We start from the raw sequence: 72,089 nt of genomic DNA on the forward strand, positions 1-72,089 counted from the left end.
CGGGTAACTCCCACCCCAATACTGTGCTTTAAGCAAACAGGCACACCAGGAGATCATATCCCACACCTGGCTGGGAGGGTCCCACACCCACGGAGCCTCCCTCATTGCTAGCACAGCAGTCTGTGATCTACCGGCAAGGCAGCAGCGAGGCTGGGGGAGGGGCGCCCGCCATTGCTGAGGCTTAAGTAGGTAAACAAAGCTGCTGGGAAGCTCGAACTGGGTGGAGCTCACAGCAGCTCAAGGAAACCTGCCTGTCTCTGTAGACTCCACCTCTGGGGACAGGGCAATAACAAACGCAGCCGAAACCTCTGCAGACGCAAACGACTCTGTCTGACAGCTTTGAAGAGAGCAGTGGATCTCCCAACACGGAGGTTGAGATCTGAGAAGGGACAGACTCCCTGCTCAAGTGGGTCCCTGACCCCTGAGTAGCCTAACTGGGAGACATCCTCCACTAGGGGCAGTCTGACACCCCACACCTCACAGGGTGGAGTACACCCCTGAGAGGAAGCTTCCAAAGCAAGAATCAGACAGGTACACTCGCTGTTCAGAAATATTCTATCTTCTGCAGCCTCTGCTGCTGACACCCAGGCAAACAGGGTCTGGAGTGGACCTCAAGCAATCTCCAACAGACCTACAGCTGAGGGTCCTGACTGTTAGAAGGAAAACTATCAAACAGGAAGGACACTCACACCAAAACCCCATCAGTACATCACCATCATCAAAGACCAGAGGCAGATAAAACCACAAAGATGGGGAAAAAGCAGGGCAGAAAAGCTGGAAATTCAAAAAATAAGAGCACATCTCCCCCGGCAAAGGAGCGCAGCTCATCGCCAGCAACGGATCAAAGCTGGACGGAGAATGACTTTGACGAGATGAGAGAAGAAGGCTTCAGTCCATCAAATTTCTCAGAGCTAAAGGAGGAATTACGTACCCAGCGTAAAGAAACTAAAAATCTTGAAAAAAAAGTGGAAGAATTGATGGCTTAGAGTAATTAATGCAGAGAAGGTCATAAACGAAATGAAAGAGATGAAAACCATGACACGAGAAATACGTGACAAATGCACAAGCTTCAGTAACCGACTCGATCAACTGGAAGAAAGTATCAGCGATTGAGGATCAAATGAATGAAATGAAGCGAGAAGAGAAACCAAAAGAAAAAAGAAGAAAAAGAAATGAACAAAGCCTGCAAGAAGTATGGGATTATGTAAAAAGACCAAATCTACGTCTGATTGGGGTGCCTGAAAGTGAGGGGGAAAATGGAACCAAGTTGGAAAACACTCTTCAGGATATCATCCAGGAGAACTTCCCCAACCTAGTAGGGCAGGCCAACATTCAAATCCAGGAAATACAGAGAACGCCACAAAGATACTCCTCGAGAAGAGCAACTCCAAGACACATAATTGCCAGATTCACCAAAGTTGAAATGAAGGAAAAAATCTTAAGGGCAGCCAGAGAGAAAGGTCGGGTTACCCACAAAGGGAAGCCCATCAGACTAACAGCAGATCTCTCGGCAGAAACTCTCCAAGCCAGAAGAGAGTGGGGGCCAATATTCAACATTCTTAAAGAAAAGAATTTTAAACCCAGAATTTCATATCCAGCCAAACTAAGTTTCATAAGTGAAGGAGAAATAAAATCCTTTACAGATAAGCAAATGCTTAGAGATTTTGTCACCACTAGGCCTGCCTTACAAGAGACCCTGAAGGAAGCACTAAACATGGAAAGGAACAACTGGTACCAGCCATTGCAAAAACATGCCAAAATGTAAAGACCATCGAGGCTAGGAAGAAACTGCATCAACTAACGAGCAAAATAACCAGTTAATATCATAATGGCAGGATCAAGTTCACACATAACAATCTTAACCTTAAATGTAAATGGACTAAATGCTCCAATTAAAAGACACAGACTGGCAAACTGGATAAAGAGTCAAGACCCATCAGTCTGCTGTATTCAGGAGACCCATCTCACATGCAGAGACATACATAGGCTCAAAATAAAGGGATGGAGGAAGATTTACCAAGCAAATGGAGAACAAAAAAAAGCGGGGGTTGCAATACTAGTCTCTGATAAAACAGACTTTAAACCATCAAAGATCAAAAGAGACAAAGAAGGCCATTACATAATGGTAAAGGGATCAATTCAACAGGAAGAGCTAACTATCCTAAATATATATGCACCCAATACAGGAGCACCCAGATTCATAAAGCAAGTCCTTAGAGACTTACAAAGAGACTTAGACTCCCATACAATAATAATGGGAGACTTCAACACTCCACTGTCAACATTAGACAGATCAACGAGACAGAAAGTTAACAAGGATATCCAGGAATTGAACTCATCTCTGCAGCAAGCAGACCTAATAGACATCTATAGAACTCTCCACCCCAAATCAACAGAATATACATTCTTCTCAGCACCACATTGTACTTACTCCAAAATCGACCACGTAATTGGAAGTAAAGCACTCCTCAGCAAATGTACAAGAACAGAAATTATAACAAACTGTCTCTCAGACCACAGTGCAATCAAACTAGAACTCAGGACTAAGAAACTCAATCAAAACCGCTCAACTACATGGAAACTGAATAACCTGCTCCTGAATGACTACTGGGTACATAACGAAATGAAGGCAGAAATAAAGATGTTCTTTGAAACCAATGAGAACAAAGATACAACATACCAGAATCTCTGGGACACATTTAAAGCAGTGTGTAGAGGGAAATTTATAGCACTAAATGCCCACAAGAGAAAGCAGGAAAGATCTAAAATTGACACTCTAACATCGCAATTAAAAGAACTAGAGAAGCAAGAGCAAACACATTCGAAAGCTAGCAGAAGGCAAGAAATAACTAAGATCAGAGCAGAACTGAAGGAGATAGAGACACAAAAAACTCTCCAAAAAATCAATGAATCCAGGAGTTGGTTTTTTGAAAAGATCAACAAAATTGACAGACCACTAGCAAGACTAATAAAGAAGAAAAGAGAGAGGAATCAAATCGACGCAGTTAAAAATGATAAAGGGGATATCACCACCGACCCCACAGAAATACAAACTACCATCAGAGAATACTATAAACACCTCTACGCAAATAAACTGGAAAATCTAGAAGAAATGGATAATTTCCTGGACACTTACACTCTTCCAAGACTAAACCAGGAAGAAGTTGAATATCTGAATAGACCAATAGCAGGCTCTGAAATTGAGGCAATAATTAATAGCCTACCAACCAAAAAAAGTCCAGGACCAGATGGATTCACAGCTGAATTCTACCAGAGGTACAAGGAGGAGTTGGTACCATTCCTTCTGAAACTATTCCAATCAATAGAAAAAGAGGGAATCCTCCCTAACTCATTTTATGAGGCCAACATCATCCTGATACCAAAGCCTGGCAGAGACACAACAAAAAAAGAGAATTTTAGACCAATATCCCTGATGAACATCGATGCAAAAATCCTCAATAAAATACTGGCAAACCGGATTCAGCAACACATCAAAAAGCTTATCCACCATGATCAAGTGGGCTTCATCCCTGGGATGCAAGGCTGGTTCAACATTTGCAAATCAATAAACATAATCCAGCATATAAACAGAACCAAAGACAAGAACCACATGATTATCTCAATAGATGCAGAAAAGGCTTTTGACAAAATTCAACAGCCCTTCATGCTAAAAACGCTCAATAAATTCGGTATTGATGGAACGTACCTCAAAATAATAAGAGCTATTTATGACAAACCCACAGCCAATACCATACTGAATGGGCAAAAACTGGAAAAATTCCCTTTGAAAACTGGCACAAGACAGGGATGCCCTCTCTCACCACTCCTTTTCAACATAGTGTTGGAAGTTCTGGCTAGGGCAATTAGGCAAGAGAAAGAAATCAAGGGTATTCAGTTAGGAAAAGAAGAAGTCAAATTGTCCCTGTTTGCAGATGACATGATTGTATATTTAGAAAACCCCTTGGTCTCAGCCCAAAATCTCCTTAAGCTGATAAGCAACTTCAGCAAAGTCTCAGGATACAAAATTAATGTGCAAAAATCACAAGCATTCTTATACACCAGTAACAGACAAACAGAGAGCCAAATCAGGAATGAACTTCCATTCACAATTGCTTCAAAGAGAATAAAATACCTAGGAATCCAACTTACAAGGGATGTAAAGGACCTCTTCAAGGAGAACTACAAACCACTGCTCAGTGAAATCAAAGAGGACACAAACAAATTGAAGAACATACCATGCTCATGGATAGGAAGAATCAATATCGTGAAAATGGCCATACTGCCCAAGGTAATTTATAGATTCAATGCCATCCCCATCAAGCTACCAATGAGTTTCTTCACAGAATTGGAAAAAACTGCTTTAAAGTTCATATGGAACCAAAAAAGAGCCCGCATCTCCAAGACAATCCTAAGTCAAAAGAACAAAGCTGGAGGCATCACGCTACCTGACTTCAAACTATACTACAAGGCTACAGTAACCAAAACAGCATGGTACTGGTACCAAAACAGAGATATAGACCAATGGAACAGAACAGAGTCCTCAGAAATAATACCACACATATACAGCCATCTGATCTTTGACAAACCTGAGAGAAACAAGAAATGGGGAAAGGATTCCCTATTTAATAAATGGTGCTGGGAAAATTGGCTAACTATACTTAGAAAGCTAAAACTGGATCCTTTCCTTACTCCTTATACGAAAATTAATTCAAGATGGATTAGAGACTTAAATGTTAGACCTAATACCATAAAAATCCTAGAGGAAAACCTAGGTAGTACCATTCAGGACATAGGCATGGGCAAAGACTTCATGTCTAAAACACCAAAAGCAATGGCAGCAAAAGCCAAAATTGACAAATGGGATCTCATTAAACTAAAGAGCTTCTGCACAGCAAAAGAAACTACCATCAGAGTGAACAGGCAACCTACAGAATGGGAGAAAATTTTTGCAATCTACTCATCTGACAAAGGGCTAATATCCAGAACCTACAAAGAACTCAAACAAATTTACAAGAAAAAAACAAACAACCCCATCAAAAAGTGGGCAAAGGATATGAACAGACATTTCTCAAAAGAAGACATTCATACAGCCAACAGACACATGAAAAAATGCTCATCATCACTGGCCATCAGAGAAATGCAAATCAAAACCACAATGAGATACCATCTCACACCAGTTAGAATGGCGATCATTAAAAAGTCAGGAAACAACAGGTGCTGGAGAGGATGTGGAGAAATAGAAACACTTTTACACTGTTGGTGGAATTGTAAACTAGTTCAACCATTATGGAAAACAGTATGGCGATTCCTCAAGGATCTAGAACTAGATGTACCATATGACCCAGCCATCCCATTACTGGGTATATACCCAAAGGATTATAAATTATGCTGCTATAAAGACAAATGCACACGTATGTTTACTGCAGCACTATTCACAATAGCAAAGACTTGGAATCAACACAAATGTCCATCAGTGACAGATTGGATAAAGAAAATGTGGCACATATACACCATGGAATACTATGCAGCCATCAAAAAGGATGAGTTTGTGTCCTTTGTAGGGACATGGATTCAGCTGGAAACCATCATTCTTAGCAAACTATCACAAGAACAGAAAACCAAACACCGCATGTTCTCACTCATAGGTGGGAACTGAACAATGAGATCACTTAGACTCAGGAAGGGGAACATCACACACCGGGGCCTATCATGGGGGGGGGAGGGGGGAGGGATTGCATTGGGAGTTATACCTGATGTAAATGACGAGTTGATGGGTGCAGCACACCAACATGGCACAAGTATACATATGTAACAAACCTGCACGTTATGCACATGTACCCTACAACTTAAAGTATAATAATAATAAATAAATTTCAAAATATATATATTTCCCTCTGAACACTCATGGTGGTTTTATTTCGTTCACTCAAATCTCATTTTAGCAAAAGATAAAAATTCATGCAGGTTTAGTTCCTGCATGTGCCCAATATCTTCACGTTCTGTGCCTAGACCAGTAAACAATTGAGCTTACCAGGGAGATGGTTGCATGGTATATTGGTGTTGTAAAAATTATTACATGGGAATTTGAATGTTTTTGAGACACAGTCTCTATCACCTAGGCTGGAGTATAGTGATGCAATCAGAGCTCAGTGCAACCTCGACCTCCCAGCTCAGCCTCCTGAATAGCTGAGACTACAGGTGCATGCTGTCACACCCAATTAATCTTGTTTTTGTTTGTCTGTCTGTTTGTTTTTTGTAGAAATGGAGTTTCACTATGTTGCCCAGGCTGGTCTTAAATCCCTGAGCTTGAGCCAAGTGGTCTCAAGGCCTCACTGACCAGGACCTTACTGTCAAGGCCTCACTAACCAGGAGCTTTCTGACAAGGCCTCACTGTCAACGCCTCACCAGGATCTCACTGACTAGACCTCAATGTCAAGGCCTCACTGACCAGGTCCTTATTGACAAGGCTTCATCGTCAAGGCCTCACTGACCAGGTCCTTACTGACAAGGCTTCACTGTCAAGGCCTCACTGACCAGGTCCTTATTGACAAGGCCTCAGTGTCAAGACCTCACTAACCAGGTTCTTATGGACAAGGCCGCATTTTCAAGGCCTCACTGGCCAGGAACTCACTGAGAAGACCTCACGGTCAAGGCCTCACTGACAAGGCCTCACTGACCAGGTCTTTACTGACAAGCCCTCACTGTCAACGCCTCACTATCAACGCCTCACTGACCAGGTATTTAATGACAAGGCCTCACTGGCAAGACCTCACTGACCAGGAGCTTACTTAGCAGGCAACACTGTCTAGGCCTCACTGAGCAGAACCTCACTGACAAGGCCTCGCTATCAAGGCGTCACTGACCAGGAGCTTACTTACAAGGCCTCACTCTGATTGCTTCACTGACCAGGACCTCACTGACAAGGCCTCAGGGTCAAGGCATCACTGACCAGGAGCTTACTGACAAGGCCTCTCTGTCAAGGCCTCACTGACCAGGTCTTTACTGACAAGGCCTCACTGTGAACGCCTCAGTGACCAGGAAATAACTGACAAGGCCTCACTGAGCAGGTCCTTATTGACAAGGCCTCACTGTCAAGGCTTCACAAACCATGTCCTTACTGACAAGGCCTCATTGTCAAGGCCTCACTGACGAGGAACTCACTGAGAAGGCCTCACTGTCAAGGCCTCACTGACCAGGACCTCACCTCACTGACAAAACCTCACTGTCAAGGCCTCACTGACCAGGTCTTTACTGACAAGGCCTCACTGTCAAACCTTCACTGACAAGGTCCTTACTGACAAGGCCTCACTGTGAACGCCTCAGTGACCAGGAAATAACTGACAAGGCCTCACTGATCAGGACCTCACTGATCAGGAGCTTACTGACAAGGCCTAACTGACCAGGAGCTTACTGACAAGGCCTCACTGTCAAGGCCTAACTGACCAGGAGCCTACTGACAAGACCATACTATCAAGGCCTCAATGAGCAGGACCTCAGTGACAAGGCTTCACTGTCAAGGTCTTACTGACCAAGACCTAACTGACAAGGCCTCACCGTCAAGGCTTCACGGACCAGGAACTTACTGACAAGGCCTCACTGTCAAGGTCTCATTGAGCAGGAGATAACTGACAATTCATCACTGTGAAGCCGTCACTGATCAGGTATTTACTGACAAGGCTTCACTGTCAAGTCCTGACTGACCAGGAGCTTACTGACAAGGACTCACTGTCAAGGCCTCACTGACCAGGAACTCACGGACAAGGCCTCACTGTCAAGGACTCACTGACCAGGGGATTACTGACAAGTCCTCACTGTCAAGGCCTCACTGACCAGGAGCTTAGTGACAAGACCTCACTCTGATGGACTCACTGACCAGGTCCTCACTGACAAGGCCTCATGGTCAAGGCCTTACTGAATAGGAGCTTAGTGACAAGGCCTCACTGTCAAGGCCTCATTGACCAGGAGCTCACTGACAAGGCCTCTCTGTCAAGGTCTCACTGACCAGGACCTCACTGACAGGTCCCAACTGTCAAGGCCTCACTGACAAGGAGCTTACCGAAAAGGGCTCACAATCAAGGCCTCACTGACCAGGTCCTTACTGACAAGGTCTCACTGTCAAGGTCTCACTCACCAGGAGCTTACTGACAAATCCTCACTATCACAACCTCACTGACAAGGCCTCACTATCAAGGCCCTACTGATCAGGAGCTTACTGACAAGGCCTCCCTGTCAAGGCCTCACTGAACAGGAGGTTACTGAAAAGGTCTCACTATCAAGCCCTCACTGACCAGGTCCTTACTGTCAAGGCACCACTCACCAGGTCCTTACTGATAAGGCCTCACTGTCAAGGCCCCACTCACCAGGTCCTTACTGACAAGGCCTCACTGTCAAGGCCTCGCTGAACAGGTGATTACTGACAAGGCTTCACTGTCAAGGCCTCACTGTCAAGGCCTCACTCACCAGGAGCTTACTGACAAATCCTCACTATCACAACCTCACTGACCAGGACTTCACTGACAAGGCCTCACTGTCAAGGCCTCACTCACCAGGAGCTTACTGACAGGGCCTCATTGTCAAGGCCTCACTGAACAGGAGCTTACCTACAAGGCCTCACTCTCAAGGCCTCACTGCCAAGGCCCCACTCACCAGGTGCTTACTGACAAGGCCTCACTGTCAAGGTGTCACTGACCGGGTCCTTAATGACAAGGCCTCACTGACCAGGATCTCAGTGACAAGACCTCACTGACCAAGACATCACTGACAAGGCCTCACTGACCAGGACCTCACTGACAAGGCCTCACTGACCACGTCCTTACTGTCAAGGCTTCACTCTCAAGGCGTCACTGACCAGGAGCTTACTGACAAGGCCTCACTGTCTAGGCCTCACTGACAAGGGCTCACTGTCAAGGCCTCACTTACCAGGACCTCACTGACAAGACCTCACTGACCAGGAGCTTACTGACAAGATCTCACTGCCCAGACCTCATTGAGCAGGACCTCACTGACATGGCCTCACTATCAAGGCGTCACTGACCAGGAGCTTATTGACAAGGCCTAACTCTGATGGCCTCACTGACCAGGACCTCACTGACAGGGCCTCAAGGTCAAGGCCTCACTGATCAGGAGCTTACTGACAAGACCTCACTCTCCAGGCCTCACTGACCAGGTCCTTACTGATAAGGCGTCACTGACCACATCCTTACTGACAATGACTCACTGTCAAGGCCTCATTGACCAGGTCCTTACTGACAAGACCTCACTGTCAAGGCCTCACTGACCAGGATTTCAGTGACAAGACATCACTGTCAAGGCCTCATTGACCAGGACTTCACTGACAAGGCCTCACTAATTAGGACCTTAGTGTCAAGTCCTCACTCACCAGGAAATTACTGACAGGGCCTCACTGTCAAGGCCTCACTAACCAGGAGCTTACTGACAAGTAAGCTTACTGAAAATGTAGAAGCAGGTTCAGAAGTGGGTAATGACCAGAAGCTGCAGTTTGGAGGGCTTGGAAGAAGGCAGAAAGATGAGGGAAGAAATTCCCCAGAAAAAAATAACACAAATTCAAGTCCAAAACCCAGCAGGACAGTATTCACTCTATCTTTAAGCTCCATAATCATCAAGAGAACTATCATGCAGACAGCATTAAGGAAATAGTGCTTAATCATTCATGAAGAATCCAACCCCCACCTCATCTTTCACCCTCACCCACAAAATAATCTCTCCCATTCTCCCCACACCCCTACCTCTAACACCCACTCTTCCCCATGATTAAATCACCTCTCGCCAGGCCCCACCTTAAACATTCCCCATTACAATTCCATGAGAGTATTGGTAGGGACACAGTACCAAATCATATTATTCTGACCCGGGTCCCCCAAATCTCATATCCTGGTCACACTGCAAAATATGACGTCTTCTCTATAGTCCCCCAAAGTCTTAATTCATTCCAGCATTTACTCAAATGTCCAAAGCCCAAAGTCTCATCTGAGACAAGGCTGCCAGAGAAATACAAAACAAATTAACCACTTCCAAGGTACAAGATTGTACATTGGGTAAGCATTCCCAGTGAAAAGGAAAAAAAATTGCCAGAAAGAAGCAAAAAACACAGATGAAACTTATAAACCCCATGCAAGTCAAAAACCCAGCAGGCCAGTCATTGAAATCTATGGCTCCCAAATCATCCTTTCTGCATCTACATCCCACATCTAGAGCACAGGGGTGGATGGCTGGGCTCCCAAGGCCTTGGGCAGCTCAGTGTCTGGCTGTGCAGGGTCTTTCCCAGACAGTTGCCCTCATGGGCTGGGCTGGTGTTGAGTGCCTGTGTCTTTTCCACACTGGGGGTGCAAGCAGTTGGTGGGTCTCTGAATCTGAGGTCTGGAAAACGGTGCATTCCTGTGTGGGGGCTCCAACCTTATATGTTCCTTCTGTACTGCCCTAGTAAAGGATTCCCATGAGGCTCTGCCTCTTGGAAAGGCTTCTGCCTGGACACCCAGGTTTTCCCATGCATACTCTGGAGTCTAGACAAAGGCTCCCAAGCCTCTAGTTTTGTGCTTTGTATACCTACCGGCTTAACACTATGTGGAAGCCACTAAGGCTTGAAGCTTGCACCCCCGAAGAAGTGACCCAAGCTGTACCCGTGCATCTTTCAGTCATGGCTGGAGCTGGAGCTACAGGGATGCAAACAGCAAGGTCCCGAGGAGGGACGCAGCAGCTTAACCAGGGTACTGACCCAGGAAACCATTCTTTGGTCCTAGGACTCAGGGCTGTGACAGCAAGCTCTGCTGCGGTCTGGAAAATGGTGCAAGAAAATTCGAAGGTCTGCAAAGGTCTCTGAAATGCCTTCAAGGTCTTTTTAATATTGTCTTAGCTATTAGCACTGGGCTCCATTTTATGCAAATTTCTGAAGCCTTCTTGAATTTTCCCACTGAAAATCAGCTTTCCTTTTTGACCACTTGGCCAGGTTGCAAATGGTCCAGATTTTAAGCTCTACTTCTCATTTAAGTATAAATTTTAAATTCAGGTCATTTATTCGGTCACACAGAAGACCACAGGCTGTTCGATACAGACAAGACACCACTTGAGCTTTGCTGCCTAGAAGTTCATTCCACCAAATACACCCTAAATCATCACCCTCAAGTTCAAAGTTTCACAGGTCTCCAGGGCACAGGCACCATCCTGCCAAGTTCTTTGCTAAGGCAAAACGAAAGTAACCTTGGCTCCTGTTCCCAGTAAATTGCTCATTTTCATCTGAGACCTTCTAACCCTGGCTTTCACTGTCCATCCTTCAGTCACCCCTTTAATTGTAACTATTTAACAAGTCTCTATGGTCACCCTTTTAATTATAACTATTTAACACATTTCTATAATAGTGCAAACTTTCCCTCATCTTTCTGCCTTCTTCCAAGCCCTCCAAACTGCAACTTCTGGTCATTACCCACTTCTGAACCTGCTTCTACATTTTCAGCTATTGTTGTGGCAGCCTGACAATGTGGTAAAAAAAAGAAAAGTCCATTTTCAGGGGGAAAATTCAAATTCAAGAAGCCTTCAGATATTTGCATATAAAAGAAGCCAAATGCTAATGGTTAAAAAAAAAAAAAATTTCAGGGCATTTCATAGCTCTACTCTTAGATTATAAATTTTCTGTGATATTATTTTTAAAAGAGGTTTAATTGGCTCATGGTTCTGCAGGCTGTAAAGGGAGCATAGTGGCTTCTCCTTCTGGGAGGATTCAGGAAGCCGCCTAACCATACCAAAAGGCCAAGCAACAATGAGATGTTCCATGTGGCAGGAGTAGGAGGAAGGCAGGAAAGAGGTGCCACACCCTGTTATACAACCAGATCTCATGAGAACTCACTATCAGGAGATCAGCATCAAGAAGATTAACCATTGGTGAAGATCCGGCCACACCACTGCTCACTGTTTCCAGGCAGAAGCCTCCTGTAGAGGCAGAACATCTTGGAGCACCTCTACTAGGGCAGTACAGAAGGAAAATATGGGCTTAGAGTCCCCACACAGGAGGCCACCATCCTCCAGACCCCAGATTTATAGACCCACCAACAGCTTGCACTCTGAGTGTGGAAAAGCTACAGGCACTCAACCCCAGTCCAGCCCATGAGAGCAGCCATGGGGGCTAAAGCCTGCAAAGTCACAGGTGCACTGCCCTAGACTTTCCATGAGCCTCTGCCTCTGTAGCAGACTACTCCCACTCCCTGCTACACCACCATCTCACCACCCTACCAACGACCTACTCCTCACCCGACCCACCCCTTTTCCTTCTACCTCCACCCCGCTCCCATCCATGATTAAATCACCTCCAGCCAGGCCCCATGTCCAACAAGGATTACAATTCACATGAGTTTTGGTAAAGAAACACAGCCAAGTGAACCCGGGAGGCGGAGCTTGCAGTGAGCTGAGATCGGGCCACTGTACTCCAGCCTGGGCGGCAGAGCGAGACTCCCTCTCAAAAAAAAAAAAAAAGAGAATGGTGATGACTTTTGGCCGGGCGCGGTGGCTCAAGCCTGTAATCCCAGCACTTTGGGAGGCCGAGACGGGCGGATCACGAGGTCAGGAGATCGAGACCATCCTGGCTAACACGGTGAAACCCCGTCTCTACTAAAAATACAAGAAAATTAGCCGGGCGAGGTGGCGGGCGCCTGTAGTCCCAGCTACTCGGGAGGCTGAGGCAGGAGAATGGCGTGAACCCGGGAGGCGGAGCTTGCAGTGAGCTGAGATCGCGCCACTGCACTCCAGCCTGGGGCACAGAGCAAGACTCCGTCTCAAAAAAAAAAAAAAAAAAAAAAAAACACAGCCAAGTCATATTATTCTGACACTGATTCCCTGCACTCTCATATCCTTCTCATAGAGCAAAATATATTCATGCTTTTTCAAAAGTTTCCAAAAGTCTTAACTCATTCCAACATTAACTCAAATGCAAAATATTCAACACCTCATCTGAGACAAGTCTACAGTACCTTTTGCCTACGAGTCCCTGAATTTAAAAGGATGCTCTTTTCTTTCAAGGTGCAATAATGGTACAGGCATTGGGTAAGTTTTCTCAATCCAAAGGGAAGTAATTTCCCAGGAAAATAACACAAATAGGACGACAGGCCCAGTGCAAGTCCAAAATCCAGGAGGCCAGTATCCATTCAAACTCACAGCTCCAAAACCGTGAAGGCAACTCACCATCAAAAGGACAGCAAGAAGGAGACAGTGTTTAATCATTTGTCAAGGATCCACTCCCCGCCCCCAATTTTCACCCCTCACTCCCACTATAATTCCCCCATTCTCCTGACCTCCCAACCTTCCAACCCCCACTTCTCCACCATGATTAAATCACCTTCCACCAGCCCCGTCTTTAACATTCTGATTACAATTCCACATGAGTTTTGATAGGGACACAGAGCTAAATTTTATTTTCTGTCCCTGGTTCCCCAAATCTCATGTCCTTCTCACATTGCAAAATACAATGATGCTTTCCCTACAGTCCCCTAAAATCTTATATCGTTCCAGTATTTATACAAACATTCAAAGCTTAAAGTCTCATCTGACACAAGGCTACAGTCCCTTAGGCCCATGTGCCTCTGAAATATAAAGCAAATTAACTACTTCCAAGGTACAATGCTTGTACAGACATTGAGTTAAGCATTCCCAGCCAAAAGGAAGACATCTTTTGAAAAAACAAAACACAGGACTTACTGGAACCATGAAACTCCAAACCCAGAAGGCCAGTCATTCAATCCTACAGCTCCAAAATCACCCTTTTTGAAACCCTGTCCCACATCCAGGTCACAAGGATGTGAGGGCTGGGTTCCCAAGGCCTTGGGCAGCTCTGCACCTGTGGCTTTGCAGGGTTTGTGCCCCACGGCTGCCCTCATGGGCTGGGGTGGTGTTGAGTGCCTGTGACGATACAAGTTGTTGGGGGAGGTCCATGAATCTGGGGTCTGCATGATGGTGGCCTCCAGTGTGGGGGCTCCAACTCCATATTTTCTTTCTGCATTGCCCTAGTAGAGGTTTCATATAAGGCTCTGCCTTTTGGGGATGCTTTTGCCTGGACACCCAGGCATTTCCATACATCTTTCAAAATCTATAGAGGGGCTCCCAAGCCGCTAGTCTCATGCTCCACCCACCAGTGGCTTAACACTATGAGGAAGCCACCAAGGCTTCTAGCCTGCACCCTCTGAAGCAGTGATCCAAACTGTACCTGTGCATCTTTCAGCCACGGCTGGAGCTAGAGATGGAGCTGCAGGGATGCAGGCAGTAGGGCCCTGAAGGCTGCACATAGACAGGTGGGGGGGAGGTCATGGAGCTGGCCAAAGAAACCATTCTTCTCTCCTAGGCTCCAGGGCCTGTGACAGCAAGGGCTGCTGCAAAGGTCTCTGAAATGTCTTCAAGGCCTTTTCCCTATTGTCTTGGCTATTAGCACTGGGCTCCTTTTCATGCAAATTTCTGAAGCCTTCCTCAATGTTCCCTCTGAAAATAAGCTTTTCTTTCTGACCACTTGGCCAGGCTGCAAATTTTCCAAACTTTTGAGTTCTGTTTCTCATTTAATATAAGAGTTGGGACTTATTTAATGTAAGTCTCATTCAGAGGTCATTTCCTCCATCACATTTAAGAACACAGGCCGTTTGATGCAGGCAGGACACCTCTTGAGCTTTGCTGCCTAGAAGTTCATTCTGCCAGACACTCAGTAAATCGTCACCGTCAAGTTCAAAGTTCACAGATCTCTAGGGCAGGGTCACTGAGCAGCCATGTTCTTTGCTACAGCAAATCAAAAGTAACGTTTGCTCCTGTTCCCAGTCAGTTCCTCATTTTCACCTGAGACCTTCTAAGTCTGATCTTTACTGTCCATTTTCCTGTCAGCCTTCTGATCACAAGTATTGGACAGTTACTTACAACAATCCAAACTTTCCCTCATCTTGTCTTCGAAACCCTCCAAACTCTCCCAACCTCTGTCTTCTACTCCCTTTGGAACTAGCTCTCTTTGCCACAGCCTGGCAATGTGGTAAAAGAAGACAAGTCCATTTTCAGGGGGAAAATTCAAGAAGGCTTCAGATACTTGAATGAAAAGAAGCTGAGTGTTGACTCCCAAGACAATAGGGAAAAGGCCTTGAAGACATTTAATAGATCTACTTTGCAGTACTAACTTTCTCTACGATTATAAAGAAAAGAGGTTTAATTGGCTCATGATTCTGCAGGCTGTAAGGAAGTATAGTGGCTTCTGCATCTGAGAGGACTCAGAAAGCCTCCCAATCATACCAGAATGTCAAGAGGCAATGACACGATTCGTGTGGCAGGAGTAGGAGCAAGACAGAGAGAGGAAAGAAGTATCATGCCCTATTATACAACCAGCTCTCATGAGAACTCACTATCACTAGGGCAGCATCATGAAGATGGTGCTTAAACATTGCTGAAGGATCCATGACCCACAACCCACCCCCAACTCCCACTGTTTCCAGACAGAAGCCTCCTGCAGAGGTAGAGCCTCTTGGAAAACCTCTACTACGGAAGTGTGGAAGGAATCTATGGGCTTGGAGCCCCCCACACAGATGGCCACCAACGGTTCACACCCTCAGTGTGGAAAAGCTACAGGCCCTCAACACCAGACCACCCCATGAGAACAGCTGAAGGGGCGAAAGTCTGCAAAGCCACAGGTGCACTGCCCTAGTAGAAGTTTTCCATGAGCCTCTCACTCTGCAGCAGGCTACTTCCCATTTCCTACTACCCCCCACCCTCCCACCAGCCTACTCCTCCCCACCCTAACCAACCCTTTTCCTTCCACCCCCAACCCCCTCCCATACATTATTAAATCACCTCCGCAAGGCCCCACCTTCAACATTCAGAATAATAATTCCACATGGAATTTTATAGGGACACACAGCCAAACAATATTATTCTGTTCTTGATAACCCCAGAATCTCATGACCTTATCACACAGTAAAATACAATCATGCCTTCTCAAAAGTTTCCAACGGTCTTGACTCATTCCAAATGTAAAAACTTCAAAGTCTTATCGGAGACAAGGCTGCTGTCCCTTCTGCCTATGAGTCCCTGAATTGAAAAGGGATTTCTTTTCTTTCAAGGTACAGTGATAGTACACGCATTGTGTAAGCTTTATCCATCCAAAGGGAAGAAATTTCCAAGAATAACACAAATGGTTCCACAGGCCCAATGCATGTCCAAAACCCAGCAGGACAGTATTCACTCCATCCTTAAGCTCCAAAATCATCAAGAGAACTCACTATCATGTGGAAAGCATTAAGGAGATAGCATTTAAACATTTGTGAAGAATCCACCCCCCACCTCATCTTTCACCCTCACCCACAAAACAATCTCTCCCATTCTCCCCACACCCCTACATCCAACACTCATTCTTCTCCATGATTAAATCGCCTTCCACCAGGTCCCACCTTTAACATTCCCCATTACAATTACACATGAGTAATGGTAGGGACACAGAGCCAAATCATATTACTCTGGCCCTGGCTCCCCAAATCTCATATCCATGTCACACTGCAAAATACAATGATGACCTCTCTACTGTCCCCCGGTGACTTAACTCATTCCAACATTTACTGAAATGTCCAAGGACTTACAGATCCCCTGAAGTCTAAAACGCAGCAGGCCAGTCACTGAATCCTACAGATCCAATCACCTTTTCTGAATCACATCTCTCAACTAGAGCACAGGGGTGTGATGGCTGGGCTCCCAAGGCCTTGGGCGGCTCTGCGCCTGTGGCTTTGCAGGGTCTATCCCCCACAGCCGTCCTCATGGGCTGGGCTGGTGTTGAGTGCCTGTACCTTTTCCACAATGAGGGTGCGAGCAGTTGGTGGGTCTATGAATCTGGGGTCTGGAGAATGGTGCCTCCATGTTTAGAGGTTCCAACCCTATATATTCCTTCTGTGCTGCCCTAGTAGAGGTTTCCCATGAGGCTCTGCCTGTTGGAAAAGCTTCTGCCTGAACACCCAGGTTTTCCCATACATACTCTGGAGTCTAGACAAAGGCTCCCAATCCTCTAGTTTTGTGCTCTGTGCACCTCCTGGGTTAACACTATGTGGAAGCCACCAAGGCTTGAAGCAGAGACCCAAGCTGTACCTGTGTATCTTTCAGCCATGGCTGGAGCTGGAGCTGCAGGGATGCAGGCAGCAGGGTCCTGAGGCTGCTCATAGAGGGGGGTCATGGAACTGGCCCAGGAAACCATTCTTCTCTCCCAGGCCCCAGGGCCTGTGACAGCAAGGGCTGCTGCAAAGGTCTCTGAAATAGCTTCAAGGCCTTTTCCCGATTGTCTTGGCTCCTTTTCATGCAAGTTTCTGAAGCCTTCCTAAATTTTCCCAATGAAAATCAGCTTTTCTTTTTGACTACTTGGAAAGACTGCAAATCTTCCAAACTTTTGAGTTCTGTTTCTCATTTAATATAAGAGTTGAGATTCATTTAATATAAGACCCATCCAGAGGTCATTTCCTCGGTCACACAGGAGGGCACAGGCTCTCTGATGCAGACAGGACATCTCTTGAGTTTTGCTGCCCAAAAGTTCATTCCACCAGATATGCACTAAGACATCACCCTCAATTTCAAACTTTCACAGATCTCCAGGGAAGGGTCACCATGCAGCTTTGCTACAGCAAAACAAAAGTAACCTTGGCTCCTGTTCCCACTAAGCTCCTCATTTTCATCTGAGACCTTCTAAGTCTGATCTTTACTATTTTCCTGTCAGCTTTCTGATCACAAGTATTGAACAATTCTTTACAAAGATCCAAATGTTCCCTCATCTTCCTGTCATCGAAACCCTCCAAACTCTCCCGACCTCTGTCTGCTCCCCCCTTCTGAACCTCTTTCTACATTATCAGCTCTCTTTGTCGCAGCCTGGCAATGTGGCAAAGGAAGGCAAGCCCATGTTCAGGAGGAAAATACAGAAAGGCTTCAGATACTTGAATGAAAAGAAGCTGAGTGCTGACTCCCAAGACAATAGGGAAAAGCACTTAAAGACATTTCATACATCCACTTCACAGTGCTAATTTTCTCTATGATCAGAAAGAAAAGGAGTTTAATTGGTTAATGATTCTGCAGGCTGTAAAGAAGGGGCTTCTGCATCTGAGAGGACTCGGGAAGCCTCCCAATCATATCGGAATGTCAAGGGGCAACGGAATGTTTTATATGCCACAAGTAGGAGCAAGACAGAGAGAGGAAAAAGGTGTCATGCTCTTACTCAACCCGATCTCATGAGAACTCACTATCACAAGGGCAGCATCATGAAGATGGTGTTTAAACATTGGTGAAATATCTGCCCCACACCCCCAACTCCCACTGTTTCCAGGCAGAAGCCTCCTGTAGATGCAGAGCCTCTTGGAAAACCCCTATTACAGAAATGCAGAAAGAAAATATGGGCTTGGAGCCCCCACGCAGGTCACCACCAACCTCCAGGCCCCAGATTCATAGACGCACCAACAGCTCCCACCCTCAGTGTGGAAAACCTACAAAGCACTCAATACCAGCCCAGCCCAGCCCACGAGAACAGCTGAGGGGCTAAACTCTCCAAAGCCAAAGGTGCTACAATTCCACATGAGTTTCATAGGGATACACAGGCAATCTATATTATTCTGACACTGATATCCCAGAATCTCCTGTCCTTATCACAGAGCAAAATATAATCATGACTTTTCAAAAGCTTGCAAAAAGTCTTAACTCATTCCAAATGTAAAAAATTCAAAGTCTCATCTGAGACAAGGCTACAGTCTCTTCTGCCTATGAGTCCCTGAATTTAAAATGGAGTTCTTTTCTTTCAAGGTACAATGATGGTATGGCCATTGTGTAAACTTTCTCAAAGGGAAAAAATTTACAAGAAAAATAACACAAACGGGCCCACAGGCCCAACACAAGTCCAAAACCCAGCAGGAGAGTATTACTCCATCTCACAGCTCCAAAATCATCAAGAGAACTCACTATCATGCGGACAGCATTAAGGAGACAGTGTTTAACTATTCGTGAAGAATCTGCTCCCACACCCTCATCTTTCACCCTCACCCACAAAATAATCTCCCCCATTCTCCCCACACCCCTACCTCCAACACCCACTCTTCTTCTCCATGATTAAATCACCTTCCACCAGGCCCCACCTTTAACATTCCCCACTACAACTCCATGTGAGTTTGGTAGGGATGTAGAGCCAAATCATAGTATTCTGACCCTGGCCCCCCATATCTCATGCTGTTCTCACACTGCAAAATACAATGATGCCTTCTCCAGTTTCCCAATGCCTTAACTCATTCCAGCATTTACTCAAATTTCCGAAGCCCAAGGTCTCTTCTGAGAAAAGGCTGCTGTCCCTTCTGCCCCTGAGCCTCTGAAATACAAAGCAAATTAACCATTTCCAAGGTACAATGATTGTACAGGCATTGGGTAAGCATTCCCAGGCAAAAGGAAGAAATTTGCCAGAAAGAAGCAAAAAACACAGATGGGACTTACAGACCCCATGCAAGTCAAAACCCAGCAGGCCAGTCAATGAAGCCTACAGCTCCAAATCTTTTTTTGTTGTTGTTAAATCCAGATTCCACATCCAGAGCACAAGGGTGTGAAGCCTTGGGCAGCTCTGCACCTGTGGCTTTGCAGGGCCTATCCCCCACAATTTCCCTCATGGGCTGGGCGGGTGTTGAGTACCTGTATCTTTCCCACAGGGAGGGTGCAAGCTGTTACTCTATGAATCAGGCATTTACAGAATGGTGCTTCCCTGTGTGGGGGGTTCCAACCCTATATGTTCCTTCTGTACTGCCCTAGTAGAGGATTCCCATGAGGCTCTGCCTCTTGGAAAGGTTTTGATCTGGACACCCAGGTTTTTCCATACATACTCTGGAGTCTAGACGAAGAATCCTCAGCCTCTAGTTTTGTGCTGTGTGCACCTGGTGGCTTAACACTATGTGAAAGCCACCAAGGCTTGCAACTTGCATCCTCTGAAACAGTGACCCAAGCTGTACCTGTGCATCTTTCAGCCATGGCTGGAGCTGGAGCTGAAGCTGCAGGGATGCAGCCAGCAGGGTCCTGAGGATGGACACAGCAGCGGGGCCATGGGACAGGAGAAGAAAACCAATCTTATCTCCCAGGCCTCAGGGCCTGTGACAGCAAGGGTGACTGCAAAAGTCTCTGAAAGGCCTTCAAGGCTTTTTTAACATTATATTGGCTAGTAGCACTGAACTCCATTTTATGCAAATTTCTGAAGCCTTCTTGAAATTTCCCAGTGATAATCAGATTTCCTTTTTGACCACTTGGCCAGGCTGCCAATTTTCCAAACTTTTAAGCTCTCATTCTCATTTAAATATAACTTTCACCTTGAGGTCATTTCTTTGGTCACATGTAAGACCACAGGCTGTTCCACACAGACAGGACACCTCTTGAGCTTTGCTGCCTAAAAGTTCATTCCACCAGATACACTCTAAATCATCACCCTCACGTTCAAAGTTTCACAGGTCTCTGCATTAGGGGCATCATACAGCGACATTCTCTACTAAGGCAAAAGAAAAGCGACCTCGGATCCTGGTCCCAGTAAGCTCCTCATGTTCATGTGAGATCTTCTAAGCCTGGCCATCACTGTCCATCCTTCTGTCACCTTTTTAATTATAACTATTTAACAAGTCTCTACACTGGTCCAAACTTTTCCTCATCTTCCTGTCTTCTTCGAAGACCTCCAAACTCTCCAACCTCTGGAAGTTACACACTTCTCAACCTGTTTCTACATTTTCAGCTACATTTGTTGCAGGCTGGCAATGCGGTAAAAGAAGACAAGTCCATTTCGGGAGAAAAATTCATGCAGGCTTCAGATATTTGCCTGAAAACAAGCTGAGTGCTGACTGCCAAGACAAAAGGGGATAGGCTTTGAAGGCATTTCATAACTCCATAGAACTGATTCGCTGTATAATCAGAAAGTAAAGAGGTTGAACTGGCTCATGGTTCTGCAAGCTTTAAATAAATCATAGAGGCTTCTGCTTTTGGGAGGACTCAGGAAGCCTCCCAATCATACCAGAAGACCAAGCAGCAATGGTATAATTTATATGGCAGAAGTAGAAACAAGACAGAGAGAGGAAAAAGATGCCACACTCTCTTACACAACCAGATTTCCTGAGAACTCCTTGTCACAAGGTCAGCATCAGAAGATGTTGCTTAACCACTGGTGAAAGATCTGCCCCCTACCACCCCCACTCCTCACTGTTTCCAAGCAGAAGCCTGAGGCAGAGGCAGAGTCTCTTGAAAACCTCTACTCGGACAGTGCAAAAAATATATATATATATATACATATATATATATGGGCTTGGAGGCCCCACACAGGAGGTTACCATCCTCCAGACACACAATTCACAGACCGACCAACAGCTTGCACTCTCAGTGTGGAAAAGCTACAGGCACTCAACACCAGCCCAACCATGAAAGCAGTCATGGGGGATAAGGCCTGCAAAGTCACAAGTGCACTGCCCTAGTAGAGGTTTTCCATGAGGCTCTGCCTCTGCAGCAGACTACTCCCCCTTTCTACTGCCCACCACCCTCTCACCAACCTACTGCCAGCCTACTCCTCTGATCCTACCCACTTGTTTTTCCTTCCACCCTTACCAACCTCCCATTTATGATTAAATCGCCTCCCACCAGGTCCCACCTCCAACATTCAGGAACACAATTCCCCATGAGTTTTTGCAGGGAAACACAGCCAAACCATATTCTGACCCTGATACTCCCACCTTTCATGTCCTTCTCACAGAGAAAAACACAAACGTCTTTTCAAAAGTTTCCAAAAGTTTTAACTCATTCCAGTAGTAACTCAAATGTAGTAAATTCAAGTCTCATCCAAGACAAGGCTGCAATCCCTTCTGCCTATGAGTCCCTGAATATATAAAAGGGAGTTCTTTTCTTTCAAGTTACAGTGATGGTACAGGCACTGGGTAAGCTTTCTCAACCCAAAGGGAAGATTTTCCCAGAAAAATAACACAACTGGGACACAGGCCCAATGCGAGTCCAAAACCCACCAGGACAGCAATCATTTTTCATGAGAACTCACTATCACACAGACTGCATTAAGGAGATACTGTTTAATCATCTGTGAAGGATCTGCCGCCAATCCCCACGTTCCACCCCCACCTGTGCCGTGAAACCCCATTCTCCCACCCTCCCACTTCCAACCTCCATTGTCCACCATGATTACATCACCTTCTACTGAGCCCCACATTTATCATTTCCCATTACAATTCCACAAGAGTTTTGGTAGGCAGGCAGAGCCAAATCATAGTATTCTCCCCTTCGTCCCCCAATTTCATGTCCTCCTCATACTGCAAAATACAATGATGCATTCTCTACAGTCCCTCAATGGATTAACTCATTCCAGCATTTACTGAAATGTCAAAAGCCCAAAGTCTCTTCTGAGATAAGGCTGCCATCCCTGCTGCCCCTGAGTCTCTGAAATACAACGCAAGTTAACTCATTCCAAGGTATAATGATTGTGCAGGCATTGGATACGCATTCCAAGCCAAAAGGAAGAAATTTGCCAGAAAGCAGCACAAAACACGGATGGGACTCACAGATCCCATGCAAGTCAAAAACCCAGCAGGCCACTCATTCCATCCTACAGCTCCAAATCATCTTTTGGGAATCTATGTCCACATCCGGAGCACAGGGTGGTGTGATAGCTGGGATCCCAAGGCCTTGGGGAGCTCTGCACCTGTGGCATTGCAGAATCTTTCCCCTGCAGCTGCCCTCATGGGTTGGGCTGGTGTTGAGTACTTGTACTTTTTCAACACTAAGGGTGCAAGCAGTGGGTGGGTCTATAAAACTGGGGCCTGGAAAGGCTGCCTCCCTGAATGGGTATGGGGACTCCAACCCTGTACTCTCCTCTGCACTGCCCGAGTAGAGGTTTCCCACGAGGCTCTGCCTCTTGGAAAAGCTTCTGACTGGACACCCAGGCTTTCTGATACATCCTCTGGAGTCTAGACGAAGGCTCCGAAGCCTCTAGTCTTGTGCTCTATGCACCTGCTGGCTTAACGTTATGGGGAAGCCACCAAGGCTTGGAGCTTGTACCCCTGAAGCAGTGACACAAGCTGTACCTATGCATGTGTCAGGCATGACTGGAGCTGGAGCTGCAGGGATAAAGGCAGTAGTGTCCTGAGGCTACACACAGCAGTGGGGCCATGGGGCTGGCCCAGGAAACCATTCTTTTCTCCTAAGCTCCAGGGCCAATGACAGTAAGGGCTGCTACAAAGGTCTCTGAAATGCCTTCAAGGCCTTTTTACCCATTGTCTTGAATTACTAGCACTGGTCTCCTTTTCATGCAAATAGTGAAGCCTTCTGGATCTTCCCCCTGAAAACCAGCTTTTCCTTTGGACCACTTGTCCAGGTTGCAAATTTTCCAAAGGTTTAAGCTCTGCTTCTCATTATAAGTTCCAACTTAGGGTCATTTCTTTGACCACACATAAGAACATAGGGTTTTCGACGTAGGCTCCAGCTTTGCTGCTCAGAAGTTCATTCCACCAGACACAAAACCCTCAAGTTCAAAGTTTCACAGATCTCCAGGGCAGGGTCACAGCGTAGCCGATTACTTTGCTAAGGCAAGACAAAAAACCTTGGCTCCGGTTCCCAGTAAGTTCCTCATTTTCATCTGAGACCTTCTAAGCCTGGCCTTCACTGTCCATCCTTCTGTCAGCCTTTTAATCACAACCATTTAACAAGTCTCTGCAATGGTCCAAACTTTCCCTCATCTTCCTGTCTTCTTCCAAGCTCTCCAAACTCTCTAACCTCTGGCCATTACCCAATTCAGAACTTGCTTCTACATTGTCAGGTATCTTTGTCACAGCCTGGCAACTGGTAAAAGAAAAGTCCATTATGCCGGGCGGTGGGGTGGGGAGCGGGGAACATCAAGAAGGCCTCCAATATTTGCATGAAAAAAGCCCAGTGCTAATAGTCAAGAGATTGTGGGAAAGGCCTAGAAGACATTTCATAGCTTCACTTTGCAGCATTAACTTTCTGTACGTACATAAAGAAAAGAGGTTTAAATGACTCTCAGTTCTTCGGGCTGTAAAGAAAGCATAGTGGTTTCTGCCTCTAGAAGGACTCAGGAAGTCTCCCAATCATACCAGAAGGCCAAGCGGCAATGAAATGTTTCATATGGCAGGAGTAGAAGCAAGATAGAGGAAAGAGGTGCCATATCCTGTTACACAACTAGATCTCATCAGAGCTCTATCAGGAGATCAGCATCAAGAAGATGGTGCTTAACTATTGGTGAAGGATCCTCCCACCACCCCGTATCCACCCCCCACTGTTTCCAAGCAGAAGCCTGAGGCAGAGCCTCTGGGAAAATCTCTACTAGGGCAGTGCAGAAGGAAAATATAGACTTGGAGCCCCCATGTAGGATACCACCATCCACCAGACCCCAGAGTCATAGACCCAGCATCAGCTGAAACCATCAGTATAGAGAAGCTACAGGCACTCAACACCAGCCCAGCCCATGAGAGCAGCCATGGGGGCTAAAGCCTGCAAAGCCACGGGTACACTGCCCTAGTAGAGGTTTTCCATGACCCTCTGCCTCTGCAGCAGGCTGCTCCCCTCCTACTACCCACCACCCTATAGCCAGCCTACTCCTTCCCACCTCTGTTTACTTCTGACCCCACCCCTCTCCCATCCATGAATAAATCACCTCCCCTGAGGCACCACCTGCAACATTTGGGATTACAATTGCACATGAATTTAGGTAGGGACACACAGCTAAACCATATTATTCTGACCCTGATCCCCCGAATATCATATCCTTCTCACCGAGTAAAATACAATTATGCCTTTTCAAAAGCTGCCAAGTCTTCAGTCATTTCAGTATTAACTCCAGTGTAAAGGTTCAACATCTCACCTGAGAAAAGGCTACAGTTCCTTTTGCCTATGAGTCCCTGAATTTAAAAGGGAATTCTTTTCTTTCAAGCTACAATGATGGTCCAGGCATTGGGTAAGTTTTCTCAATCCAAAGGGTAGAAGTTTGCCGGGAAAATAACACAAATGGGATCACAGGCCCAGTGCAAGTCCAAAACCTGGGAGATCAGTATCCATTCAATATTACAGCTCCAAAACCATCAAGAGAACTCATCATCATGAGGAAACATTAAGGAGATGGTGTTTAACCATTTGTGAGGGATCCTCTCCCAATGCCCAGTTTTCACCCCTCAACCCCACTATAATCCCCCCATTCTCCCCAATCCCCACCTTCCAACACCCACTGCCCTCCTTGATTAAATTACCTTCCACCCGGCCCCAATTTTAACATTTCTGATTACAATTCCACATGAGTTTCTGTAGGGACAAACAGCCAAATTTTATTATTCTGTCCCTGCCTCCCAAAATCTCATGTCCTTCTCACTTTGCAAAATACAATGATGCCTTATCTACCGTTTCCCCAAGCTACTATCCTTTTTTACAGCCTGCAGAACCATGAGACAATTAAACCCCTTTTTGTTATGGTCATAGAGAAAATTAGTACCGGGAAGTGAAGCTATGAAAAGCCTTCATTGATTTTCCCCCATCATCTTGACTAACACCCTTAAGATCTTAAGTCAGTCCCACATTTACTCAAATGTCTGAAGCCCAAAATCTCACCTGAGACAAATCTGCAGTTCCTTCTGCCCCTGAGCCTGTGAAATAAAAGCAAGTTAACTACTTCCAAGATACAATGATTATCCAAGCATTGAATAAGAGTTCCCACCCAAAAGGAAGATATTTGCCAGAGAGAACAAAACACAAATGGAACTTACAGGTCCCATGAAAGTCCAAAACCCAGCAGGCCAGTTATTCAAACCCATGGCTCCAAAGTCATCCTTTTTTAATCCTTGTACTGGTGTGAGGGCTGGGCTCCCAAGGCCTTGGGCAGCTCGGCACCTGTGGCTTTGCAGTGTTCAGCCCCACAGGCTGCCCTCATGGGCTGTGCTGGTGTTGAGTGCCTGTAGCTTTTACCCACAGAGGGTACAAAGCTCTTGGTGGGTCTATGCATCTGGGGTCTGCATGATGGTGGCCTCCAGTGTGGAGGCTCCAACCACGTATTTTCCCTCTGCAATGCCTTAGAGGTTTCCATGAGGCTCTGCCTTTTTGGCAGTCTTCTGTCTGGACACCCAGGCATTTTTTTTTTTTTTTTTTTTTTTTTTTTGAGGCGGAGTCTCGCTCTGTCGCCCAGGCTGGAGTGCAGTGGCGCGATCTCGGCTCACTGCAAGCTCCGCCTCCCGGGTTCCCGCCATTCTCCAGCCTCAGCCTCCCGAGTAGCTGGGACTACAGGCGCCGCCACCACGCCCGGTTAATTTTTTTGTATTTTTAGTAGAGACGGGGTTTCATTGTGTTAGCCAGGATGGTCTCGATCTCCTGACCTCGTGATCCGCCCGTCTCAGCCTCCCAAAGTGCTGGGATTACAGGCTTGAGCCACCGCGCCCGGCCCGCCCAGGCATTTTCATACATCTTCTGAAATCTATACGGAGGCTCCCAAGCCTCTGGACTCCCAAGCCCAAGACTCTTAAGTGGTCTGTGAACCCGCTGGCTTAACATTATGTGGAAGCCATGAAGGTTTATAGCTTGCATCCTCTGAAGCAGTGAACCAATCTGTACCTGTGCATCTTTCAGTCAAGGTTGGAGCAGGAGCCAGGCTGCCAGGATGCAGGCAGCAGTGTCCTGAGGCTGCACTCAGCAGTGGGGCCATGGGGCTGGCCCAGGAAACCATTCTTCTCTCCTAGGTCCCTGGGCCTCTGACAGCAAGGGCTACTGCAAACATCTGTGAAATGCTTCCAAGACTTTTTCCCCATTGTCTTGGCTACTGGCCCTGGACTCCATTTTATGCAAATTTCTGGAGCCTTCATGAATTTTCCCCTTGAAAATCAGTTTTTCTTTTTGACCACTTGGCCAGGCTGCAAATGTTTCAAACTTTTGAGCTCTGCTTGTCATTTAAATGTACGTTCCAACTTGAGGTCCTTTTCTCGGTCACACATAAGAGCACAGGTGGTTAGATGCAGACAGGACCCCTCTTGTGCTGTGCTGCCTAGAAGTTCATTCCACCAGATACGCACTAAATCATTACCCTCCCGTTCAAAGTTTCAGAGATCTCCAGGGCAAGGTCACTCTACAGCCACGTTCTTTGCTACAGGAAAACAAAAGTAACCTTGGCTCCTGTTCTCAGTAAGTTCCTCATTTTCATCTGAGACCCTCATAAGCCTGGCCTTCATGGTCCATCCTTCTGTCAGCCTTTTAATCACAACTATTTAACAAGTCTCTACAATGGTCCAAATTCTCCCTCATATTCCTGTCTTCTTTCAAGCTCTCCAAACTCTCCAAACTCCGGCTGTTACCCACTGCTGAAAGTGTTTTACATTTTTAGCTATCTCTGTTGCAGCATAGCAATGTAGAAGAAAAAGAAGTCCATTTTCAGGGGGAAACTTCTAGAAGGCTTCAGATATTTGCATTTAAAAAAAATCCAGTGCTAATAGCCAAGACGATGGGGAAATGTCATTGAAGATATTTCATGGCTCCACTTTGCAGTACTTATGTTCTGTATGATCACAACAAAAAGGGGTTTAACTGGCTCATGATTCTGCAGGCTATAAAGAAAGCATAGTGGCTTCTGCTTCTGGGAGGACTCAGGAAGCCTACAAATCATACCAGAAGGAAAATAGCAATGAAACATTCCATATGGCAGGGGTATGAGCAAGACAGAGAGGAAGGAGGTGCCACACCCTGTTATACAACCAGATCTCATGAGAACTCTCAGGAGAGCAGCAGCAAGAAAATTAACCACTGGTGAAGGATCCGCCCCCCAACACACCTCCACCCCCTACTGTTTCCAGACAAGCCTCATGCAGAGGCAGAGCCTCTTGGGAAACCTCTACTAGGGCAGCACAGAAGAAAAATATGGGCTTGGAATCCCCACCCAGGATGCCACCATCCTCCAGACCCCAGAGTCATAGACCTACCAACAGCTCCCACCCTCAGGATGGAAAAGCTACAGGCACTCAACACCAGCCCAGCCCCCAAGAGCAGCCATGGGGGCTAAAGCCTGCTAAACCACAGGGGCACTGCCTTGGTAGAGGTTTCCCATGAGACTCTGTCTCTGCAGCAGCTACTCCCCCTTCCTACTACCCGCCACCTTCACACCAACCTACAGCCAGCCCACTCTTAACAACTCTACCCACCCCCTTTCTCCTTCCATCCCCTTTCTCCTTCCATCCCCACCTCTCCTGTCTATGATTAACTAATCTCCCACCAGACCCCAACTCCAACATTTGGGATTACAATTCCACATGACATTTCTATGGGCCCACAGCCAAACCATATTATGCTGACTTTGACATTTCCGAATCTCATGTCCTTCTCACATAGTAAAATACAAACATGCCTTTTCCAAAGTTTCCAAAAGCCTTAAGTCATTCCCGCATTAACTTAAATGTAAAAAGTTCAAAGTCTCATCTGAGACAAGGCTATAGTCTCTTCTATGAGTCCCTGAAATTAAAAAGGCATTCGTTTCTTTCAAGGTAGAATGATGGTACACGTATTGGGTAAGTGTTCTCAATCCAAACGGAAGAAATTTCCAAGAAAAATAACAGAATGGGACCACAGTCACAATGGACATCCAAAACCTAGCAGACCAGTGTTCATTCAATCTCACAGCTCCAAAATCATGCAGAGAACTCACTATCAGAAGGACAGCATTAAGGAGATGGTGTTTAACCATTTCTGAAGGATCCACCCCCACCCCTGCCTTTCACCCCCAACCCCACCATAATCCCCCCGAATCTTCCCCACTCCCACAACTTCCAACCTTCACTCTCCACTCTCCACCATGACTAAATCATCTTGCATCAGCCCCACTTTAACATTTCCCATTACAATTCCACATGAGTTTTGGTAGGGACACGGAGTCAAATCATATTATTCTGTCCCTGGTCCCCCAAATCTCATGTCTTTCTCACATTGAAAATTATAATGATGCTTTCCCTACAGTCTCCCAGATCTTAACTCATTCCAGCATTTACTCCAATGTCCAAAGCCCAAAGTCTTATCTGAGACAAATCTACAGCCCCTTCTGCCCATGAGCCACTGAATTAAAAAGCAAGTTAACTTTATAATTCCAAGGTACAATGATTCTACAGGCAATGGATACACATTCCCAGCCAACAGAAGAAGAAAAAATGCTAGAAAGAAGTACAAAACAGAGACGGGACTCATAGGATACATAAACATCCGAAACCCAGCAGGCCAGTCACTCAATCCTACAGCTCCAAAATCATCCTTTTTGAATCCCCGTCCCACATCCATGGCACAGGGCTGTGAAGGCTGGGCTCCCAAGGCCTTGGGCAGATCTGCACCTGTGGCTTTGCAGGGTTCAGCCCCCGTGGCTGCTCTCATGGACCCGGCTGGTGTTGAGTGCCTGTAGCTTTTCCACGCTGAGGGTGCAAGCTGTTTGTGGGTCTATGAATCTGGGGTTTGGAGAAAGATGCCTCCCTGTGTGGGGGCTTCAACCCTATATGTCCCTTCTTTGCTCCCCTAGTAGAGGTTTCCCATGAGGCTCTGCCTCTTGGAAAAGCTTCTTTCTTGGACATCCAGGTTTTTCTGTGCATCTTCTGGAGTCTGAACAGAGGTTTCCAAGCCTCTAGTCTTTTGCTCTGTACACCCGCTGGCTTAACATTATACAGAGAAAATCAAGGCGTGGGGCCACCTCTGAAGCAGTACTTGTGCATCTTTGAGCCATGGCTGGGGCTGGTGTTGCAGGGATACAGGCAGCAGTGTCCTGAGGATGCACGCAGCAGCGGCCATAGAGCTTGCCCAGCAAACCATTCTTCTCTACCATGTCCCAGGGCCTGTGACAGCAAGGGTTGCTGCAGAGGTTTCTGAAATGCCTTCAAGGCCTTTTTCCCATTGTCTTGGCTATTTGTACTGCACTCCTTTTTATGCAGATATTCTAAGCCTTCTTGAATTTTCCCCTTGAAAATCAGCTTTTCTTTTTGACCACTTGCTCAGGCTGAAGGTTTTCCAAACTTCAGATCTCCACTTGTCATTTAAATGGAAGTTCCAACTTGAAGTCATTTCTTAGGTCACACATAAGAACACAGGCTGCTCAATGCAGAGAGGACACCTCTTGCACTATACTGCAGAGATGTTCCTTCCACCAGATACATTTTAAATCTTCACCCCCAAGTTCATAGTTTCACAGATCTCCAGGGCAGGTTCACTGTGCAGCCACATTATTTGCTAAGGCCAATGAAATGGAACCTTGCCTCTTCACAGGAAATTCCTCATTTTCATCTGGGACCTTTTAAGTCAGGACTTCAGTGTTGATCCTTCCGTCAGCCTTCTCATCACCAGCTTTTCACAATGCTCTATAGTGGTCAAACTTTTCCTCATCTTGCTGTCTTCTAAGCTTTCCCAACTCTCCTGACCTCTGTCTTTTATCCACTTCTGAACCTGCTTCTACATTGTCAGCTATCTTTATCACAACCTGGCAATGTGGTAAAAGAAGACAAGTCCATTTTCAGGGGGAAAATTCATGAAGGCTTCAGATATTTGCATAAAAAGTAGCTGAGTGCTGCTTGCCAAGACAAAAGGGAAAGGGCCTTGAAGGCATTTCATAGCTCCACTTCATATACTAATTTTCTGTATGATCATAAAGAAAAGAGGTTTCATTGGCTCATATTAAATGAGCCAATTAAATCTGCAGGCTGTAAAGGAAGCACGGTGGCTTCAGCTTCTGGGAAGACTCAGGAAGCCTCACAACCATACCAGAAAGTCAAGGGGCAAGGAGATGTTTCTTGTGGCAGGAGTAGAAGAAAGACTAAGAGAGGAAAGAGGTGCCACACCCTGTTATATAACCAGATCTCATGAGAACATGCTATCATGAGGACAGCGTCAAGAAGATAGTGCTTAACCATTGGTGAAGGATATGCCTCCCACCCCCACCTCCCAATGTTTCCAGGCAGAAAACTGCTGCAGAGGCAGAGTTCCTGGGAAGCCTCTACTAGGGAAGTGCAGAAGGAAAACATGGACTTGGAGCCCCCACGAAGGGGACTACCACCCTCCAGACCACAGATTCATAGACCAACGAACAGCTTGCACCCTCAGGGTGGAAAAGCTACAGGCACTCAACACTAGCCCAGTCCATGAGAGCAGCCATGGGGGCTCAAACCTGCAAAGCCACAGGTGCATTGCCCTAGGAGGACTTTTCCATGAGGCTCTGCCTCTGCAGAAGGCTACTCCCACTTCCTACTACCCACCACCCTACAGCCAACCTACAGCCAACCTACTCCTTCCCACCCTAAACACCCCCCCTTTTTCCTTCTACACCCACCCCGCTATCCATGATTAAATCACTCCCTCCCTCTCCCTCAACTTTCTATCATGCTCTAATGCCTCCAAACCCTTCCAATGTTTGCTAGCCACTACTGAGCCTGCTTCTACTTTGTCAGGTATCTGTATAGCAGGTTGGCTATGTAGCAATAACACAAAACCCCATTTAAGGGGAAAAATTCAAGGTTTCAGAAATTTGCATATCAAGAAGCCCTGTGCTAATAGCCAAGATGAAGGAAAAAAAGCCTTGAAGGCATTTCACAGCTCTCTCTGCAGTTCTAATTTTCTGTATTATTGCAAATAAAAGATATTTAATTGACTCATGGTTCTGCAAGCTGTGAAGGAAGCAAAGTGTCTTTATGGTTTCTGGGAGGAATCAGGAAGCCTCCTAATCATACCAGAAAGCCAAGGGATAATGAGCTGTCTCCTAATGCAGGAGTAGGAGCAAGACAGAGTGAGGAAAGAGGTTCCACAGCCTTCTAAACAACCAGATCTCGTGAGAACTCACCATCAGGAGGACAGCGTCAAGGTGCTTTATCATTCATGAAGGATCCACCCCTCACCCTTTTCTGACTAAACCTTTTTCCACCTAGGCCTCCACATGGTGTTTTTTCCACATGGGTTTTGATGGGGACATAGAGACAAACCATATTATTCTGTCCCTGACCCCACAAACGTCATGTCCTTCTCACATTGCAAAATACAATCATGCCTTGCCAGCATGAGTCTTAACTCATTTCAGCATTAACTCAAAGTTACAAAGTTCAAAGCCTCATCTGAGTCAAGGTTACAGCCTCTTTCGCCTATGAGCCTCTGAAATAAAAAGCAAGTTCACTCCTTCTAAGGTATAATGATGGTACAGGCATGGTGGAAGCTTTCCATATCCAAAAGGAAGACATTTTCCAGAAAGTTTATTTCTATCTGAGACCTCCTCAGCCTGGCCTTCGCTGTCCATGTTTCTGTCAGGAATTTTGTCACAACCACTGAACCAGTCCCTAAGACACTCCAAAAATTTTCTCCTCTATCTTTTTTTGAGGCCTCCAAACTCTTCCAACCTCTGCCCAGTACCTGGTTCCAAAGCTGCTTCCACATTCCCGGGTAGCTTTATAGCAGTGCTCCCATCCTCATTTGCCACTTTCTGTATGATTTATTTTGAAAAAGAGGTTTAATGATGAGTTGACGGGTGCTGACGAGTTGATGGGTGCAGCACACCAACATGGCACAAGTATACATATGTAGCAAACCTGCACATTATGCACATGTACCCTAGAACTTAAAGTATAATAAAAAAAAAAAAAAAAGAAAGAAAAAGAGGTTTAATTGGCTCATGACTCTGCAGGGTGGACAGAAAGCACAGTGGCTTCCACTTCAGGGAGTCCTCAGAAATCTCTCAATCTTCACGCAAGGCAAAGAAAGAGTGAGTTGTCTCACATAGCAAGAAGAAAACACGGAGAGTAGGGAGGTGACATAGACTTTTCAGTGACCAGGTCTCACGAGAGGTCACTCGTGATTGTGAGGATGGTACAAGGGGATGGTGCCGAACCATTCATGAGAAATTCGCCTTCATAATTCAATCACCTTATACCAGGATCCACCTTCCACATTAAGAAATATAATTAAATATGAGATTTCGTGGGGACACATATTCGAATTGTATCATCAATCTTTGAGTATCAAGACTTCCACAGTGGACTTTATGCAGTCAACTTCCTTGAGACTCTTTATAGGGTTTGAGGTCTACAGCATAGACACTACAATATTCACACTTCAAAAAGCAATAAAGTGGCATTCTCATTCATTCCAAAAGGTACAATGGTAGTGCAGGCGTTCGTAGCATGACTTAGTTCATGTTTGCTACTGTTTCTCTTCTATCACCATATTAACTCTTACCTACACAGTTCTGTATTCAGCTGGATTTCAGTTGAGCACAAAACCATCCTGGCACTACCACCGATAGCTGGCACTAGCTCTTTGTAAGTGTTATTATTCTGCTGTAGAAAGTATCCTTGAACTGGAAACAGTCCACAATCAAATATCTAGTCATTCAAATCTATCAATTCCTGGGTGACTTTTTGAAAAAACAGTCTCTCTTTTGCAAGAAATGCCACATCCGTGATTTCATGTCTCTCATTCAAATTGGATGGAAGCAGCGAATTTCCACTGAAGTAGCGAAATAAATCCTGTTCCTGTGATTCTGACGTCATCCGCCTCTACACCTCTGTCTTCTCTTCTGCCACGTGTTGCCTGCTCTCTGTGACTTTGGTAAATGCTTCCTTGTGTACATGGATGATGTCCAGGATGTTGCCTGGTGTCCCTGAGACAGCACTAACAGGTCCATGACTGGGTCCAGGTCCTGCCTGGAATGACTGGCAAAGCGCTCACTGACAGTGTGGAAGCATCTGTGGTGAAGTGGATGGCCTAGTCCATCTCCAAGGACTGGCTGAAGCTTGAAGAGGAACTGGCCACCTTCTGATGCTCCTTCTTAAAGTCTGTCACTATCACCTGCTTGTATGTCAACTCACTGGCTGTGAAGATGAGCTGAGTGCCCTGTTGTCCAACTTCTTAGTGAAGCACTTGAAACTGTCCATCTTGCTCTCCCACTCCCAAAGGTTGAGTGTCACCCTGGGGTTAGGCTCAGGGCCAGGGAGAGTCTGGCACTCACCATCTCAGCCTTCCTCTTGCCCCGTCTCCAGGCTGTCTCTTCAGTGCTGGTGGAGCACATCAGGAAGTGACAAAAGCTGTGGCACTGTGCCTGTACCACCCAGAAGCTGGCCGTGTGCTTCATCGACCAGATTGGGCCCTTTCTGCACTTGAACACTGATGTCACTTCACCACAGGTTGGCTCACAGCAACCTCTGTCTTCTGGGTTCAAGCGATTCTCTGGCTTCAGCCTCCTGAGTATCTGAGATTACACATGCCTGCCAATATGCTTTGCTAATTTTTGTATTTTTACTAGAGATGGGTTTCATTATGTTGGCCAGGCTGGTCTCAAAACGCTGACCTCAAGTGATCCACCTGCCTCGGCCTCCCAAAATGTTGGGATTACAAGTGTGAGCCACCGCGCCCGGCCAATCACAAAGCTTTTCACATAAAAATGGAAATGAACATTTTAGTGTTTCATGTAATTCATAAAATGCAATTATTTTGGATTCTACTATATAATAAACATCCGTATGTGGGGTAAAGTGCTTGGATGCCAATAATTCAGTTGTGATTGTGGGTGGGAAGAGTTGAGATGGTGCAAATAAACTTTAAATATTTTTTTTATTTTCAAGATGGAGTCTCGCTCTGTCACCCAGGCTGGAGTGCAGTGGTGCAATCTCAGCTCACTGCAACTTCTGCCTCCCGGATTCAAGCAACTCTCTCTCTCAGCCTCCCTAGTAGCTGGGATTACAGGTGTCCACCACCACTTGCGGCAAATTTTTTTTTTTTTGAACTTTTAGTAGAGATGGAGTTTCATCATCTTGGCCAGGCTGGTCTTGAACTCCTGACATCATGACACACCTGCCTTGGCCTCCCAAAGTGCTGGGATTACAGGCATGAGCCACCATGACCGGCTGCTGTAAAGAAACTTTAAAAGTGACATGAGCCAGGCACGGTGACTCATGCCTGTAATCCCAGCGCTGTGGGAGGCTGTGGCAGGCAGATCACAAGGTCAGGAGTTCAAGAACGGCCTGCTCAAGATGGTGAAACCCTGTTTCTACTAAAAACACAAACCTCAGTCAAGTGTAAGAGCGGATGCCTGTAGTCTCAGCTACTCGGGAGACTGAGGCAGGAGAACTGCTTGAACTCGGGAGGTGGAGGTTGCAGTGAGCCGAGATGGCACCACGACACTCCAACCTGGGCGGCGGAGTGAGACACTGCCTCAAAAGAAAAAAGCAAAAAAAAAAAAAAAAAATGTGGTATAAACCACAGCTAAACTACAGTCAAATAGAGAGTAAACCAAACCATCTCAAAGTATATCATCAATTATCAGGCAATAACGTGCAATTTCTGAAACCTAACTTAAATGCAGCTTTTAAAGACATTTTAAACATGTCAGTTGAGTCAGATTTGTTGAATAAAGTTAGCAAATGGATATCTCTTGAAAATGAGAGCTCCAGGGAATTAAAAAACATAAAATTCCCATTTCCTTTCTGTGTTAACAGAGCTAATTATGATCTTTACTTAACATGCATAAGTCAACAGAATAACTCAGTATTCCACCAAATTAAAAACAAGAATTATATTAGAGAAGTGAAACCCAAAAGAGAAACGGTCATATAACTAACCTCAGTCAAGTCGTTCTTGCAGTCATTTGAAGTCTGTGGGTTGGAAGTAGGAATTCTTACGGGCAGCTGGGGAATCTACTTTCCGTTGAGTCCTATACTAGAAAGATTTTCTACACAAGGTGACTCTGGGTCTCGCCTTGTAGGAAGAGTGCTGAGAAAATATTTCACCCGCTCTTTCTCCATAAGGAGCTTGGTGCTGATCATTGCTCTTTTCTTATTCCATCTGTAAAGATAGCAAAGACAAAGGCTTAGTGTTTCATTTTTCCTTAAATGATTCTTAATGACTTGCAGTTTTTAAAAACTTGCCCTGAGAGTAAACCAAATAACCCACTAAACAGAGCTTTCACACCAAGGATGTGTGAGGGCATACCTGTTGTAAGGATTTATAACTTTAAAATCGTTCTAAAGGAGCGCCTGTGTTTCTAAGGTGGTTTATACTGAACAAGCAGTTCAAAGTAGACACGGAAGACAAATGGCTATCAGTGATGTATGGCTCAAAAGGCAAAACTTGCTGCCTTGTAAAACGGCTCTATTTGTAAGATTCTGAAGATTCCATTAGAAATACTTGTATTTAAAGGGTAACAACATGGGACAATGAATATGTTGATTTGCTTGATTATAAGAACCACTTCACTAGAAATAATTTTATCAAAATGTCACACTGCACTCCTTAACGTAGGTTAAGAAAGCTAAAATGGACAGAAAAAAATCTAGGAATACTTGCGTTCAGTAAACCAGTTTCAGGCTTCACAAGGGTGAAGGGTACATTTCACCCATTATTTAGGAACAATTGAACATTTGGCACTGAGGAATAATTCAGAGCCACAACTCCTAGGGGAGAACTAGATTGGTTGGGGATCAAAAAGAATTAAAGCGTATCTGAAGGCAATTAGCCCCCAACACTGTGACCAAGGCACTGGAAGTGGAGCTTGTTCTTTCTGCCTTCCACACACCTCTTCAGGCTGAACAAGATGTTATTTTCTAACGACTTTGTGAATTACTCTTCTTTAAATTCCTGTGATAATTATTCCCTATTTCACAAGGAGGCCTTTCTGTAACATCTTGAAAATGTTACACAAAGAGGCTTTCTAGTGATAATATTAAAGATCACAGACAAAAACAATTGTGCCCAGAGTAGCAGTACCACTTGACACTTTGGGCTTAGGCTGTGATCTACCAAAAAATAAATTAAAATCGTTAATACTTCTATTTAGGGAAATTCTGACAAGTAATCTTATAACAAGATCACTTTACTAATTAAAAAACTTCAAACATACTTAGCGAAAAAAACTAACAGATCAGGTTAACTACATGAGACTTTTCAGGGGAGAAAAGCCATATGAAAACAAACAAAAAAAAATGAGAGGAGAGACAAACTACTCTTGACTATTAATCACTATCTCTCTATGATTATCTTTCTGATGAACATCATCTAGTTGCTGCTCAAGCCACGAGTTTTCACCTGGGAGTTGACATATCTTCTCTTCTACACAGTTCCACTTTCCAGTGGATTTACTCACCTTAGCTCCTGCATTTTGATACATCTTTTTCATTTCTTTTATTTGCTGCTGTTTGGCTTAGGTAGTTTTGTACAGTTTCTGAAGACAGTGAATTTTTTCTGAGAGTATCTCTTGTCTTATGAAACTTGTCTTTTAAGGTATTGAATTTAATTTGCCTTTTAGAACGTTGTTGAGTAAGAAACTCATTCTTATCTTCTACTTTGGAAGTATCAGAACTCATTTTTACTTGTAGAGAAACGTCTTGTGTTCTCTCTAAAGGGAGTCTTAGGTTTCTTTCTGTTTTCATACTTTCACCGTGTTTACTTATAGCAGCAGACAGTCTAGACTGATAAGATTCTATTTCAGCTTGCAGTCTTTCCTTGCTTTCTTTTTCCTTCAACGGTTTGGAATTGAGCCTTGTATTCTCAGTCTTGAGGTCACTAAGCTCTTGTTGATACTGGAATGCTGTTTTTATTATCATTTCCTCATTGAGTTTTATACTTTTTTCAAGGGCAGCGTTTATGTCTTTAACAATTTTAATGTCCTTACGATATTTACTTTCTTTTTCCAGGTTGTCATTTTTCATTGTGCATATTTCCTGCCTGAGTACAGCAATACTTGTCTTCAAAATGCAATTTTCACCCATCAGATCTTTCATTTCTTCTTGATTATGAAAATCCTAAGTAAAAGGAAAGAAAGTTTTAGCTAGTACCCAATGAAATAACATATCATGATTACCTCTGAAGTTAATAAATAACCTGCACATCCACACACTAACAAGGTTACTGTAAGTGGATGTAGAACTGGAGAAAAAGTTGAAACAAAACTTTGAACCTTGGAGAGCATAAATTTCAAGAAGTTCAGAAATGTATTTAAAGTCAATTAATTTAGAAAAGTAAACACACACACACATGCACGCACTCACGCACACCGGATATTTCACAGTATCAGAATTGGAAAAGCCTTTCCCTGAATTACAACAAACCCAAAAGCAGAAATTAAAGCGTTAACAAATTTGACTGAATTAAAATATATCCAAAAAATGGCATTTACATTTTGATAGCTAACCCATACACCACCCTACAGTAAGAACCTTAGTTCACACGTATTTGGACAGATAAAATTTCCCAAAGTTATTACAGTTCCATTTCACTGATAATATTGGACTGTAATTAGACTCTTTTAACACTTTTATCATCTGTTATAAGAATTACATTTTACTAACTCATAAATCTAGACCTTATACTAGTCACTCCTGTATACATTCATTGATGAACTCATCTAGTCACCTGAATTTTGAAAAAGAAAGGTTAAAAATATAAGCAAGCTACAGTGTTTTCCCCAGGACTTCTGACTCTGCTTCTAGTTTTCCAACAGATCGCAGTGATTTCTGTGATGTAAATATATCAATACAAAAGACAGCTTTTATTTCAAAACACTCATCGTAAATAAGATAAAATTTATAGAACTCTTCTTCGAATATCACGAGATTATTTGTGATTGAAATAATTTCTGTTTCTTCTTTTTCACATTAGGTGCAGTAATCAGTATGAAAGAGGGGAAAGTAAAAGGAACCATTTTACTGGGAACACAATTTTTATCACTAAGTATATATTATGGCATATTATTGTTTGCAAAAGCTCTTTGTAATAAAATAATTTTCTATGTGGATGTCAAGATTTATAATAAATATTAATAATTGTACCTGTAAGTGTCGTCATTCATTTTTAAAAATGAGACAACATTTCTGGTTTGTTTTCGACCTAAATCGTATATATGAAACCAAGTGGATATTATAAGCAAGACTGATAAAATGAAGTTTAAACTCTAGAATTTTTACCACAGATTGATTTACCTGATTTGGAGTACTTCTGAGAGTCTCCGGTTTCATCTCTCGTGATTGAACAGCTGGTCCAAGTTGTTTTGCTTCAACTTCTTTCTTACATGGTTTCTCTTTCCTTTCGAATTCTTCTCTACGCTTTTTTGTACAGCATATCAACATTTGTTTTTTCTTCATTTTCTTGCTTTAAAGTGCGTCTGCAGATAAAGACTTTATCTTAAAATTCATTTTGTTAAAAAATAAAAAGTTCATCCTGTGATCTACCTCTTCATATGTTGCTTATTATCCTAATAACATTTCTATGTTCTGGACTATTTTTCCTTTCTAGTTCTCAGATATTTAATTTCTCACTTCAACATCTTCAGAAGAATGCATATACTTGAAAAGTAGTAAGGAGAGAATATTCTGCTAATGTTTCTGTTGCTAGTCACCCTAGTACATATTATAAAAAAGCATACTGGAGATTATTCAGGAAAGTTAGAAGTTCAAAATTAACTTTCTAATCATGCAGTCATAATTACTCCCGAATTTAAAAAGATCATTTACAATTAACTGATTTTTTAAAGTTACTATTTACTGACAAGCATCAATTTGAATCTTTATGAAACATTGCAGGTATCTCCCCAAATGATTGACAGTGTAAGATGGCACCTTCAGATGTCTTTCACACAAACTCTGCAGATGACTGTAATCCAAAACTAGTCTAAAGAGTCTAACATCTCCACACTTTTCATATTTCTTTCTTAATACCTTCAATTCACCCTGTTATTACATCCATTTTATGTATTTATTGGCCTATTGTTCATTATGTGCAATATATAATTAATACCCTTAATAAGTGTGGGTCTGTTTACACAAGTTATGTTTTCCTGGGAAATCTAGTTCCAGAAGGAAGTTGTCGAGTTAAAGCGACGTCAGGTTATTTGAAATTTTGATACACAGCACTAAGTTACCCTTCAGAAATAATTTACCAATTTCATATACCGACAGTGTATGAGAATGCCTTTTTCCTCACATTTGCCAACACTAGTAATTACCTTTTATATATCAGCATGACCTTAAAAAATGTATCTTATTTTAGGTTCATTTGCATTTTTCTGATGACCAGACGGGGCTAAATATCCCTGGTAATAGTATAAAACTTGTTAATCAAAGAATATTAGTTCAAGTTTGAATTAGTTTATAGCACAATGACAATTATCTGCTGCTAAATACCGCTATAGGCGATCAGGCATGGTCGCTCACTCCTGTAAACAGCATTTTGCGAGGCCGAGATGGGCAGAACACCTGAGATCAGGAGTTCGAGACCAGCCTGGCTAACGTGGTGAAACGCCATGTCTACTAAAAATACAAAATATCAGCCAGGCATACTGGCACATGCCTGCAGTCCCAGCTACTGTGGAGGCTGAGGCAGGAGAATCGCTTGAACCCGGGAGGCAGAGGTTGCAGGGAACTGAGATCATACCATTCCACTCGAGCTTGGGCAATGAGAGAAATTCCATCTCAATACCAAAAAACATAACGAACAAACAAACAATAGGCTTACCTATCATGCTCTTCCTTCAGCTTCTTGGGAAATTGCTAAGGATATGTGTTACTAATCATTGTTTGTTGGGTTAATCTGTCAGCAGCAGCAGAAAATGGACTATCACATAGTTTTTCTGATATTTGTATTTTTCACTTTTGTTTGTGTTATTTCCTTCTTTGACATTTAATACAAGTAATATTTTTATTACTTTTAATAATAATAATTATATACTTTTTAAATACTAATCATTTTATTCAATAAAAGTAACTTTTTCCTTATTTCACTTGATTCAGGTTAACTGTCACCATCTTCATCATAAAAATATTGTGTGCTTAATTTAATTTTATCATTTTACATAATCATCATAATCATAAGATATCCTTACGATTTCATCATTGAAACTTTTTTAAAGTCTGCTTATTTCTGTTTGAGTGAATAGAAGAATATTTCAAAATTTCAAAACAGGCTCTTCTCCATTTCGTGCTTTTATTCCCATCCACTCTTTGCTCCCCGATACACATTTTTATGCTATCTGACTGGCAGAAACAGAGAAATAGAAAGACACACACGCAACATATGTCTTCTGTTTTTACCACCTGGATTTTACACGAAATAGCCAGATTAAGAGGCTGTGACCTTGTAGGGCCTCAGGAACAGAAAAGCAGCTTTCCCTTTTCTGCACAAAGCTATTCTTTTCCCCACTGCCTTTTATCTCTCTTGTTTTTTTCTTTTTTTCATTTGAATCCTGGAACATCAAAAAAGCAAAGGTATTCCCTGAACTATAGGAACAAAAGCTGCCACAACACAAAAAGCAGAGTGAAATTGCTGAGTTTCTAGGGCAGAATTCTGGAAAATGAGATGATTCCCAGATTTCACATTCAGTTACCACAAAAGTTTATAGGTGGAAAACATATGGTACAGTTACCTACTTTAGCCCCATTATCTACTGATAACGGGAGTCAAACCAGCCAAGACATATTAAATGTTTCATCCAAAGCTCCTCAGGTGGCATTCCCTAGCATTTCATGGCATCAAATAACATGACACAATTCCATATTGCTGAATTCCATAAATTACCAAATAAATGTATCAAATTAGTCATATATATTAAAAGTCTAACTTAAGCAAAGCCATTTGATGCCTCAGAGGGTGGAAAAAGGCCTCATCTGCTTTACTTTGAATGAAGTAAACCTCCAGATTGTTGTCAATCGTTAGAACACAGGGTACAGAACTCAACTTTCTACTAAAGAGTCAAAGTGCTAATTTTTTGGCTGAGAAGTTATGCTTCTTACATGATAAAAATCATACATGTCACAACTTACCATACTTTATTAAACAACATACCATAAAGGTCTGATTCAACAGAAATATTGGAGAGTGGTAATTTTTTTAAATATGTGGAAGTATATATTTGTTTTCAAAAATATTTGAAATAACCGTGATGGGACTGTAAGTTCAAACAGTTTGAGCTAAGCAGATAAACTCGCATGCATGAAAACACATTAAACAGACTCCTTTGGCTGGGAATATTCATTCCAACTCTCAAGGCTAGATGTGCTTTTCTGGCTCTTCTGACTCATTTCTTGCTTCCCTCCCATTGTATTCTCATTCTATCATTAAAGAAATGTAATTCATATCTAAATGAATACAGAAAAAAGAATCTAGAATCTAGAGCTTGTTTCTTCAGCAATTTCTTTGTTTCTCTGGTTCAGAAGGTCACATGGTATATGGCTGAATTCATTTCCCAGCTCACATGCCACTTGGAAGACTGATAGTGAGATTTAGGTTGATTAATGAACAAATATTATGAGAACATTCTCCAGAACCCTTATTTAGATCGCAGAACTAATCTACTTTGACACATAATTACACATTTAGATAACCCCACTGTAACTGTACACATGAGATTTTCTTGAATAGAAAATTAGACGGATCAAATAATCGATAAAGAGAGAAAAGAGAAGCAGCAAGTGAACCTCTGTCTTTTGACATGGAACTGTCTCTATCCCCAAAGCCAGGAACTCTACTTGTAGCTTGCCTACCTCATCCTTAAATCTTGGAATATCTTGCTGTAAGTCTTCTAGCTAGATACTTTTTATGTTCTCTCACTATGTGGTAGAGAATAACTCACATTTTATAATTCAAGATTCATGCTTTTGTAGTTATTAGCACTGGGATTGTCATATCGTGGCTTCTGGAACAAGCACTGTATTGGTTTTCTGTTTTTATACATATCTGTAACAGCAGATTTACTGTGGCTTTCTATCTGAATCATACGCTTCATTGCTTTGGGGTGTGTAAACCACAAATCAAAAAGACTTTTAGGATCTCTAGACTGAGGCCAATGCCTAACGTCTAATTTCCAATTAGTGGTATTTGGCTTTCTATTTTTTGCCATTTGCATGTTAAACTCAATCTCTTTCATTTCAATCATAATTACTGGGTTCCTTAATTTTTCCATTTCTTTATCATTACAAAAGTTTTCTTCATCTCTGTTAGAAACAAGCTATGTGTCTGGTTTGTTATCAGTTTTAGAGTCTGGTTTATTTTCATTTCAATGAAGTTCAGAACATAATTGCTAAGTATATTTCAGGGACCTGAAGTGTGAATAGAAGGAGAAGACATTTGACATGGGCTCTGACACCTCTGTTCAGGTGCTGCCTGGAATGCCACAGAGTTAGACCCTCCAGATGCATCTTCCTCCTCACAACCTGGGATATGATTCATCAGATTAGAGGGAACTGCCTTTAAGTTCGTCCCTCTTTAGAGTTACTATGTAGGAGCTCTTCCCTCAGGGCAAGCAGAAATTGTGGCGTTTTCAAAACTTACAAATATTCAGCTTGAACTTCTTTGTAATGAATTTTAAAGGAAGTACTGAACATACAGATACATTCCCTTTATCACAATTCCTACGAGGCTCTGGTTCTTGAGACTTTCTTTTTTCACAGGTGCAAAAGTTGAACACCAATTTTCTTGTTTTCTTTCTCAGATATATTTTCTGTCAGAGTGCATGTTTTAACATTAACTTTAATCACGTGTAAACCAAGAAATATTAGAAAATCATTAAAATTTAACTGTGAAACTTAATCTATGTGTTGCTACTCTTAAATGACAGGATCATAACTAAAAAGTGAAACAATTTGCCTCGGCTTAACATAAGAGAAAAACATGAACCGGCAAGCTGAACTCTCAGTGTTTGTTTGGACTAAACTTAATTCATTATGTGTTAAACCTACCAGAATTGAATTCAAAGATGATATGTGGAATTACAAAAGCTTCCTCTCTTGATAAGATTTTACCTCAGCATACCAAGAAGAGTGAGCCCCTACAGTGCATTTATATCTCTGAAGTTTAGAGACTAGGCAAACACTAAATTATTAAGAGCCAAACTGAACACCAATCAGAAAAAGAAGCAAAATTTTAAATTCTAATTCATATGATATACTACCATAGTGCTATGTATCTAGAGAGATTTTCTGCTTGTATCCACTCCCAATTGAGTTTACATTCCACTAGTGATAGTGGACGGATTTTTAAAATTTTGGTAATATTACCACTTATTTATGTTGAAATAAAGTGATTGCTTGTACCCTGACACCAATGGTCCCATTCTGGAAGGTATAATTCTCTTAATAGGCAACTGGGTTGACTTTTATGACCCCATTCATTCCCTGAACGCAGACACCAAAGTCAACTGACAACCACAAAACAGAAGAAATCCTCAAACTCGGCACTGGTGACCAGCAATATAAAACTGCAACATTTGAACCACTGGCAATGATGACTCCTTTAACATTAGTTTAACTCAGTGGCCATCATTTGTAAATTGTTCATAATTTCTCTTCCTTAGTAATATGACTCAATATTTTATGTTACCCTCTGTATTGTGAGTAAGGATATAAAAATGAAAAAGCAAGATAATTCTGGAAATGTCTTGCCTTAATTCCAAGGGGAAAGAGAGCTATGAGTTACTACAGATGGTAGGAATATGTTAAGTTTCATAACTGGTTAACATGTTTTAAAAATTAAATATAAAATTTTGATTTATTGGATTTGAAAGATGGATTCTAAAAGGTTGTGTCATTTGGACTATGCTTTGTTGCTAAAGCAAAAAAAAAAAAAAAAAAAAGCTAATATGAAACCCGAAACTTAAATATTTATATACCTGTGGTTGTTCTTTTCACTTCTTTCAAGCCTTTCTCGCTCTTCCTCTGAAGCCACTAGTAAGCCTTGTTCTGTTGAAAAATTCGTAGGTTGAGTTCAAATGAACTAAGAACAGTTAAATACTCTAATCCTCATAAAAATAGAGAATAAGATTTCTTTGTATTTTATATTTAAGAGTTTAAAGGAAGTTTAATGTTTACTGAAATATTTACTTATTTAAGAAATACTTTTAATTATCCAAAACTTCAACAAACCACTTAGGCAGACACTAGATATCACCAGGTTCAAGCCATGCACTGTCTCAGGGTCACTCACAAATTGTTCCACCCAACATAAATAAACAAAAGTGTTGGAAACAAAATTTTAAAATACAGTCAAAATATACAATGTAACACTTTACTGTACTTCCTAATAGTATCTTTTTAACAAAACACTAACTGAGCTGGCAGTTACTAATAATTGGCAAAATCATTGCTGTTTATACATTAATTAGTGTGCACCCCATGTTTTTACATTGCAAATATTCTACTATTCTGAGAAATTTATTTTCATCTTTTAAGACCCAGAAAGTAGGCTGGGCATAATAGTTCATATCTGTAATCCCAGCACTTTGGAAGGCCAAAAAGGGAGAATTGCTTGAGGTCAAGAGCTTAAGACAAGCCTAGGAACCACAGCTAAACCTTGACTCTACAAAAAATTACACAGGCATGGTGATATGTGCCTGTAGTCCCAGCTACTCAAGAAGTTTAGGTGAGAAGATCCCTTGAGCCTAGGAGTTTGAGGTTGCAGTGAGTCTCAGCCGTGCCATTACACTCCACCCTGGGAGACAGAGTAAGAACTTATCTCCAGCAACAGAAAAAGGAAAAAAAAAAAAAAAAAAAAGGCTCGGAATGCTATGTGAAGTCTTCCTTGATTCTAGCTATCTTGAGCCACATACACAGGTGTCTGCTTCTTGGGGCTCCCTTAGTACTCTGTCAATTTTTCTAGTGTCACTTTACCACCTGAACTGCACATCATGTCTTTAGATGTCCATCCCCTTTGCTGCTAGACTGCAGAAGACAATCTTTTGAATCATCTTTCTATAAACAGTCTTAACTTTGCTAAATCATTAGTTATTGAGCTCCTGTCAAGTGTTAGGCACTGGGGTATAAGGACGATAAATATACGCTGTGAGGGATGGCTTTCCTAAAGATCACGCATGAGCTGAGGCTTAGAGTGATGTTAGCCAGATTCAATCAGGCAGAGGGCAGGAAAGGTGAGCACACGCCAGGCAGCAACAAGAGAGGGAGAGAAGCCTCCAAGAGCATATCTATTTCTCTACAAAAGAGGAATGGTGAGGGGGGCATTACCTGCAGCTCAGTAATTCCAGAAAAAAAGACAGATGGGGAAAGGGCTACAGATGGAGATTTGGGCAGAAGTCGGTTTCTTTTTTTCTTTTCTTTTTTTGAGACATGGTCTTACTCTGTTTCCCAGACTGGAATGCAGTGGGGCATGATCTCGGCTCACCGCAACCCGGCCTCCCAGCTTCAAGCAGTTCTCCTGCCTCATCCTCCCAATTAGCTGAAATTACATGCACGTGCCAGTACTGCCTGCTAATGTTTGTATGTTTAGTAGAGATGGGGTTTCAGCATGTTGGCCAGGCTGGTCTCGAACTCCTGATCTCAAATGATCCACCCACCACAGCCTCCCAAGGTGCTGGGATTACAGACATGAGCCACCGTGCCCAACCCAGGATGTACTTTCTGAAAACCTTATATAAACCTTTAAGATGCTTGGACCTTAGGTATTCAGGAGTGGTTCACAGATCTCTTTGCATTCGAGATAATTAACTCTAAATACTGTGAGGAGCATAAAATTCTGAGGCATATAAATAAATGAACAAAGATAAAATATAAGGCAATGTTGCAAAGATGCTGCAGGCCTGAGGAGACGTTTTTAGAAATATTTAGAATGTAAGTATCAGTGCCCATTATAAGAATGAATTTTTATTGAATGAACACATGTGTTTATCTGGGTCCCTGGAGAAATACATTCTGTTCATTACTTTACAAAAGTTATCAAATAAGAAGTAAAACAAACTGTTTCAGTTACTTGTATTTACTTTATACTTTTTCTGTTTCAGTTTTACTGTGCCGAGAAAATGCATTTGGGTTTTGTGGCTGCAGCTGTTGTTCTTGTTGTTGCTGTTGTTGTTTGAGATGGAGTTTCATTCTTGCTGCCCAGGCTGAAGTGCAATGGTGGGATCCCAGCTCTCCGCAACCTCTGCCTCTCGGATTCAAGCTATTCTCCTGCCTCAGCCTGCCGAGTAAATGGGATTGCAGGCGTGTGCCACCATGCCCAGCTACTTTTATATTTTTAGTAGAGATGGGTTACTCTAGGTTGCTCAGGATGGTCTCAAACTCCCAACCTCAGGTTATCTGCCCACCTCGGCCTCCCAAACTGCTGGGATTACAGGCACGAGCCACCACACCTGGCCACATTTGGGGATTTTGTTTTAAAAGTTCTGCTTCCTGGATCTACCAAGCTCATGAGATAATAGAAGCAAACAAGCCATTTGCGTGGGTAAGAAACTTTGGATTTATGGCTTGTCATCACTACTCTAGAAGGTTATCATCACGTTTTGTACAACAAAATGTTAATTCTAGACATAAGAGGAAAAAGAAATTAATACTATAGGGGTGAAAAAATATTGTATAATTTATTACTGTTCATCTAAGCATATGACTAAGGGCACTGAATTTAACTTGTATGTAAAGTAGACCCCATAGTAGCTGCAGGTAATCAATAGACTGGGTGTTCTCACAGAAATAAATTTGATGCTCGTGTGTTACCTTTAAGTGATACAGCTCTGCTGAAAACCCGTACTCCTAGTGCACGATCATCCATTAAGACAAGGTGATGGAATGTGTGAGGACAGCTGAGGAGACACCACAAGGCAAATGTTCAACAGTCCCTATAAATATTGGGAAAATCAATATTCTAGTACAGAAAGCCATAGACATTATTTAATATTTGGTTTCAGAAGGTATTTTCAGTGACACTGCATATAGTCGTACTTAATAATTGCAAAATGGGAGATGTAAAAATAAATCAGAGCCACACTGTGTTTGAGTAGGAAATCCGTAGACGTCTACATGGTTTTCCCATCCAGCCCCATGGTACCCACGCTCCAATTTATATTCAATGGTAATCTCAATGAGATTCCTCTTTCTCCTCATTCTCTTTGTTATCTATATGTTGCTTTCCTTACAGGAAGAATACAAATGCTTTGCTAATAAGCATTCTGTTTGGTTATAGACTGCATAAGGGGAGTAAAGACAAACTACATTTGATCACAAAATGATTTTTTACAACTCAGAATTATGGTAGCATGAAGACAATTGAAGGAATCTAGAATAAAGTTTTCTATGCTTCTTTCCCTTCTTTGCTCTTTCTACTCAAAAGCTGTGATTCACACAGGTAATGAAGAGTATAATTCCCTGATAGAAACACAGCTCCAAGATTAATCCTTTCTTTAACTATGAAGTTCGTGTGTCCAAAGTCTGTCGTTGCTGTCTGGTTTTTGAACACTTAGGGCGATAGATAGGTATCATCATCGCACAGCTTCCCAAATTTTTGGAAAGTCTTACTATTGATGGTTCAAGTAGTAGAAATATCATCTAAAATATCTGAAAATAAAGGTTTTATTTACTACGATGTAAATAGTAATGCAAATTGTACTAAAGTATAACGTTTACTTCTTCACTGAAGCAGTACCATATTGACCTCTACCCCCACAAACACACTACTCCTTCAAGGTCTAATGTTACAAGTCCTGTAATTGCTATTAACTCAGACAAGTTTACTTAACTAGAGTCTCGCACTTTGTACTAAGCTTTTGTCATTTACTACAATTTACTTTGAATCACTCAATGATGTCTATTATATATTTTGCTTTCTATGAGAAATTTATTAGTAATCTTATCAAATATTTTCTTATCTCTCCAGAGATAAGAAAATATTTGAATAACTTTGTGCATAAACACATTAAGGTTAAATAGCCTTGACATTATTGTGTGTTTTCGTGTACTAGAGACAAAATCTTCAAAAGATATTTTAATGAATATACATTAAATTAAAAACTACTTTCATTAAACTGAGATGATCTTTCCTCAATGCATGAATACCTTCAGAATTCATATGTTAAGCCTTAAATATAGACCATAGATTTGTATAAAATATAATAGCCTTAAAAATCTTCTTTGTTGCACAGCGGCTCCCCTGTGTCATCCCAGCACATTGGAAAGCTGAGTTGGGCAGATCACCTGCGGTCAGGAGTTGGAGAGCACCCTGGCCAACTTGGTGAAACCCCATCTCTAATAAAAATGGAAAAGTTGGCCGGGCGCGGTGGCTCAAGCCTGTAATCCCAGCACTTTGGGAGGCCGAGATGGGTGGATCACGAGGTCAGGAGATGGAGACCATCCTGGCTAACACGGTGAAACCCCGTATATACTGAAAAATACAAAAAACTAGCCGGGCGAGGTGGCGGGCGCCTGTAGTCCCAGCTACTCGGGAGGCTGAGGCAGGAGAATGGCGTGAACCCGGGAGGCGGAGCTTGCAGTGAGCTGAGATCCGGCCACTGCACTCCAGCCTGGGCGACAGAGCGAGACTCCGTCTCAAAAAAAAAAAAAAAAAAAAGGAAAAGTTAGCGGGCTGTGGTTGCACATGCATGTGGGATCAGCTACTCGAGGGACTGAGGAGGAGAGCTGCTTGAACTCGAGGCAGAGGTTGTAATGAGCCAAGTCTGAGCCACTGCACTCCAGCCTGGGTGACAGAGCAAGACTCTGTCTCAAAAACACAAACAAACAAACAAGAAACCTAATTGTTCCCATATAAGAACAAGTCTAGTTCACACGAGATCTGAAACATATACAATGCTGTGAGACAGGACAGAAATATATTCAACAAGTTATATTCCTGGTTTCTGTATAAATAAAACTGTTGAATTTAAGCTTTTAAGACAAGTCAAGGAAAAGAGCAAAAAATGCCAAAGTGAAACTTGAACGTTCATTTCACCACCAAGGCCTCATCATCACCAAATGTTCACAAACTATATATGTTACTCAAAACATTAGTTCTAAATTTTGATCTGAGTATCCCCGGAGTTTCAGTTTCATTCAAGGATGTCCAAGAGGTCAAGTAAGACAATGCCATTTGCTCTTTTCTGTTTTCTTTTCTGAGAAGAGCACAGCAATCTTCTTCAGAGAAATGAATTGTCTTAACTTCAGAGGCTAAAGGCTCGTGAGTCATAGTTCTAAGGGCATTTATAAAATATGGTGGTGCATGCTTGCATTCTGAATTTTTCAGCTTTAAACTCTCATATAGTAAACATGAGTAGATACAAACTGATTGAATAAAAGCCTTTTTAATCTGACATTATATTTGTTTTTATCTCTTTCTTCATTTACCAGCAACAGGAGAGTCTAAATGTGCTAAAGTGGTCTAAGGGAATACAATGAAAAGTGTAAAATGAATTAAACCAGAGATACTCATATCACTCTGGATACACCTGGAAGATATAATACAACGTACACCAAAGAAAGTGGCAGAGAGGTATGTAAAGTGTATAACCACTCACATACCATTTTAGGACACAGATACAAATTCTGCACATTATTTCTGGACATCACAATATAGTTAAAGATTTCAAAAGGGCATTGAGATGAAAAACAACCAATTTATGATGTCAGTAGCCTCTATGCAATCATGTTTCAAAAACCTTAATATCACAAAGTCTCAAAATCACCATTCTAAAAGACTGTCTACCAGTTAGAAAATACTTTCCTCATTTTTAATAATCAAAGATGCCACAAACACATACACACACCTATACATACACATACACACATTCCCTTTCCTTTCGAATTCTTCTCTACTTTTTTTGTACAGCATATCAACATTTTTTTTTTGTTCATTTTCTTGCTTTAAGGTGCCTCTGCAGATAAAGACATTTATCTTAAAATTCATTTTGTTAAAAAATAAAAAGTTCATCCTGTGATCTACCTCTTCATATGTTGTTTATTATCCTAATAACATTTCTATGTTCTGGATTATTTTTCCTTTCTAGTTCTCAGATATTTAATTTCTCACTTCAACATCTTCAAAAGAATGCATATACTTGAAAAGTAGTAAGGAAAGAATATTCTGCTAATGTTTCTGTTGCTAGTCACCCTAGTACATATTATAAAAAAGCATACTGGAGAGCTTATCCACTATGAACCACACCTCACATTCAGAGAGAAGCTTAAGAAACACTGGGGAGGTATGGCAGGCTGCCAGGCAATACTATATGATGTGAAAAGTATATAGAAAGAAAACTCTATCAGTGCCCTTTTACTACCAGAATGTTCCAATGTTTGCCCTTCTCCCCGGTAGGGGAAAAAATTCTTTTTCACCTTACATAAAGCAAAACTCTCTTGCCATCCCTCGTGACAGAATCCAGTTGTAGGTGAGTCATGTCATTATACTAGCCTGTTGTCAAACTCATCCCTCAAAGGAGGAGGATCAGTGAGGAACCTATCTATTTACCTATAGCATTCACCGTCTGCTCTTATTTCTAACCGAAGTAAGAAAGACTTTGTGATTCCAGTTTTATAAAATACAATCCCTTGAACTTGTCCCCTTTCATTGCTAGAGAGTCTATCTGGACCCATCTCACGGAGCAAGAGGTCAGTTTGTGCTGTGTGGTACTGTATGGTGTCCTTTTCCTCAATCCTTTCCATTATGTGGCAAATACTTATACAATCTTGTTTTCTAAATATGTAAAGCATACGTCATCGGCATATATCTTTCTTTACAATGATAAAGAAGCAAAAGAGGCCGGGCGCTGTGGCTCAAGCCTGTAATCCCAGCACTTTGGGAGGCCGAGATGGGTGGATCACGAGGTCAGGAGATCGAGACCATCCTGGCTAACACAGTGAAACCCCGTCTCTACTATAAAATACAAAAAAAAAAAAAAAAAACTAGCTGGGCGAGGTGGCGGGCGCCTGTAGTCCCAGCTACTCGGGAGGCTGAGGCAGGAGAATGGCATAAACCCGGGAGGCGGAGCTTGCAGTGAGCTGAGATCCGGCCACTGCACTCCAGCCTGGCGACAGAGCAAGACTCCGTCTCAAAAACAAACAAACAAAAAAAAACAGAAGCAAAAGAAAAACAAAAGGACAATGAACATCTTAAACGACTACATTCAATTGCGACGGAGTTTTTTTTTTTTAATAACTATTCAAAAATATATCCACTGTATTATTCCAACTATATGACTCTTCTGAAAAAAGTAAAATTAAGAAGACAGAGTAAAGATCAATGGTTGCCAGGAAGAAAGTGAGAAATGAACAGGCATGTTTTACAGAATTTTTAGGGTAGTGAAACTGTTCTGTCAATAATATTACAATAATAGATATGTATCATTATACATTTTTGTCCAAATTCACAGAATGTACAGCATCAAGAGTGAAGCTTGATGTGACCTATAAACTTCAAGTGATTACAATGTGTTGATGTAGGTTCATCAGTTTTAACAAATGTACCACTCTGGTGGAAAATACTAACAATGGGGAAAGCTACGCAGGTGTGGGAGGCATGGAACATATGAGAAATCTCTGTACCTTCCTCTCCATTGTACTGTGAACCTAAAACTGCTCTAAGAAATAAAGTTATTGATTTAACAAAGATATTCACAGCTGGGCATGGTGGCTCACACCTATAATCTCAGCACTTTGGGAGGCAGAGGTGGGTGGATCACCTGAGGTCAGGAGTTCTAGACCAGCCTGGCCAACATGGTGAAACATCATCTCTACTAAAAATACAAAAATTAGCCTGGCATGGTGGCAGCCTCCTGTAATTTCAGCTATTCGGGAGGCTGAGGTGGGAGAATCGCTTGAACCCAGGAGGTGGAGGTTGCAGTTAGCCAAGATCGCACCACTGCACTCCAGCCTGGGTGACAGAGTGAGACTTCATCTCAAACAAGCAAGCAAGCAAACAAAAAACAAACAAACAAACAAGCAAAGATACTCACTGTCTATGCATCCCAGGATCTCCAGAACAAAAATTTAAAAAGAAAAAAAGATGGCCAGGTGCAGTGGCTCATGCCTGTAATCCCAGCACTTTGGGAGGCCGAGGTGGGTGGATCACGTGAGGTCAGGAGTTCTAGACCAGCCTAACAAACACGGTGAAACCCCACCTCTACGAAATACAAAAAAATTAGCTGGGCATGGTGGTGCATGCCTGTAGTCCCAGGTACTTGGGAGGCTGAGGCCAAAGAATTGCTTGAACCCAGGAGGTGGAGGTTGCAGTGAGCCGAGATTGTGTCACTGTGCTACAGCCTGGGTGACCGGAGCTAAACTGTCTCAAAAATGAAGATAAAAAATAAAAGATATTCACAGAAACTGTTATTATGATAAATTTAAGCAAGACACAGTGGCCCTAAAAATTAGACATCATTGAAGACCAAAGGAACAGCGTGTGGTCATTCTTTTGCAAATTGAAGTATATAATCTACATAAAATAAATAAATTTAATTGCATGTGTAGGCAAGAAAATGTTGATAAATGATTGACTATCTTATTTCATAATTCTAAACAGGGATTTAGCACCATATGAAAACTAGATTATTCATGTAATCAAAATAAAGGACAATTTTTATTCTAATTTTAACTCAGAAATTATTATGCTTATTTAACAATTTTGCTGATAGATTAATGAGTTACAAAGGACAGATTATCATTACCTAACATTGCTATGGCAACTTACATACAAATACCTGTTAGTCACCAAAAGTCAAAAAAGCAATTAGCATTACAACTTCAGATGGATCATACAACAGAAACTAGTATCAAGTTACCTTATCTTATAATATTGAGTGTTATTAAAATCAAATTATAAAACAACACCAAAAATTAAGTTCGGGTTATAAGTGTTGTGCAAAAAAGATTTCATATAGCAGGTAAGAGACTTCCATCCTTAGAAAGGCCAGTATACAAGGCTGGCCCTTGGCTGGTGTTTAGGAAACTGGAATTGGGAGGGCTTTCACCATTCCCTGAGAAGACTGGCTCACTGTGTCTAACGTGTTTATACAAACAGTGTGGTTACTCTGAACAGCTGCTTTCCTTCTAGAAGTCTCTAACTTGGGTACATGTGAGGGAGAGTAACCTCCATATAAAAACTTGGGTACTTAGTCTCTAATGAGATTCTGGTAGTGGTAGACATCACTGCACCTGTGTTGTCAAAATGTGAGCCTGGGAGAATTAAGCAGATCCTGGGAACTCCACAGGAGAGAACTCCTGGAAACTTGTGCCTGGTTTCCTCCAGACTTGACCACAGGCACCTTTTTCTCTACTAATTTTACTTGTCTCCTTTCTTGTAATCAGTTAAAGATCTGAGTATGACTATTTGCTGAGTCCTGTGAGTCCTTCCGATGAACCACCAAACCTGGGGGTGGTCGTGGGAAACCTAGACACGTAAGCACTGCGTAAGATTTTATTAAGTTGATATGATATGTGTAACCGTAACCAGATGGTTATTTCACAAAATAACTTTCCCTAATCTTTTTTTTTTTTTGTCACCTTGATACTTGATTTGGAGATTCTTGTATTTCTATATCTATCCAATTGAATAAATCCATAAAAGGAAAAAATGAAACAATAATGTCAGAAAATAATGTGAAATAACCAGCAATCCTATTTCAACCAAATAAAAAATTGAGGATCTGGGTGATTGGCAATATGTTCTACAATATGAATGTTTCTAGAAAACAGCTGGGATTACAGACAGGTGTCAGCATGCCCGGCTAATTTTTGCATTTTTAGTAGAGAACTCCCAGGTTCAAGCAATTCTCCTCCCTCAGCCTCCCAAGTAGCTGGGATTAGAGGCAGGTGGCAGTATACCCGGCTAATTTTTGCATTTTTAGTGGAGAGGGGATTTCACCATGTTGGCCATGCTGGTCTCAAACTCCTGACCTCAAGTGATCTGCCTGCCTTGGCCTCCGAAAGTGCTGTGATTACAGGTGTGAGCCACTGTGCCCGGCCTATATTGTTTATTACCTATCATATGATATATATATTACTGATACATATACCATATATATTACAGATATACTGCTATGTAAGTTATATATACACGTTAGATGACAAGTAATACGTATATATACACAGTTGATGAAAAGTATGTTTTCATTTTACAGAGAATTCTTTCAAATCAAACCTTCAAAAACTCTAAAATTGCGCAAAGTGCTTTTTTCCAGATCTAGAAGTTACTTATGTACACTGGAAAAATTCCTTCACGTTTCTGGTATAAGAATTTAAATTAAAAGAGGAATGAAACAGTTTTCTATTCACAATATTTGTGAGGACGTTTTATATTCCTGCTTAAAGTTTAAGTTGCTGATTAAGGTATATATGCTATATGTATAGATGGTATATGTATCAGTAATATATGTATATCATATCATATATAATAAACAAAATAGGCCAGGCACGGTGGCTCAAACCTGTAATCCCAGCACTTTCGGAGGCCAAGGCAGGCAGATCACTTGAAGTCAGGAGTTTGAGACCAGCCTGGCCAACATGGTGAAATTCCCTCTCTACTAAAAATGCAAAAATTAGCCAGGCATACTGGCACCTGCTTGTAATCCCAGCTACTTAGGAGGCTGAGGGAGGAGAATTGCTTGAACATGGGAGACAGAGGTCGCAGTGAGCCAAGACCGTGCCACTGGACACCAACCTGGGCAAAGAAGCGAGAATGAGCAAAAAAAAAAAAAAAAAAAAAAAAAAATATATATATACACACACACACACACACACATATAATGAATGCCCTAAAAAATGAAAACATACTTTTCCTCTGAACATATGTATATAATATAGTTAATATTTTTCAAGTAAGCTCTCCTTTGTTTTGTTACTTTTTTTCCTGAAACACAGGCAGTTTTAATTTTTAGTTGGCTAAATCAACCTTCAGGATGTCTGCTTATGAGGCCATTCTTAGGAAGGCCTTTGTCAACATAAAAGGTACCTGTAAAACAAGCATTTGTGTTTTCTTCTGGTATCTTACTCATTTGCATATGTCAAAATTTCAATCTCTATTCCATCAGGAACTCATGTTTGTGACATAAAAGTTCATCAGTTTTCTTCAAACAGCAGGCATTTTTTCATTAATAATTCATCCTTTCCTGCTCATCAATCCTTACTTCTAGCCTACATAATTTCAGTGTTTCTGGGTTTCCTACTCTGTTGCATGTGTTTCTCTTTTCAGCTGTCAGTAAACAATTAATTGTAGACATTAATAGCACATTTTGCTATCTAGAGGAGCAAGTGCTTTTTCACTCCATTATGAGATTTTTAAAACTGTCATCACAATAGTGAAAGACTGCAGGTGTCATACAAAAATGTTAAAACCTTGGTATTTTCATTCGGTCTACGTAAAATTGATAAACACAGAAAGAGCTCACATGTTGAGAAAAATGTGTCTTCCCATTCAAGAACACAGAACCCACCTCCCACTTCCAAGTAAGCAACCTACCTACACAGGTGGATACGGTTGTAAAATGGACAGTTTTCTCTGGGAACTTTTCACCTACTGAAAATAACTCACGGTATTTTTGATAGGGGAATGAGTTTTCACACTAGGCACCTCCTACAATGTATAAACCTTGAATCTCTCTTGACATATTTGCATTGGCACAGTGTGCCAGTTTGGGGCCCAGGCTTAAAAGGTCCTAGATTCTTCTGTTATCTTATTCAGAATTCTTCCATGTCTATGAGAACAAGCCCATTTTAGCTTTCTGGAGGATAAAATAGCATGCTGAGAAAAGCCAAAGAGCCTCAGTCTACATAAAGCTCACTGCCAGAAGCAGAGCCACCTAATTCACAAGCAGCTGACCACTGACACCTGAAGGAGCCAATCTCAGCCTAGGAGAATAGCCCACCTGAGCCCAGCCTAAATTTCTAACCTGCTCAATCCTGAGCTAGTATGTTTTGGGATTGTTTGTTATGTAGTTATAACTGAGTAATATATACACCCATTAAACAGCACTATGAGAAGCTGAGGCAGAGGGGTCACCTGAGGTCACAAGTTTGAGACCAGCTTCGCCAACATGCTGAAACCCCGTCTCTATTGAAAATACAAAAATTAGCCAGGCATGGTGGCACATGCCTGTAATCCCAGCTACTCAGAAGGCTGAGGCTGGAGAAGGGCTTGAATCCAGGAGGCAGAAGTTGCAGTGAGCCAAGATCATGCCACTGCACTGCAGCCTGGGTGACAAGAGTAAAACTCCACCTCACAAAAAAAAAAAAAAAAAAATTAAAAGAAGATGTGTGATATTTTAAAAACAACTTCGTTAAGGTTTAATTTTAACATCTAATACCATGTGCATATTTACAGTGTAGAAATTTTAAAATTTAAGTTCTCTATTACAATACTTTACAGTCAAACTGGGGCAAAATATTTGCGACTTATGTCCTAAAAAGCTTATTTTCCTAATTTATGAAGTCCCATAGACTGTAAGAAAAAGAGAAACATGGAAAAGAAAAATGGGCAGCTGCTATGTGGAAAGACAGATAAGTCTTGAAAAGCAGATTAAAAAGGAGAACTTTGAAGGAAGTAGTACCTATCAAATGCCAACTCTTCTAACATTTTTGAGATACAGAAGTTTATATATTGCACTTATCTATTCTGGGTTTCTTAATCAGGAGTATATCCGAACCTTGAGGGTTTTGTTTGTTTGTTTTGGCTGTTGTTGTTAGAGACAGGTGTCTCACTAAGTTGCTCGAGCTGGACTCAAAATCATTTGTAGCATTTTAAAAATTATCTTATTGATAACATAAAATAATGGGGCATCACACAATCCACGTCCCTTACTCTGTGTCGGGATGGAAATTTCTGCCTCTTGAGACCCAGCTGCAGTCGCTCCACGCACCAGGCCAATCCCTGGGCCAACTGCTTGTACCTGTGACGGATTTGGGGCCGCGGCTATGAGAGGGCGCTGGGACACAACACAACGCCCGGCCCCACTCCATCCCCCTCCCCGCCTTAACTCCGCGGACCCGTGGATCACACGTGCCCGTGGATTCGCACCGGGGGATTCCACCCTTCCCGACTGACGCCCGCCCCTGCCTCAGCCTCAGCGCTTACGGGAACTTCCTCTGGGGCGGGTTTCTTTGAGGCCTTCTCGCCTCCACTTGCCACCGAGGCCCTGTTCCAGGTTTTCTTCCTCTTCTTTCGTGCCTTCATCGCCTAACGGGTGCGCTCTGGGGTCGGTGTTACTGCGCGCGGGTTGTCCTGGGCAGAGAGACAGTGGAAGGATTCCCGGTGCTGGAAACCGGGCCGGGAAGCCGGCGTCTGCGGGAGGCGCAGTGAGTACCCGGGCCTGGGGCCCACGCTGCCTCCCGGGCATGAGGTCCTAGGGCTTGGAGGAAGGCGCGCAGCACGAGGGTGCCGGAGGGCCGCCGCAGTGCAAGGCCCCGCCACCCGCGCGTCTTCTCCACACTGCTCGCCGCCATGCGTCGCAGTCGCCTCCGGAACTACGCGGGGCTCCGAGTCCGACGCCGAATTCCGTCCTCTGGAAACGCGACTGCGACTCTAGGTTCCCCAGAACCGCTGGCGGGGCGGGGCGCGGGGGCCGTGAGGGGAAGCGGCGAGGCTGGGGCGGGGTCAAGTTGGGGCGAGGCGAAGCCAGGGCGGGGCGGGGCGGGGCGGGGCGGGGCAGGGCAGGGCAAAACCCAGATACACTGTATCAAAATCTAAACTTCAAAGCCTTAAAGGTGATTCACACGCACGTTAACAATTGTTAGGTGGCAGTGATTCTATATTTGAAAGGGAAATGGATATATGGCTGTATTGATTTGTCAGAAAGGCAAAGACTGTATGTTTCAATGCATATACATCTTATCTTACAGAAAATGAACACAACAATAAAGTGGGTGTGGGGAAGGAGCTGAACCAGAAATTAAACAGAAATGAGACAGAATTAGTAGATGTTGAGGCTGAGCATCAGCCTATTACACTATTTTGGACATTGTGTGTAAGAATTTAAAACATGCTCCAATAAAACACTAGTATAAAAAAGAAAAGTCATCTAGAACACTAGCTCTTAGGCTTGTGCTTACATTTGGGGAGGAGGAAGAGGAAATAGCTGGTGGACAAAAACAAAGGTATTTCCATTCTATAGTTACACTAATGTATTAGCTTTGTTATAATTTATTGAACATTACATTAATATTTTATTGCATATATACTTCTGTATGCATGCTATGTACATCAATAAAAATTTAAATCTTACATACTTATCCTAACTTAAGAGTTCAGAATAGTAGCAATGTTACTCTGTTTGAATAGTTTCTTGAAACAGTCTTACTCTGTCGCCAGGCTGGAGTGCAGTGGCGCGAGCTCGGCTCACTGCAACCTCCGCCTCCTGAGTTCAAACGATTCTCCTGCCTCAGCCTTCCGAGGAGCTGGGACTACAGGCGCACGCCGGCACACCCGGCTAATTTCTGTATTTTCAGTAGAGATGGGGTTTCACCCTGTTGGCCAGGATGTTCTTGATCCCTTGACCTCATGATCCACCCGCCTTGGCATCATAAACGGCTGAGATTACAGACGTGAGCCAGCGTGCCCTGCCGGTATTGTTTTATTTGAAAGGGGGCAATTAACACTCGGGCTTCATGAAATGGATATTAATATTCCAAGGTATTTATTCTTGTCCTGACCCTTGGGAGTCCCCCCTTAGTCTTTTTGATTAGTATTATTATTTTTTATTTCATTTATTTATTTTCCTTTGAGACGGAGTCTCGCTCTTGTCGCCCAGGCTGGAGTGCAGTGGTGCGATCTCGGCTCACTGCAAGCTCCGCCTCCGGGGTTCACGCCATTCTCCTGCTGCAGCCCCCACCAGTAGCTGGGACTACAAGTGCCCCCCACCACGCCCTGCTAATTTTTTGTAGTTTTAGTAGAGACGGGGTTTCACCATGTAAGCCAGGATGGTCTCCATCTCCTGACCTCGATCCACCCACCTTGGCCTCCCAAAGTGTTGGGATTGCAGGCATGATAGTCTTCCATTTTTTACCTCAGTTGAGTAAGTAGCATGGTTTTAGTTTTGGGGAATGCAATTTCGTACAGCAAAGTCCTTCCTCTGTAATAATATATATATGTGTGTATATATGTATATATTTAGTATACAACTATATTAATATATATTAATATATAAGCATATAAATATATAATATATAAATATATTATTGATGTGTATATTAAATATATATATAAAATCTCATTAAAATAGATTACCTAATTGTCTCCTATCACTGAGCTCATCAATCACACCAAGGACAGAAAACAAACAGGTATCAAAACCTGGCTGGAATAACTACAGCTTCTTCTCTACCTCCTCACACTCTGGGCCATCAGATCCGTGCTAGGATGCTGGATCTCCATGGTCCTCTCCAACTAGCAGACAAGACAAAACCCTGCTTTTTTTGTTTTTCAGTTCCATGAAGGCAAGGCAAGTTGGCATTTTCCCATTTCCAAGACATGTACCAACAACATGTAACATCCCCTTGTTACTCAGCTCTGCTCTCATTTCAGAGATCACTGTACATCAACAGTTTTAGAGTGATAATTATAATTTCAGTATTGGGTGTCTCCCGTTTTGGTTTCACTCACACTGCTTCCTTGGAGCTACTCAACAAATAGTCAACTAACTTGAACTTTTTTTTTTTTTTTTTGAGAGGGAGTCTTGCTCTGTCGCCCAGGCTGGAGTGTAGTGGCCAGATCTCAGGTCTGCAAGCTCCACCTCCCGGGTCTACGCCATTCTCCTGCCTCAGCCTCCCCAGTAGCTGGGACTTCAGGCGCCCACCACCTCGCCCGGCTAGTTTTTTGTATTTTTCAGTAGAGACAGGGTTTCACCGTGTTAGCCAGGCTGGTCTCGATCTCCTGACCTCGTGATCCGCCTGTCTCGGCCTCCCAAAGTGCTGGGATTACAGGCTTGAGCCACCGTGCCTGGTCTAACTTGAACATTTCAACACCCAACATACTATTAGAAAACTCAGGCCTGGCATGGTGGCTAACACTTTGAGAGGCCAAGGCAGGAAGATTACTTGAGCTCAGGAGCTCAAGACCAGCCAGGGAAACAGAGTGAGACCTTGTCTCTACCAAGAAAAGGAAAAGAAAAAAGAAAAAAGAAAAAAAGAAAATAAAAGAAGTCAAAGATGTGGCTCCTTTTATCCCATGCATGGGGATTATACTTAGACTAAAATGAACATTGAGATCCCTAGGGATAAAGGTCTTAAAAATCCTGAAGAAAGCTTGCCCTCTACTTCTAACTAATCTAGACTTCTGCTTCATTTCTGACTAAAAGGTAGACTAACTCATTGCTATTTCAAACTACCAGAACCAAACTATGAACTCTCGCCTAATATATAAGATGGAATAGTTGCAATTATTTTAAACTTCAATTTAGTATTAACTGATCTTTTAACATAAACACTTACTTTGTCAACCCACAAGAGTGTAATCTTCGGCCTCTCATCCACACGTCTTGAGTAAGCTGTTAACATTTTGCTCAAGAAGGATGTTGATAATACCTGGTGAGTCATAGTGCACAGTAAGCATGAGGGCTGTTTTAAAATAACAAAGAAATCAGTCCACTCAAGACCTTCAATAAAGACTTTTTTAACCCACTCTTGTGGGTTGACAAAATAAGACTTGGTGGTCAGTGTCCTCCCAATTGTGGGGTAGGGGCGAGGCTAGAATGGTAAAATGCTCAGAAGAAACCGGTGAAGAAGACAACTTCTGAAATAATAAATTGTACTATTCCATAGCGGAGGCCTTTTTGGACGGGTATTGTGTGATGGACTTAGTAAGTACTTTCTCGAACAATGTCGGGTCATCATTGATACATAGTTAACATATTAGTTAGGAGGCCTAGTATTAATAGGGTGTTGGAATAAAAGTGAAATCATATAATTAAACCAGATGTTATTAGGAGGGCTGAGAAGGCTTCTGTTAGTGGTCAGGGACTAGGTTTAACTATGTGGTAGGCATGGAATTGGTGGGTCATTAGGTGTTGTCGTGTAGGTAGAGGCTAACTAAGAGTGTGAAGACATAGGCTTGAATTAGAGCGACGGCAATTTCCAGAATGCTTAAGAGTACTAGGAGTGTGAAGATAATTGAGGTGGTAGGGGGGCTAACAGTTGATAATGCTAATGCAGTGCTTCCAATTAGGTGCATGAGTAAATGACCTGCTGTGATGTTGGCAGTAAGCGTACAGCTAAGGCCACTGGTTGAATAAATAAGCTAATGGTTTCAATGATGACTAATATGGGGATATGGGGTGTGGGTGTACCTTGTGGTAGAAAGTGAGCTAGAGAGTTTTTAGTTTTAAAATGAAATCCTATGATTACTGTGCCTGCTCATAGGGGGATTGCTATAGCTAAATTTATGGATAATTGGGTGGTTGGTGTAAATGAGTGAGGTAGAAGTCCAAGAAGGTTGGTTATAGTGATAAAGATAATTAGGGATATTAGTATGAGGGATCAGGTTTGCCCTTTGGTATTGTGAATTGCTATTATTTGCTTTAGGGCAAGTGGAGTTAGTTTTTGTTGAACAGTAACTAGCCGGTTGTTAATAAGGTGGTTGGAAGTTGGAAATAGTAAGGAGGGAAATAGAATAATAGGTACTGCAGCAGGCAGGCTTAGAATTGTTGGGGCGATGAATGGGGTAAATAGATTTTCATTCATTTTGATTGTCAAGGGCTGTTGTAGTTTTGTGTGTTAATTTTTTGTGAGGAGGATAAGTGGTAATTTGTGTTTAGTAATTTTAGTTGTATGATGAGGAGTATAGATGTGATGATGGTTGGTCATGTAGTTGTATTTAGTTGGGGCATTTCACAGTAGAGAGGGGTTGCTTCTCTCGGTCTTTAACTTAAAAGGTTAATGCTGGGGCAGCTATACAGTGGGTCTGTAGAGATATTTTGTAAAGATTTATGGGTGGGGTGTGTTAGAGGCATAGAGTGGAGTGTGGTGGGTCTATAGAGTAAATACGGGTCCTATTTCAAAAGCTTTTAGTGGAATTAGTTCTACGACGATGGGTATAAAGCTGTGGTTGGCACCGCAGATTTTTGAGCATTGTCTGTAGTAGACGCCTGGTCGTATGGCGGTAAAGGTAGTTTGGTTTAAGCATCCGGGGACTGCGTCTGTTTTTAACGCTAGTGTAGGAAGGGTTCATGAGTGTAGGATGTCCTGAGATGTAATTATTATACGAACAGGAGCTTCAATTGGAAGAACTACTCGGTTGTCAACTTCGAGGAGCTGAAGGTCTCCTGGGTTTAAAAATAATGGTGGGAGTATATAAGAGTTAAAGATTATCCCTCCATAATCTGTGTATTCGTGGGTTCAGTATCATTGGTGTCTGATTGATTTGATAGTAAAAGAGGGTTATTGATTTCGTCTGTCAAATAGAGGCTGTGTAAGGATGGGAGAGCGATTAAGACTAAAATGATAGCGGGTAGGATGGTTCAAATGGTTTCTATTTCTTGGGCATCTGTGATATTGGTGTTGGTTAGTTTTGTTGTGAGTGTTAGGGAGAGGACATATAAAACTAGAAAGCTAATTAAGAAAATTATTATAAGAGCGTGGTCGTGAATGAAAGGTGATTAGTTCCTCTATAATAGGGGATGTGGCGTCTTGAAGACCTAGTTGAACTGGGTGAGCCATTAAGATATACAGGATTCAACCTATAATTTAACTTTGACAAAGTTATGAAATAGTTTTTCTAATACCTTATTGAAAAAGTTATAGGGGTTATAGGGTTGGCTTGAAACCAGTTTTAGGAGGTTCTATTCCTTCCTTTTTCATCTAGGTTTTTTTTGTTTTGTTTTGTTTTGTTTTTTCTTTTTGAGACGGCGTCTGGCTCTGTCGTCCAGGCTGGAGTGCAGTGGCCGGATCTCAGCTCACTGCAAGCTCCGCCTCCCGGGTTTACGCCATTCTCCTGCCTCAGCCTCCCGAGTAGCTGGGACTACAGGCGCCCGCCACCTCGCCCGGCTAGTTTTTTTGGTTTTTTTTTTTTTTTTTTTTTTTGTATTTTTTAGTAGAGACGGGGTTTCACCGTGTTAGCCAGGATGGTCTCGATCTCCTGACCTCGTGATTCGCCCGTCTCGGCCTCCCAAAGTGCTGGGATTACAGGCTTGAGCCACCGCGCCCGGCTGTCATCTAGGTTTTATGTAGGTTGGCTCTTCAAATGTATGGTAGGGTGGGGGACAGCCGTGCAACCACTCTAAGTTAGTAGAGGGTTGTTCGATTAGTAAGACTTTATGTTTTGAGGCAAAAGCTTCTCAGGTTATATAGATTATTAATATTACTGCTACTAGGGAAATGAAGGAGCCCATAGATGATAGAATGTTTCATGTGGTATATGCATCAGGGTAGTCGGAATAGCATCGGGGTATTCCAGATAAGCCGAGAAAATGCTGTGGAAAAAAAAGTTAAATTTACGCCTATAAATATAATGGCAAAATGGGCTCTGGCATAAGCTTGGTCTAGTGTGTAGCCTGAAAATAGGGGAATCCGTGGATAAAACCTTCTATAATAGCGAATACAGCTCCTATTGATAGGACATAGTGAAAGTGGGCTACAACATAGTACGTGTCATGTAATACAATGTCTAATGATGACTTTGCTAATACAATGCCCGTTAAGCCTCCCACTGTGAAGAGAAAAATAAAGCCTAGGGCCCAAAGTATTGCGGGGGGATCATTTGGTATTGCTTCCGTGGAGTGCAGCAAGTCAGCTAAAAACTTTAACACCGGTGGGGATAGCAATAACTATAGTGGCAGAGGTGAAGTAGGCTCGTGTATCTACCTCTGTACACACTGTGAACATGTGATGGGCTCATACAATAAAGCCTAAGAATCCAATTGATATCATGGCTCAGACTATGCCCATATAGTCAAATTGTTCTTTTTTTCCGGAGTAGTATGTTACAATATAAGAGATTATCCCGAACCCTGGTAGAGTGAGGATATAGACTTCGGGGTGACCGAAGAATCAGACTAGGAAAATGAAAAAGATGTATCAAAATGCAGAAGCTAAGGTGAGTAAATCCACTGAAAACTGTGTAGAAGAGAGGATATGTCAACTCCAAGGTGAAAATCCGTGGCTTGAGCAGCAACTAGATGATGTTCATCAGAAAGATAATCAGAGAGAGATAGAGATTAATAGTCAAGAGTAGTTTCTGTCTCTCCTCTCATTTTTTTTTTGTTGTTGTTGTTTTCATATGGCTTTTTTCCCCTGAAAAGTCTCATGTAGATAACCTGATCTGTGAATTTTTTTCACTAAGTATTTTTGAACTTTTTTAATTAATAAAGTGATCTTGTTATAAGATTACTTGTCAGAATTTCCCTAAATAGAAATATTAACGATTTTAATTTATTTTTCGGTAGATCACAACCTAAACCCAAAGTGTCAAGTGGTACTGCTACTTTGGGAACAATCATTTTTGACGGTGATCTTTAGTATTATCACTAGAAAGCCTCTTTGTGTAACATTTTCAAGATGTTACAGAAAGGCGTCCTTGTGAAATAGGGAATGATTATCACAGGAATTTAAAGAAGCGTAATTCACAAAGTCGTTAGAAAATAACACCTTGTTCAGCCTGAAGAGGTGTGCGGAAGGCAGAAAGAACAAGCCCCACTTCCAGTGCCTTGGTCACAGTGTTGGGGGCTAATTGCCTTCAGAGACGCTTTAGTTGTTTTTGATCCCCAACCAATCTAGTTCTCCTCTAGGGGTTGTGGCTCTGAATTATTCCTCAGTGCCAAATGTTTAATTGTTCCTAGATAATGGGTGAAATGTACCATTCACCCTTGTGAAGCCTGAAACTGGTTTACTGAACGCAAGTATTCCTAGATTTTTTTCTGTCCATTTTAGCTTTCTTAACCTACGTTAAGGAGTGCAATGTGACGTTTTGATAAAATTATTTCTAGTGAAGTGGTTCTTATAATCAAGCAAATCAACATATTCATTGTCCCATGTTGTTACCCTTTAAATACAAGTATTTCTAATGGAATCTTCAGAATCTTACAAATAGAGCCGTTTTACAAGGCAGCAAGTTTTGTCTTTGAGCCATACATCACTGATAGCCATTTGCCTTCCGTGTCTACTTTGTTTGAACTGCTTGTTCAGTATAAAACACCTTAGAAACACAGGCGCTCCTTTAGAACGATTTTAAAGTTATAATTCCTTACAACAGGTATGCCCTCACACATCCTCGGTGTGAAAGCTCTGTTTAGTGGGTTATTTGGTTTACTCTCAGGGCAAGTTTTTAAAAACTGCAAGTCATTAAGAATCATTTAAGGAAAAATGAAACACTAAGCCTTTGTCTTTGCTATCTTTACAGATGGAATAAGAAAAGAGCAATGATCAGCACCAAGCTCCTTATGGAGAAAGAGCGGGTGAAATATTTTCTCAGCACTCTTCCTACAAGGCGAGACCCAGAGTCACCTTGTGTAGAAAATCTTTCTAGTATAGGACTCAACGGAAAATAGATTCCCCAGCTGCCCGTAAGAATTCCTACTTCCAACCCACAGACTTCAAATGACTGCAAGAACGACTTGACTGAGGTTAGTTATATGACCGTTTCTCTTTTGGGTTTCACTTCTCTAATATAATTCTTGTTTTTAATTTGGTGGAATACTGAGTTATTCTGTTGACTTATGCATGTTAAGTAAAGATCATAATTAGCTCTGTTAACACAGAAAGGAAATGGGAATTTTATGTTTTTTAATTCCCTGGAGCTCTCATTTTCAAGAGATATCCATTTGCTAACTTTATTCAACAAATCTGACTCAACTGACATGTTTAAAATGTCTTTAAAAGCTGCATTTAAGTTAGGTTTCAGAAATTGCATGTTATTGCCTGATAACTGATGATATACTTTGAGATGGTTTGGTTTACTCTCTATTTGACTGTAGTTTAGCTGTGGTTCATACCACATTTTTTTTTTCTTTTTTCTTTTGAGGCAGTGTCTCACTCCACCGCCCAGACTGGAGTGTTGTGGTGCCATCTCGGCTCACTGCAACCTCCACCTCCCAGGTTCAAGCAATTCTCCTGCCTCAGCCTCCCGAGTAGCTGAGACTACAGGCATCCGCTCTTACACTTGACTGAGGTTTGTGTTTTTAGTAGAAACAGGGTTTCATCATCTTGAGCAGGCTGTTCTCGAACTCCTGACCTTGTGATCTGCCTGCCACAGCCTCCCACAGCGCTGGGATTACAGGCATGAGTCACCGTGCCTGGCTTATGTCACTTTTAAAGTTTCTTTGCAGTGTCCGGTCATGGTGGCTCATGCCTGTAATCCCAGCACTTTGGGAGGCCAAGGCAGGTGTGTCATGAGGTCAGGAGTTCAAGACCAGCCTGGCCAAGTTGGTGAAACTCCATCTCTACTAAAAGTTCAAAAAAAAAAATTTTCCGCGTGTGGTGGTGGGCACCTGTAATCCCAGATACTAGGGAGGCTGAGAGAGAGAATTGCTTGAATCTGGGAGGCAGAGGTTGCAGTGAGCTGAGATTGCACCATTGCACTCCAGCCTGGGTGACAGAGCGAGACTCCATCTTGAAAATAAAAAAAATATTTAAAGTTTATTTGCACCATCTCAACTCTTCCCACCCACAATCACAACTGAATTATTGGCATCCAAGCACTTTAGCCCACATATGGATGTTTATTATATAGTAGAATCCAAAATAATTGCATTTTATGAATTACATGAAACACTAAAAAGTTCATTTCCATTTTTATGTGAAAAGCTTTGTGCTTGGCCGGGCGCGGTGGCTCACACTTCTAATGCCAACATTTTGGGATGACAAGGCAGGTGGATCACTTGAGGTCAGCAGTTTGAGACCAGCCTGGCCAACATGATGAAACCCATCTCTAGTAAAAATACAAAAATTAGCAAAGCATATTGGCAGGCATGTGTAATCTCAGATACTCAGGAGGCTGAGGCCGGAGAATCGCTTGAACCCAGGAGACAGAGGTTGCTGTGAGCCAACCTGTGGTGAAGTGACATCTGTGTTCAAGTGTAGAAAGGGCCCAATCTGGTCGATGAAGCACACGGCCAGCTTCTGGGTGGTGCAGGCACAGTGCCACAGCTTTTGTCACTTCCTGATGTGCCCCACCAGCACTGAAGAGACAGCCTGGAGACGGGACAAGAGGAAGGCTGAGATGGTGAGTGCCAGACTCTCCCTGGCCCTGAGCCTAACCCCAGGGTGACACTCAACCTTTGGGAGTGGGAGAGCAAGATGGACAGTTTCAAGTGCTTCACTAAGAAGGTGGACAACAGGGCACTCAGCTCATCTTCACAGCCAATGAGTTGACATACAAGCAGATGATAATGACAGGCTTTAAGAAAGAGCATCGGAAGGTGGCCAGTTCGTCTTCAAGCTTCAGCCAGTCCTTGGAACTGGACCACGCCACCCACTTCACCACAGATGCCTTCCACACTGTCAGTGAGCGCTTTGCCAATCATTCCAGGCAGGACCTGGACCCAGTCATGGACCTGTTAGTGCTGTCTCAGGGACACCAGGCAACATCCTGAACTTCATCCATGTACACAAGGAAGCTCTTACCAAAGTCACAGAGAGCAGGCAACACGTGGCAGAAGAGAAGACAGAGGTGTAGAGGCGGATGACGTCAGAATCACAGGAACAGGATTTATTTCGCTACTTCAGTGGAAATTCGCTGCTTCCATCCAATTTGAATGAGAGACATGAAATCACGGATGCAGCATTTCTTGTAAAAGAGAGACTATTTTTTCAAAAATTCACCCAGGATTTGATAGATTTGAATGACTAGATATTTGATTGTGGACTGTTTCCAGTTCAAGGATACTTTCTACAGCAGAATAATAACACTAACAAAGAGCTAGTGCCAGCTATCGGTGGTAGTGCCAGGATGGTTTTGTGCTCAACTGAAATCCAGCTGAATACGGAACTGTGTAGGTAAGTGTTAATATGGTGATAGAAGAGAAACAGTAGCAAACATGAACTAAGTCATGCTACGAACGCCTGCACTACCGTTGTACCTTTTGGAATGAATGAGAATGCCACTTTATTGCTTTTTGAAGTGTGAATATTGTAGTGTCTATGCTGTAGACCTCAAACCCTATAAAGAATCTCAAGGAAGTTGGCTGGATAAAGCCCGCTGTGGATGTCTTGATACTCAGAGATTGATGATACAATTCGAATATGTGTCCCCACGAAATCTCATATTTAATTATATTTCCTAATGTGGAAAGTGGATCCTGGTATAAGGTGATTGAATTATGAAGGCAAATTTCTCATGAATGGTTCGGCGCCATCCCCTTGTACCATCCTCACAATCACGAGTGACTTCTCGTGAGACCTGGTCACCGAAAACTCTGTCACCTCCCTACTCGCCGTGTTTTTCTTTTGCTATGTGAGACAACTCACTCTCTCTTTGCCTTGCATGAAGATTGAGAGATTTCTGAGGACTTCCTGAATTGGAAGCCACTGTGCTTTCTGTCCACCCTGCAGAGTCATGAGCCAATTAAACCTCTTTTTCAAAATAAATCATACAGAAAATGGCCAATGAGGATTGGAGCACTGCTGTAAAGCTACCTGGGAATGTGGAAGCAACTTTGGAACCAGGTACTGGGCAGAGGTTGGAAGAGTTTGGAGGCCTCAAAAAAAGACAGATAGACGAGAAAATTTTTGGAGTGTCTTAGGGACTGGTTAAGTGGTTGTGACAAAATTCCTGACAGAAACATGGACAGCAAAGGCCAGGCTGAGGAGGTCTCAGATAGAAATAAACTTTCTGGAAAATGTCTTCCTTTTGGATATGGAAAGCTTCCACCATGCCTGTACCATCATTATACCTTAGAAGGAGTGAACTTCTTTTATATCAGAGGCTCATAGGCGAAAGAGGCTGTAACCTTGACTCAGATGAGGCCTTGGACTTTGTAACTTTGAGTTAATGCTGAAATGAGTTAAGACTCATGCTGGCAAGGCATGACCGTATTTTGCAACGTGAGAAGGACATGACGTTCGTGGGGTCAGGGACAGAATAATATGGTTTGTCTCTATGTCCCCATCAAAACCCATGTGGAATTTTACTCCACATGGGGAGGCCTAGGTGGAAAAAGGTTTAGTCATAAAAGGGTGAGGGGTGGATCCTTCATGAATGATAAAGCACCTTGACGCTGTCCTCCTGATGGTGAGTGATTCTCACGAGATCTGGTTGTCTAGAAGGCTGTGGAACCTCTTTCCTCACTCTGTCTTGCTCCTACTCCTGCCTTAGGAGACAGCTCATTATCCCTTGGCTTTCTGGTATAATTAGGAGGCTTCTTGATTCCTCCCAGAAACAGGAAAGGCACTTTGCTTCCTTCACAGCTTGCAGAACCATAAGTCAATTAAATCTCTTTGGTTTGCAATAATACAGAAAATTAGAACTGCAGAGAGAGCTGTGAAATACCTTCAAGGCCTTTTTCCCTTTGTCTGGGCTATTAGCACAGGGCTTCTTGATATGCAAATTTCTGAAATCTTCTTGAATTTTTCCCCTTAAATGGGGTTTTGTGTTATTGCTACATAACCAACCTGCTATACAGATACCTGAAAAAGTAGAAGCAGGCTCAGTAGTGGCTAGCAAAGATTGGGTGGTTTTGGAGGCATTAGAGCATGACAGAAAGATGAGGAAGTGGGAGGGAGTGATTTAATCATGGATAGCGGGGTGGGTGTAGAAGGAAAAATGGGGGGTGGTTACGGTGGGAAGGAGTAGATTGGCTGTGTAGGTTGGCTGAAGTGTGGTGGGTAGTAGTGTTATGCCCAGACCCTCTGTTCCCCAAAGAAGACCACCAGAGTCCAGAGTCAAAGCCAAGCGGCAAGGATCTTTACGACAAGTTCGAACTTGGTCCCTCCATTACACAGCATACAAGAGGGCCCCGAACAATGCGAGTGTTTGCTTTTTATAGCCCGAAAGTTACAGGGGAACAAAGGAATTCTTTTGGTTCCCGCGCTTTCAGTAAAACTTTGAACGGCTGCCTCCTTATCGGAGACTTTTCCAGGTGGTGTTTGTACTGGGCTCAGGAAGTTTGAGAGATATATGGCGATATGTGGTGGGATGGGAGGATGGGATGTGTTTGTACTGGGCTCAGGAAGTTTGAGAGATATATGGCGATATGTGGTGGGATGGGAGGATGGGATGTGTTTGTATTGGGCTTGTTTGTTTTGAGCCCGGGGCTGAGGAATGTGCCCGGCTCCTCTCAGTAGGAAGAGGGAGTTGCATTCTGCAGAGTCAGAGCCTCATGGAAAACCCCTCCTAGGGCAATGCACCTGTGGCTTTGCAGGTTTGAGCCCCCATGGCGGCTCTCATGGACTGGACTAGTGTTGAGTGCCTGTAGCTTTTCTACCCTGAGGGTGCAAGCTGTTGGTGGGTTTACGAATCTGGGGTCTGGAGGGTGGTAGTCCCCTGCGTGGGGAGTCCAAGTCCACATTTTCCTTCTGCACTGCCCTAGAGGCTTCCCAGGAACTCGGTCTCTGCAGCCGGTTTCTGCCTGGAAACAGTGGGAGGTGGGGGTGGGAGGCATATCCTACACCAATGGTTAAGCCCTATCGTCTTGACACTGTCGTCTTCATGATAGTGCGTTCTCACGAGATCTGGTTATAGAACAGGGTGTGGCACCTCTTGTCCCTCTCAGTCTTGCTTCTACTCCTGCCGCATGAAACATCTCCTTGCCCCTTGGCTTTCTGGTATGGTTGTGAGGCTTCCTGAGTCCTCCCAGAAGCAGAAGCCACTATGCTTCCTTTTCAGCCTGCAGATTTAATTGGCTCACTTAATATGAGCTGATTAAACCTCTTTTCTTTATGATCATACAGAAAATTAGTATATGAAGTGGAGCTATGAAATGCCTTCAAGGCCCTTTCCCTTTTGTCTTGGCAACCAGCACTCAGCTTCTTTTCATGCAAATATCTGAACCTTCATGAATTTTCCCCCTGAAAATGGACTTGTCTTCTTTTACCACATTGCCAGGTAGTGATAAAGATAGCTGTCAATGTAGAAGCAGGTTCAGAAGTGGGTATAAGACAGAGGTCAGAAGAGTTGGGAAAACTTAGAAGACAGCAAGATGAGGAAAAGATTGACCACTATAGAGAAGTGTGAAATGCTCGTGATGAGAAGGCTGACAGAAGGATCAACACTGGAGTCCAGACTTAAAAGGTCCCAGATGAAAATGAGGAATTTCCTGTGAACAAGAGTCAAGGATCCATTTCATTGACCTTAGCAAAGAATGTGGCTGCACAGTGACCCTGCCCCGGAGAGCTGTGAAACTATGAAGTTGGGGGTGATGATTTAGGATGTATCTGGTGGAATGAATGTCTCCGCAGCATAGCGCAAGAGGTGTCCTCTCTGCATTGAACGGCCTGTGTTTTTATGTGTGACCTAAGAAATGA

At 42.8% G+C, this 72,089-nt stretch overlaps 1 protein-coding gene and 1 long non-coding RNA gene across 2 annotated transcripts; both read right to left on the reverse strand.

Annotated features, from left to right (window-relative positions):
* Positions 1-16,748: 16,748 nt before the first annotated feature.
* LOC698665 (putative ankyrin repeat domain-containing protein 20A4) lies at positions 16,749-58,173 on the reverse strand. Its single transcript, XM_077998156.1, is given in 8 exon segments — positions 16,749-16,849; positions 17,095-17,158; positions 37,109-37,160; positions 37,162-37,766; positions 38,943-39,071; positions 39,073-39,124; positions 44,621-44,690; positions 57,781-58,173. Coding segments are annotated over 8 exon segments (1,335 nt in total). The 5' UTR covers positions 58,043-58,173.
* Positions 46,728-47,572, reverse strand: LOC144339682 (uncharacterized). The gene is made up of 2 exons (XR_013414994.1): positions 47,451-47,572; positions 46,728-46,917 (listed from the first exon to the last, which is right to left on the reverse strand). It is a non-coding gene; the product is annotated as an uncharacterized LOC144339682 (long non-coding RNA).
* Positions 58,174-72,089: the final 13,916 nt, after the last annotated feature.

Source organism: Macaca mulatta, chromosome 3 (genome assembly GCF_049350105.2).
Source record: "Macaca mulatta isolate MMU2019108-1 chromosome 3, T2T-MMU8v2.0, whole genome shotgun sequence".
Taxonomy (NCBI): Eukaryota; Metazoa; Chordata; class Mammalia; order Primates; family Cercopithecidae; genus Macaca; species Macaca mulatta.